Source organism: Pezoporus flaviventris, unplaced genomic scaffold (genome assembly GCF_033815535.1).
Source record: "Pezoporus flaviventris isolate CSIRO_AGI_PZ_B2104156 unplaced genomic scaffold, CSIRO_AGI_Pfla_v1 ptg000116l, whole genome shotgun sequence".
In the NCBI taxonomy this organism is placed as follows: Eukaryota; Metazoa; Chordata; class Aves; order Psittaciformes; family Psittacidae; genus Pezoporus; species Pezoporus flaviventris.
Genome location: NW_026892664.1, coordinates 699,407 through 770,694, shown reverse-complemented (window position 1 = coordinate 770,694; position 71,288 = coordinate 699,407). Strand labels below are relative to the sequence as shown.

General features: G+C 47.0%; 4 protein-coding genes and 1 pseudogene across 4 annotated transcripts; 2 read left to right on the top strand and 3 right to left on the bottom strand.

Annotated features, from left to right (window-relative positions):
* Positions 1 to 6,692: 6,692 nt before the first annotated feature.
* On the bottom strand, positions 6,693 to 7,880 carry LOC133282187 (olfactory receptor 5AP2-like). The gene is made up of 2 exons (XM_061478255.1): positions 7,872 to 7,880; positions 6,693 to 7,655 (listed from the first exon to the last, which is right to left on the bottom strand). Exons 1-2 carry the CDS (start codon positions 7,878 to 7,880, stop codon positions 6,693 to 6,695), a joined length of 972 nt encoding a protein of 323 aa, XP_061334239.1.
* Positions 7,881 to 16,405: 8,525 nt separating this feature from the next.
* On the top strand, positions 16,406 to 17,278 carry LOC133282138 (olfactory receptor 5J3-like). The gene has a single exon (XM_061478215.1). The coding sequence runs from the start codon at positions 16,409 to 16,411 to the stop codon at positions 17,276 to 17,278; it is 870 nt and encodes a 289-aa protein (XP_061334199.1). The 5' UTR covers positions 16,406 to 16,408.
* A 10,154-nt stretch (positions 17,279 to 27,432) lies between these two features.
* On the top strand, positions 27,433 to 27,993 carry LOC133282243 (olfactory receptor 5AS1-like; the record flags this gene model as incomplete). The annotated part of the gene is made up of 1 exon (XM_061478293.1): positions 27,433 to 27,993. A coding segment is annotated over exon 1 (561 nt), but the record flags the coding sequence as incomplete, so codon positions are not given.
* Positions 27,994 to 42,341: 14,348 nt separating this feature from the next.
* On the bottom strand, positions 42,342 to 43,294 carry LOC133282242 (olfactory receptor 5AP2-like; annotated as a pseudogene).
* Positions 43,295 to 64,553: 21,259 nt separating this feature from the next.
* On the bottom strand, positions 64,554 to 65,483 carry LOC133282152 (olfactory receptor 5G3-like). Its single transcript, XM_061478227.1, has one exon. It carries the CDS (start codon positions 65,478 to 65,480, stop codon positions 64,554 to 64,556), a length of 927 nt encoding a protein of 308 aa, XP_061334211.1. The 5' UTR covers positions 65,481 to 65,483.
* Positions 65,484 to 71,288: the final 5,805 nt, after the last annotated feature.

The following is a 71,288-nucleotide window of genomic DNA, read 5'->3' as shown; positions in this document are numbered from 1 at the left end:
GGACCAGGTTAGGAAAGCTAAGGCCCAGTTAGAATTCAACTTGGCTAAGGATGTTAAGGATAACAGGAAGGGATTCTACAGGTACATAGCAAATAAAAAACAGACTAGGGTAAACGTAGGTCCCCTCAGAAAGCTCTCAGGAGAACTGGCTACACAGGATTTGGAGAAGGCTGAGGTTCCCAATGACTTCTTTGCTTCACTCTTCACTGGCAAAGGGTCTGACCACACCACCCAAGTCTTGGAAGGCAGATGCAGGGACTGTGAGAATGAAGACCTTGCGCCCACTGTAGGAGAGGAACTGGTTCGAGACCATCTTAAAAATCTGAACGTGCACAAGTCCATGGGTCCTGATGAGATCCATCCGCGGGTCCTGAAGGAGCTGGTGAATGAAGTTGCGAAGCCACTGGCCATCATATTTGAGAAATCATGGAAGTCAAGTGAAGTTCCCATGACTGGAAAAAGGGAAATATAACCCCCATTTTCAAGAAGGGGAAAATGGATGACCCGGAGAATTACAGACCAGTCAGTCTCACCTCTGTGCCTGGCAAAATCTTGGAGCAGATTCTCCTGGAAAGCATGCTAAGGGACATGAAAATCAACAAGGTGCTTGGTGACAGCCAGCATGGCTTCACTGAGGGGAAATCCTGCCTGACCAGTGTGGTGGCCTTCTATGATGGGGCTACAGAACTGATGGACAGGGGTAGAGCAGTTGATGGCATCTACCTGGACTTGTGTAAAGAGTTCGACACTGTCCCACACAACATCCTTGTCTCTAAATTGGAGAGACATCAATTTGATGGATGGACCACTCGGTGGATAAAGAACTGGCTTTATGGCCGCATGCAAAGCGTTGTGGTCAATGGCTCAATGTCCGGCTGGAGACCAGTAACGAGTAGTGTCCCTCAGGGATTGGTGCTGGGACCGGTCTTGTTCAACATCTTTGTTGCTGACATGGACAGTGGGATTGAGTGCGCCCTCAGCAAGTTTGCTGATGACACCAAGCTGTGTGGTTCGGTTGATACCCTGGAGGGAAGGAATGCCATCCAGAGGGACCTCGACACGCTTGCGAGGTGGGCTGATGGCAACCTCATGAAGTTTAACCATGCCAAGTGCAAGGTCCTACAGCTGGGTCGGAGCAATCCCAGGCACAGCTACAGGTTGGGCAGAGAAGAGATTCAGAGCAGCCCTGAGGAGAAGGACTTGGGGGTGTTGGTAGATGAGAAAATGAACATGAGCCGGCTTCAGTGTGTGCTCACAGACCAGAAACCAACCATATCCTGGGCTGCATTAAAAGGAGCGTGACCAGCAGGTCGAAGGAGGTGATCCTGCCCCTCTGCTCTTGTGAGACCTCACCTGGAGCATTGTGTGCAGTTCTGGTGTCCTCAACATAAAAAGGACATGGAACTGTTGGAACAAGTCCAGAGGAGGCCACGAGGATGATCAGGGACTGGAGCACCTCCTGTATGAAGATAGGCTGAGAAAGCTGGGGCTGTTCAGCCTGGAGAAGAGAAGCTGCGTGGAGACCTCAGAGCAGCTTCCAGTATCTGAAGGGGGCCTATAGGGATGCTGGGGAGGGACTCTTCATTCGGGACTGTATTGATAGGACGAAGGGGTAACGGGATAAAACTTAAACAGGGTAAGTTTAGATTGGATATAAGGAAGAAATTCTTTCATGTTAGGGTGGTGAGGCCCTGGAATAGGTTGCTCAGGGAGGTTGTGAATGCTCCATCCCTGGCAGTGTTCAAGGCCAGTATGAATGAAGCCTTGGGGGATACGGTGTAGTGTAAGGTGTCCCTGCCCATGGCAGGGGGATTGGAACTAGATGATCTTAAAGTCCTTTCCAACCATAACTATTCTATGATTCTATGATTCTATGAACTTGCCTGATGATTTGGAGTCTTGGCTGAACATGGCCCAGGTCTCCTTTCCACCTTACTGCTCTTGCTCAGGTACTGCGGGATGGTCCCTGCACACCATGGTGTTCCCCTCTGGCTCTGTTTGAAGAGATTAAAGAGATAAACCTCTGTAGTACTGGCCAGGTTTCTGCAAATTAGAACCTTTCTCTGGCTGCACCCTACAGCCCTGCCAGTGCTCACTGCTCCGGCGGTCACTCTCCATTCAGACCTTGTCCCTGCATGGGCAAATTAAGAGATAGTCTTCTCAGTGAGGCAAATGAGTAAGCAACTGAACATTCTATTCAATGTTATTCTCTGGTCATTAGTATCTCCTCCATTTCAAAATATATTAGAATTATGGTCTTTAGTAGATGAGCAGCACTTTTGTTTGGAAATGGGTTTCAAGTCTTAGTAAAGACTCTTTAATCTTTCCAGCTTCAATGTTTCTTTGCTTTGAAGATGATGAGGTGCCATCTCTAAGAAATGCTCTTTCTCAGTAACTTCAGAGCAGTTTCTGATCTTGTTCTAGTCTGTCTCCCAGAAGACAAGCCATCTCAAAGGTTGAGGAATTAACAGCTCCAGATGTTTAACTTGTGAAATCACTAAAGAAATTCTTCAGTTACATCTGAAGGGGAGAGAAAACAAGATTGCCATGGGTGATGTGCCCAGTGAGGCTGCTGGCATCGTATCCCAACCATCTAAGATAGAAAGTAATAACTGGTAAAGACAGGAGTCTCTGGTTGATGCAGCCAAACATTGACACCAAACACCCTGTAGAACTGAACAGAGCTAAAAAGGAGAGGTGGAGAATTTACTTCTCTGAAGCTCTGATTTATAAAGCAAGCCAGGAGGTGAGAAAATCAGTTTTTTCTCAAGATAGAGATGTGTCCTGGGTTCAGCAGTAGCAGTCATGTTTCTTCTTCTTGGTAGCTGGTGCAGTGCTGTGTTTTGACTTTCGGCCTGGGAACAGAACTGATAGCGATGTTTTGGTTTGGCCAAGGACTTTGTGAGCCTCATGCTCTGCCAGGGAGGAGGGGAAGCCGGGAGGAAGCAGAGCCAGGACACCTGACCCAAACTGACCAAAGAGGTATTCCATACCACAGCACGTCATGCCCAGGATGTAACTGGGAGTTAGCCGGAAGGGCTGGGAGACTGCAGGGGTTGGAGGAGGTAACGGTCGGAGCTTGGTTGGGCTGAGGGGGGGCGAGTTATCGGTCGGCTGGTGCTGAGGTGTTGTATTCTCTCCCTTGTTATTTCCTTTATCATTATTATCACTGGTGGTAGCAGTAGTGATTTGTGTTATACCTTAGTTACTAAACTGTTCTTATCTCAACCCGTGGGAGTTGCATTCTTTTCAATTCTCCTCTCCGTCCCTCTGGAAGCAGGGGGAGCATTAAGTAAATAGGACTTAAGAAATGTACAACACCCCTTAATTCTGAATCTGATGAGCCCTTGATGTGCCCAAATACTCCTTACCACTGGGTGGTCTCAGCACAGTTCATCATTCTCAGTTATGAATTCCATTGCTTACAATTCCCTTCTTTGAAGTGAAATCTCTTGCGAAGCTGCAGCCTGGGGAGGGATTCCCCCTAATATTCAAAGCTGGAGCTTGAGACCTTGATTCCCACCAGCTTCTTCTCTTTGAAAGGCACAAACAAATGCAATGAATCTTTTGAAACCTTTTTTCTGACTCTTTTTGAGCAAGCAAATGTAAAAATACACTTCCTCTTCCTCCCACCCCAGCAGCTTTACTAAACTGCTCACAGGTAAGAGTGAGGAATTTTATTGGAGCTGAGGGACAAGGTCCAGAATCTTGCAAAAAAAAAAAAAAAAAAATTCATCTTTATCAGTGTCCTGGGTTTAGCAGTAGCAGTCATTTTTCTCCTTCGTGGTAGCTTGTGCAGTGCTGTGTTTTGACTTCCAGCCTGGGAACAGTGTTGGTGAAGCCCATGTTTTCGGTTGTTGCTAAGTGATGTTTACCCTGACCAAGGACTTTGTGAGGCTCATGCTCTGCCAGGGAGGAGGGGAAGCTGTGAGGAAGCAGAGACGGGGCGCCTGACCCGGGCTAGCCGGGGAGGTATTCCATACCACAGCACGTCATGCCCGGGGTGGGGGGTAACTGGGAGTTACCCGGAAGGACACGGGCTTCCGGGTGGGACTCATTTCTTGGGCGGTGTTATTGTATTCTCTTCCCTTGTTATTTTCTCTTATCATTGTTGTCGTTGGTAGTAGCGGTGGTGATTTGTGTTGTACATTGATTGCTGGACTGCTCTTATCTCCCCATGGGAGTTGCACTCTTTCAATCCTCCTCCCCATCCCTCCAGGAGCGGGGAAGGGGAGAGCCCTGGGGTGGGGTGGGGCCTCGCTTGCTCTCAGCCCAGCACCACTCACTGGGAGTGAGTGAACAAGCTGTCTGGCTAGGGTATAAACCACGACAATCAATGACAAAAGTTATAACTGAATAAAGCTGATTGGTGTTTCCTGTGAGGAAAAGAGGCCTGGGATAATTCTGGGCAGTTTCTTCATATAGGCTGGTGACTGCAAAGTAAATTGGAGTTTGAGGTTCCTTCTCCTCTTGATTTCTTCCAGGGAAGATGTGAAGGCTGGGTCCATTTCTCATGCAATACTGTCACTGACTTTTGTTCAGGAACTGTGGTAGAACCTACATAAAATCAGGAGGGTTAGTGGAATATCCCAATGTTTTAGTGTCTTATAGGCTTTCTCACTTGACATGAAATCTTCATGTCCTGGATGATACAACTCTTTTGTGTTGTAAGTGGCTGAAAAGCCTTCTCCCTCACTCCACCAGAGCCCCCTTCACCTCCTTGTTCCTCAGGCTGTAGATAAATGGGTTGAGCATGGGGGTGACTACGGCGTAGAAGATGGAGGCCACCTTATCCAGGCTCCTGTGGAATCCTTTGATGGTGACCAAAGCTTGCTCATGTGCCTTCCTAGTGATGGCTGAACCTGACCCCGATTCAGGGATTGACTTGATCTGTGTTGGCTTGGTTTGGCTTAGTCTTGGACCTCCTCATAATCCCCAACTCGCTTGATGCTCTGGAATGTTGGCTGAACTTGACCTGGCTCTCTGTTTCTGCTCTGCTTCTCTTGCTCAGGTACTGTGGGATGGTCCCTGCACACAATGGTGTTCTTCTTCAGTTCGGTTTAGATAGATTAAGGAGACAAACCCATGTGGCACTCCCCATGTTCCTGCAGAATAGAACCCATTACCCTCTGCCCCCAACAGCCCAACCAGTGCTCACTCCTCTGGCATTCCCTCTCCATCCAGACCATATCCCTGCATGGGCAAATTAGGAGATAGTCCAATCAGTGAGGGAAATTAGAGTAAGAAATTGAATATTACATTCAAGTGTTATTTTCTGATCCTTTGCGCAATCTCCTTTACCAAGTATAATATTAGGTTTTTAGTGTTCGTTTGATTGGCAACACTTTGTTTTGGCAGTGGCTTTGGCATGATGTTTATCTGCTGATTTTGTCCCAGAAGACTTCAGGGCTTCATTTGACACCAAGGACTTTCGTTTCCCCACCTTATTTCTTCTGCTTACAGACTTGGTTTGCAATGATTTGCAAGTCTTGCTTTGTTTCTACAACTGGCTTGTGCTACAATACCGCAGACAATCTGATGTATCTACTGTATGTCATTATGTATCATTTTTTCCCCTTCCTGTTTGTCCTTTAAGCTATATACTGCATATATTTGACAAACTAGAAGGGAGAAAACAAGGCGCGGTGAAGGTTTTTAAGGAAGCTCTCCAATTTCAAAGGCCTCTGATCTTCCTTGCTCTTCAGCATTTAATTGCATTGATCCTGGCTCCTTCACTGACCACAAGTAGAAGACCCTTTTGTCCTGGATCTAACTCACCATCAACAGGCTTAATTTGTAAGTGACATAGACAATTTAGTTCTCCCTGGTGTGCTTTAGCATGAGCTGGCCATGGACATAGGATGTGGGTGCTTATTTCCAGCTTATTTCCATTTATCTCACCATTTAAGTAAACAGGACATAAGATGAATGCAAAACACCCCTTAAAATGAATGGGATGAGTCTTTGATGTGCCCAAATACTCCTTACCACTGGGTGGTCTCAGCACAGTTCATCATTCTCAGTTATGAATTCCATTGCTTACAATTCCCTTCTTTGAAGCGAAATCTCTTGTGAAGCTGAAGCCTGGGGAGGGATTCCCCCTGACATTCAAAGCTGAAGCCTGGGGAGGGATTCCCCCTGATATTCAAAGCTGGAGCTTGAGACCTTGATTCCCACCAGCTTCTTCTCTTTGAATGGCACAAACAAATGCAATGAATCTTTTGAAACCTTTTCTCTGACTCTTTTTCAGCAAACAAATGTAAAACTACACTTCCTCTTCCCTCCCACCCCAGCAGCTTTAATAAAGAACTCACAGGTAAGAGGGAGGAAATTTCTAACAGCTGAGGAACAAGGTCCAGAATCTTGCAAGAAAAAGACATCTTTACCAGTGACAGAAGTTATGACTGAGTAAAGCTGATTGGTGTTTCCTGTGAGGAAAAGAGGCCTGGGATAATTCAGGGCAATTTCTTCATATAGGCTGGTGACTGCGAAGTGAAATGAAGTTTGAGGTTCCTCTCCTCTTGGTTTACTTCCAAGAAAGAAAGAAGTGATTTGTGGGGTTCATTTCTCATTAAATACTGTAATTGACTTTTGTGCATGAACTGTGGAAGAAACTACATAAAATCATGAGGATTAGAGGAAAATACCAATGTTTCAGTGCCCCATAGGCTTTCTCAAATCACATGAAATGTTCATGTCCGGGATGATACAACTCTTCTATGTTGCCAGCCGTTGAAAAGCCTTCCCCCACACTTCACCAGAGCCCCCTTCACCTCCTTGTTCCTCAGCCTGTAGATGAATGGGTTGAGCATGGGGGTGACCACGGCATAGAAGATGGAGGCCACCTTATCCAGGCTTCCATGGCTAGAAGAAGGTTGTAGGTACATGAAGAATGCTGACCCAAAGTATACGGACACAGCCGTCCAATGGGAGGCACAGGTGTGGAAGACTCTGACCGTGCTCTGTGCTGAGCACATCCTCAGCATGGTGCAGAGGATAGAGATGTAGGAGAGCAAAATGACCACACTTGTGCCCACCACATTGATGGTGACGAAGGCAAAGATGACCCTCTCGCTGTTGTGCATGTCGGAGCACACGAGCTTTAGCACAGGGACGACGTCGCAGAAGAAGTGGTCAATGCGGTTGGGACCACAGAAGGAACCTCCAAACACGCACCATGTGAAGATGATGGCACTGGGGAAGGCAAATAGGTAGGATGATGCTACCAGCTGCCAGCAGACACGGCTGGAGATGATGGTCACATAAAGCAGGGGCTGGCAGATAGCAACGTGCCGATCATAGGCCATCATGGCCAGGAGGTGACACTCACTAACAGCAAAGAAAGCGAACATGAGGAACTGCATCATGCAGCCGGTAAAAGAAATGGTTTTGTCCTCTGATAACAGGTCTGCCAGCAGCCTGGGGGAGATGACTGTGGAATAGCAGATGTCAGTGAAGGCAAAATGGGTGAGGAAGAAGTACATGGGGGTGTGGAGGCTGGGAGACACCCGAACCAAGATGATAATGCCAAAGTTCCCCACCAGAGTGACAATGTAAATCAACAGAAACAACACAAACAGAGGGGTCTGCGCAAGAGGGCTGTCTGTAATTCCCAACAGCATGAATTCAGTCTGGGTGTGATTTCCTTCCATGACCTGGTGCTACCTGCTGAGGCAAAAGGAAGAGAAACATAACAGTTTTTAGAAGTGGAGATTCATTTTTGGACCATATTTGACTCCAATCAATCACATTTTTAAGTGCCACATTTTGGTTGAATTCATATATTATGCTATCTTTTTAACCAAAATCATATGGTTTTTTGGTCTTCACTTAGTGTATTTATAAAGTAACAGGAAGCACACTGAAGCAACAAATGACATTTTTGGTTTTCTATACTGGAACACTTAAAATGATGGATTTATTTAGGCACTTTTGGACCATATTGTAATTCAAACAATGACCGGTTTAACTGCTACATTACTGTATATTCCACTATATTTTCTAACTCAAATTATATATATTTTATGTTATACAGTTGAGGTATCTTGAACTGGGACCGCATTCTAGGAACAAATAGTATTTTCAATGCTAGGACTCCTAAAACTATGGATTTATTCAAGCGCGTGTGTTTTCAGACTAAAGAAAAGAATCAGATCTTTCTTCACTTTCACTTTTCAGTTTTCAGAGTTAATTTGGTCAGAAGACAACTGAAAACCTCATAGTAGCGCATGTAATCCAGGGGGATAGAAAGTCCCAGTCCCAGTGAAATCCAGTTTACGCGTGAATGAACTGCACGCATTTTCACTTGCCTTTTAGATATCACTCCAGTCACCAAATCACATTTATCAAACTATTTGACTTTATTCATAACAGATAAAATTCACATGATTTATAACTCTCTGAGCTCCAGCACAATGAAGCATCCTAAACCTATGAGCATTAAGTTGCTTGCATTAAAAAGGAGTGGATGTTACAATGTGCTGATTTTTTACAGTCTCTATTAGTCAGTGACTATATTCTGCTGACAATCTGCAATGTTGCATTTCTTTATAACAAAATAAGATTCATCCTCATTTAACTCTTGAATAAATCAGTGCATCTTGCTTTAGCAGCCTCTGTAAAAGAAACACAACCTGCATCAGACATTGCTCCCTCTTATTATAAAAAGAACCCACATTGATAAGGCTGTTTTCTGACACAGCTTTCCCAAAGAGGCCCTGAGGACATGAAGAAGAAACACGACTGCTTCAATGAAGGTGAGGCTCTGCTTTGTGTTGATGGTACTTCCTGTGACTTCCTTCTGCCACCGAGTGATGGGAGCCACGGGTTAATCCCCAAAGCAGCAGAGAACATCTACGTGCCGGCATCAGCTCTGTTAAGCACCCGATGTGAAGAGAGGTGAACTTCTTCAGACTCCAAGAGCCCAGCTTGTGGTGCTGAGGCTGTAAATACAGTTGCATGTGCTCTCCTGGGGGGAAGCCTTCAGGGCTGCTCGTGACTTACCTGAGGAAAACAAAGAGAAGCAAAAAGCAAAGGGTGTGAAATCACCTCTGAAAGGCATTGTGGTACTTGGGCATCTGAGAGACATGGAGTGGATGACCCAAGCCAGAGCACAGCTACACAGCAGCAGTGCTGAGCAGCTCATAGGATGCTTCTGGCATACTTGTGGACTATGCAAAGGTTTTGGTCTCACCTTGGCAACAGAATGAGGAGGGATTTAGAGACATTCTTGATCTTGCAGAGGGCCCCTAAATACAACATGAAGTACAAGTGACTCCTTCTCTGGAGCTGCTGCTGTCCCTCTGTGCACACTTGCGTGCCCAGTTTTCCAGCCCCAATAGGATTATCCACATGTAGTGCCTGGATGGCCAACACCTGAGCTGGTGCTTTAGGGCTTCCACTGTATTGAAGGGTGAGAAATAGGCATTTGAAGCAGTGATGAATTGTCCCAGGGTGAGCTAATAGGCCTTTATTCACCTGAGCAGCCTCAGCTGGGGCTTCATCCCTACCCTCCACCCATTTACCCCTCATCTCTATTTAAGCTCAGACCAAGGTTTTTGCACTATGCTTGAGAAATTCTGGTTTCCAGTTTAGCATTAGCTGTGCCCATCTATGGAATCCATTGATGGTGATCTGAGGTTGCTTGTGGACTTCCCTAGCAATTGCTGGACCTAAACTTGACCAGGAGATTGACTTGACCTGTGTTGGCTTGGTTTTGGACGGGCTTCATAGTCTCCAACTCGCTTGATGCTCTGGAATCTTGGCTCAACTTGGCCTAGGTCTCTGTTCCTGCTCTACTTTTCCTGCTCAGGTACCATGGGATGGTCCCTGCACACAGTGGTGTTCTCCTTCGGTTCAATTTAGATAGATTAAGGAGACAAACCCCTGTGGCACTCCCCATGTTCCTGCAGAGTAGAACCCATTACCCTCTGCACCCAACAGCCCAGCCACTGTTCACTGCTCTGGCAGTCCCTCTCCATCCAGACCATATCCCTGCATGGGCACAATAGGAGATAGTCTATTCAGTGAGGGAATTAGAGTGATCAATTGAACTTTATACTGGAGTGTTATTCTGCGGTCAATAGTATCACCTCCATTTTCCAAATATAATTGTAGAATAATGCTTTTGAGTAGGTGGGTAACACTGTGGTTTGGTAATGGGTTTCCAGTCTTAGTAAAAGCTCTTTGCAAACATCTCCTTGCTTAGTGGTAATGGTTATACTGGGACAAATATAAACATGTACAGAAGAAATGTCTAATATGTATTTACCCCCTCTCCTGACACAATCCTTTTTGGGGATGTATTTTATCCTATTTAAGAGATCAGCATAGACAATTTCAATAGGATATGCTCTATTTGTCTGTATTGTTGCCTTTCTAGTTCCCCTCAGCAATGACAAGGTGCAGGTTCTGTCTTTGAATGATTTCCTTGGAGAAAGGAACAAGAGGTAAGCACAATAATAGCTCAGCCTGAAAGAGGCTGGGTCTTCAACAGGAAACCAGAAGTGGCATCTCAGGTACTGTTTTGGGGGATGGTGGTGGAACTAGTTTTAAACTCCTCTCAAATGTCTGTGTTTGAGACACATGGTTATGTTATAAATCCTTTCTAAAAAGAAGTTTTACTTCCTGACCTTAATCTGACATGAAATCAGTTGCTTGGAAGTATTTGCTGTTTGCTTAAAATGTAATTTGAATGATAGAAATTAAAGGGGAAAGCACATTTTTAACAAGTCACCAGTGAAGCTGGAAGAGAAGGAAAGATAAATTCATATGCCCGTCTGTCTCTTCTATGTATTTATTCTTATGAGATGAGAGCAGTTATTGAGATGCAGTTTAGCCCCAAAGTAGCCACTAACCTTGTTATTAATCAGTTGTTTTTAATGAAAACCAACATATTGCTTTTATTTCTGAGCACTTAGACTAAGGGGCAACAAATGCAGATGCTGAGCTACCTGGGGTAATGAAAAGAGTCTCTGGGACATCTTCAACCTGAAAAGCAGCATGAAAGTTAATATTCCTTTACTCTGTATTATCAGAGCAGTCAACATGAGCTGCTCTTCCCTTAATGTGGAGAAAACTGCAGGCAGATGGAAACATAGTGAAGACCACGGTGATGTCCAAGGGAAAACTTGTTTTGTTAGCTTCAGACTTCCTTTGAAATCGGTGTGTGAAGATAGAAGATACATTCAAAGCTTGGTTTAAGAGCCTGAGTGGTAGATGTAGCCAGTGACTCCCTGCATGGGCAGGTGTCCTGGGTTCAGCAGTAGCAGTCATGTTTCTCCTTCTTGGTAGCTGGTGCAGTGCAGTGTTTTGACTTTCGGCTCGGGAGCAGAGCTGATAGCGATGTTTTGGTTTGGCCAAGGACTTTGTGAGCCTCATGCTCTGCCAGGGAGGAGGGGAAGCCGGGAGGAAGCAGAGACAGGGCACCTGACCCAAACTGACCAAAGAGCTATTCCATACCACAGCACGTCATGCCCAGGATGTAACGGGGAGTTAGCCGGAAGGGCTGGGAGACTGCAGGGTTGGAGGAGGTATGGGTCGGTGCTTGGTCGGGCCTGGGGGGTGAGTTATCGGTTGGCTGGTGGTGAGGTGTTGTATTCTCTTCCCTTGTTATTTCCTTCGTCATTATTATCATTGGTGGTAGCAGCAGTGATTTGTGTTATACCTTAGTTACTAAACTGTTCTTATCTCAACCCGTGGGAGTTGCATTCTTTTCGATTCTCCTCTCCATCCCTCTGGGAGCAGGGGGAGGGAAAGAAGTGGGGGGAAGTGAGCGAACAAGCTGCCTGACTGGTATAAACCACGACAGAGGGTGGTTGTGGACCATCTAAGCATCCTGCCAAGGTGCCTGGTTGGTTTTCATTAGAGAATGTCTTCATTATCTACAGAGTACAGGATTAAACCCCACTAATAGTTAAGCAAGGGATTAAGCCATCATAACCAAGCCCATGGAAACCACCCTGCTGCCTGGGAACTGGGAGCCTCTTGGACACTGATGGCCTGGGAAAACTGGACTATGGTGACAGAGTTTGTTTTCAAGGGGTTCACAGATTGCCTCGACTTCCAGGTTACCCTCTTTGTGCTTTTCCTGCTCATCTATGTCACCACTGTGATAGGAAACCCTGGCATCATTGCTGCAGTCTGGCTCGATTCCCAGCTTCAGAGCCCCATGTACTTCTTCCTCAGCCACTTGTCCTTCTTGGATCTGTGCTACTCCTCCGCGGTGACACCCAAAATGCTGCTGAACCTCTTGTCTGAAAGGAAGACTATTTCTTTTGCTGGCTGCTTCCTACAGCTCTATTTCTATGCTGCTTTTGCAATCACAGAGTGCTACCTCCTGGCTGAGATGGCATATGACCGCTATGTTGGCATCTGCAACCCCTTGCCTTACCCCATCCTCATGTCCAAGAAGGTCTGTGTTTCCCTCTTAGCTGGGTCCGATGCAGTTGGGCTTTTTAGTTCAGCCATCTTCACAGGCTTTGCATTGAGGGTGTCCTTCTGTGGCCCCAATGTCATTGACCACTTCTCCATGTGATCTATGGACTTAAGGTGAATTTCAGTGCTTCCAGGTAAACCCCATGACAGATGGGAGCATGCAGGAGAACACACAGAGCAGACCAAGGAAGCTTGGAGGAGAGAGGAGGAAGGAAAGTTCCCTAAAGCTGCAGGAAACAGGGAAGTTTGAGAGGAACTTCCTGGAATCTTCTTCCCTAATCACAGACCAATCAACGACCCATCAAAGAATGTTCAAAGGTATTTGAAAATTTCCCTGCTGCACTTTAATCCTTCAAAGTGCTTTTCATAGTGAAGAAATACTTCAAAAGATTTTGGTAATATACAGCGTAAAGGATTGGACAGTGATGGTTCCTAAATGTACTGTTGAGTGGGATTGTTCAGTACATATAGTCAAACTTAATGTACAGTAAAGCCATGCTGCATTAGTTGCAATAAAACTCTTATTTCTACTTTTATTCTCTCTTTTTGCTCTAGGCATGTAGTTCTCTGTATCCACAAGACCATTAGTTGTGGGATTTAACTGGCCAAAAGTGGAGTTCAATAAGCAGACATTACATCTGATCTCAGTCTCCCTCCTTAGAAGGAACTAAAGACCTTGCCAAATCATCATGGGAAATGGCTCAAGTGAATGATGGTTCATAATGATATAATGAAGATATCAGTTGCATATAGAACACGTATCATGATTCTGCCGTATTTAACTTCAGGACATCTGATTTTCAGGTGGATAAGGCGCACCCAGCCTATGAGTCATGGCACCTCCTTATGTCAGATTTCAGTTCTGTATAACTTCAATGTATTTTTTATTTGAAACTCACCCTTTCCATTACCCCCATTACCACCTTCATTATAAGAGGAAAATTAATAGGCTCAAAACATCCTTAGACACAACAGAGCTGATACAAGATGAGGAATTTAGTGATAAACACTTTGAAGGTTTATACCTAATAAACTGATGACTGTCTACCTGCTTTCTACAAGTTGTTTTTCCTCCTTGTCATGCTGTTGTAAGAAGCAAAATAAGTTTATTCTGGCAATAACTGGAATATGTGTTTTTATTCACCTTTTCAGGGAAAGGGAGCGTGTTTTGAGCTGTGCCTGAAGGATTGGTGATATAGTGGGAACAAACAGGAATCGCTGGTGAAAGTGTTGGCACAGAAACTCCTCAAATATAAACCCTGCTGTTAAAACATTGCCATTTGTAGAAGCTAAACCCAACCAGGGGTCAACACAGCTGTCTGCATTGCTCTTCTCCATCCATATTTGGGTTTGTTGGTGCAGGTTGTTGCTGGTTGTGCTGGTGACATTGATGCTTTCCTCCAGAAGCTCATGGGTTCCAGTGAGTCCTGCAGCATTTCTCAGCCATTCCTTTGGCCAACTGAATGGCACCACTGGAGTTCACAGACTTGAAGATAACCTGGGACACCTATAGCTCATGTGTTGGTCTGTATGTCACGCTGATGTGGAGCAAGGTGAGCCCAAACCCATCTCATTTGTCCATCTCTCAGCCAGTCCTCTAGGCTCTCAGTGATACAAATCAGTAGCTCAGTGACAGTCTCCCCAGGAAAGTGGTGGATTCCCTAACATTGGACAGTAGCCTTTCAGGCTCATTTAGTGATTGGAGGTTTGGGTCAGCCTTCATCTTCTATAATACCACCTGTCTTCTCCAGGCATCCATTCAGAGGTAATTACCTAAGCGGCTTGCAGCAAGTGTTTAAGATAATTGACATAGACTGCCCTTTGGTTGCACCTTCTCACCTGCCCCTTGATTCTTCAAAAGGACTTGTGAAGAACACTTTGTGCTTGTTTGGATCTCTGCTTTTCCTGTCCCTGGAGGCTGCTGAATGTTGTAACAGGTTAGAGATCTTTGTGACAACAATTAGAAGAGATTTTCCATCAGCCTGTGTGCACAGCTAAGCCTTTATTAGCAGTTTAGGCTGTTGTGACTCATGGGTTCTCATTCAGGGGCCAGCAATATATAACCAAGGTTCATGTATCTTAGAGCCCTGAATTGTAGCCAAAACTGTGACAAATACTTGTTCCCCAAGTGTTTGTGTCTGTTGCCTGCAAAGACCTGCAGGGAGAGATATAAAAGTAACACATTGGTGCAAGTGAAGAACTTCACCTGGTGATGAAAATAGGCTGGAAGGTCTTGGAGGTTCAGGAGGGACATTCTTGTTTGGAAGCTAGGAGGATGCCTTCAAGAGAGAATCCCCTTGATTTGCTGTGCAGATATCCAGTGTCATCTAATGTGGAAGAGAACTTACAGCTGTAAGAGGTGACCCCCTTCCACAGGTATGTGAGACCATACCATGAAAGGTCCAGGTTAGCCCTGCTCTGGTAGAAATCACTGCAGCAACTGGGGAGGCTGCTCAGAATTGTGCCAGGTAAAGATTTGCTCCTCTGTGTTGGTTTTAAAGAGGTGAAATATTCCTGCTGGGATGTACTTATAGAATCCCAGCCTGCTTTGGGTTGGAAGGGAGTTTAAAGCTCATCCAGCTCCAACCCCTGCCACGGGCAGGGACACCTTCCACTAGAACAGCTTCCTCCAATCCCCTGTGTCCAACCTGACCTTGAACACTGCCAGGGATGGGGCAGCCACAGCTTCTCTGGGCACCCTGTGCCAGTGCCTCAGCACCTTCCCAGGGAAGAGCTTCTGCCTAAGAGCTCATCTCAGTCTCCCCTCTGGCAGGTTCAAGCCATTCTCCTTGGCCTGTCCCTACAGGCCCCTGTCCAAAGCCCTTCTCCATCTTTCTTGTAGCCCATTTAGCCACTGCTGCTTATCATGGTGCTTATGGTATGTTTAAGGAACCTTGCAAAATAAGAGACGAGAAAACTCACAAGGACAGATGAACCTAACCACTGGCCCTGAAATAGTGATACTCACTTTAAAATGTAAAGAATATTTCTACAAAGAAATATTCTGTTGATGGAGAATGGATCTTCGCTGAGTCTTCCGGTCCTGACACTCATCTGGTGGGGTAAGATTTTAATTCTCATCTTTAATCCTGTAAAGATTTAGTTGTTTTATTCTGAACCTTCATGTTATCAGGGACAGAAACCTGTAATTCACACTTTTTTTTCATGAGGGTGAGCAGCTTAACTTAGTGCCTAACTTAGACAACCGGAGTTGAGTGAGTTTGGTTTAGCAGAGCTCAATGGTCTCATCATGGTGTTGATTCCTCCTAATCGTATATTCTCTTAATAGTACTAAGGGAATAACATCTTCAGACCCAAATTTTGCTCATGGTCTCCTGGCATCACCTCCCCAAGGTTTCCAAGACTGTAATATTAAACTCTTCATGTCCTGAATGAGTTTTAGGGTCATGCAGCACCCCTTCCCTTCTCCTTCCTTAATTCCCAGCAAGTTAAAGGCTCTTTTTCCTTCATCTCAATGAGTTTTCCAAAACCACCCAAAGAAAGCTACAGTGCTTTTAGTCTTATATGAGTTATAGCCAGAAGCTGCTTCCAAAATCAGTGCTGTCTTCAGAGAAACTTGATCACGGGAGATCAAGGGCAGAGCTGATGGCTTGGTCTGTGTCACATCAATCCCTCTCTGCTGCTGTAGCCATTGGTCTCATCAAACTGTAGGTACCACAATGGGATTGAGTGATATAAATGGATCTGCTCAGAGGTGTTTGGGGAAGCTGGGATGCTCTCACTTCAGAAGGGGCCTCCTCTTTCCTTGGGCTGTGTAAGAGGGCAAGCTTGGAGCAGATGGCCAGAGCAGTCCATTCCACTGTAGCTCCCTGGAAATGGATAGTGGGGATGCCATCGGTGCACAGGGTGCTAATTGTCAAGTTATCCCATTCCAGTTCAAATAAAGGCATGGTTTCCACTGTCCTGTATTTTCAAGACTTTTTTCCTTCCTTGCCAGATACAAAAGCCCTGAATGGCAGAGCAGAATCACACCTCAGCAGCAGAGTTCATCCTCAAGGGTCTCAGTGACCAAGCAGAGACGAAGGCAGCCCTTTTTGTGCTGTTGCTGCTCATCTACACCATCACCCTTCTGGACAATGCAGGGATAATTGTAGCCATCCGAGGTCACCCACAGCTCCACACATCCATGTACTTCTTCCTGGGCAGCCTCTCCATTGTTGACATCTGCTTCTCCTCCGTGGTAGCCCCCAGGACTTTGGTCAACTTCCTATTGGGGAAGAAGACCATTTCCTTTGCTGGCTGTATGGGTCAAGCTTTCTTCTACATCGTCTTTGTGACAACTGAGTGTTTTGTGCTGGCTGTCATGGCCTATGACCGGTACATGGCCTTCTGTAACCCCCTGCTCTACTCCTCTGTTATGACTCGGAGGTTATGTGTGGGGCTGGTGGTTGGGTGCTATATTGGGGGTGTCCTGAACTCCATCATTCGGATGACCTTCATCATCAGACTGCCCTTCTGCAGCTCCAATGTCATCAACCACTTCTTCTGTGATGTTCCTCCTCTCCTGGCTTTGTCCTGTGCCAGCACGTACATCAATGAGATGATCCTCTTCTCCTTGGCTGGTGTCATTGAGCTCAGCACCATCTCTGCCATTCTGGTCTCCTACCTCTTCATCTTCTTTGCCATCCTGAGGGTCCGTAATGCTGAGAGCAGGAAAAAAGCCTTTTCCACCTCCATGTCCCACCTGATTGTGGTGACCATGTTGTATGGAACAACCATCTTCATGTATTTACGCCCTAGCTCTAGTTACTCCCTGAACACTGACAAAGTGGTCTCTGTTTTCTACACAGTGGTGATCCCCATGCTCAATCCCCTCATCTAGAGCTTGAGGAACAAAGAGATGAAGGATGCTCTGTGGAGAACTGCAGAAAGAATCATAGTCAGGCTTTGAAAACCCTGATCCAGGGATGTGGGTAACATGAGGATTTGTCCCAGAGGCTGTGGAGCCTCCACCCATGGACATGTTCAGAAGCTGCCTGAATGAGGCCAGGAGCAACCTGATGTGACCATGACTAGTCACTGATGTGACTATGACCAGCAGGACATAGTTATTGCTCAGAAAGGACATCTAGGAGGTCTCTGTTCCTATGACTTGCAAATTATACACATAAACACGTATGTATGTGTGTATATATATCAAAACACAATATTAAATGCATCCTAACCTATATATTTATATATAACACAATATATTCTTGTGTTAAATGTCAACACCAACACACACGATACTGATTTTTCTTGCCTCAGTTTAGTTGGGGTCTCAGTGATTTATGGGCTGGGTAGGGGAGGCAGCTCCTATGAAAAGCTTTTCCCAGGACGGATGGAAACCCAAGATCTAAATGGATGAACTGATGTTTTAATGCAGTTGTGGAGCAATGGGATATCGTGCATGAGTCAAGTGAGTGAAATGCAAATTCTTCATCGGGTTTGTGTTTGGAACCAGGCTGCTGAGTTAAATCACAGTCAAATTGGGCTTTGCCGCCTCTTTTCAGGCAGCTGTAGAACTTCACCCTTTCAGTTTTCCTCAAGTTCCGCCTTTCTCAACGCCTTTAAGACAAGCTCTAAGGAGTTTTCTAATTTATACCCACAGTAGTTTGTTAAAAACAAAGGCAAGAATGTTATCGGTAGAGCTTGCTGCAGGAGAGTTGCGCTTTGGTTTGAGGCAATGGGGATTAAAGAAACCCAAAGCAAACATGGAAACACACCAACACCCTGAAACAACAGGGAAATCGAAGGTAATGAAGAAACCCAACCCAAAGTCCTTATTTCCTATTCAAGAAGTCGTTCCTGGCACAAATTGCAGCCCCCCCCCCCCATATCCTGGTTGCTATAAAATCACAATGCCACCAGGGAAAACAGTCACCACAGGGCTTCCCCACACACCCAAAACTTCCCTATTTCTTTAGCAGCTCATCACTCAAAGGTGAGAGATGTCCCTGATCCAACTGTGTTAACAAGCTCCTCTGGGAATGGATTTGGAGCTGATGGGTTTTTAGGAAGGAGAAGGCTTGGCTGAGTCCTGGATGGAGATTTTCCACCTGTGGTCACTTGAGCTGAGGCATCTCCAGTGGGAAAAACACTCTTTAATCCAGGGGAAAATAACCCAAACAGGGATGTGACCCTGGCCAGCACTAAGATCTTTATTCTTTTTTTAAACTTTTTTCTTTATTTATACTTTATTCTTTATCGTTTGCATTTTATTTTTTATTATAGATATATTTATTATATATATTATATATATATTCTTATTCTTTACTCTTATTCTTTGTTCTTACTGTTTACTAAAGTTACCAGCCTGACGCTGACTCTTACTATTGCCAGCAGGACATGACAGTATCCACATATGCCTGCTCTTTAGATGCCCATTTCCCCTTCAAAGCTGTATTCATCTACTTCTGAACAAAATCCATTCCTTTTCCTCTGTGATTTTTGTTACTTCTTGATACCATTACTCTCTGTGGTCACCTCCAAGAGGTGCAAAATGGTCACAGGTGTCCCTCTAGGTATCAGAAGGCCAAAGAGTTGAAATAACTGTCTAGAAAATCATGGATCAGGATTTCTTATACAACACCACCATCTATTGGACGTTGCTGGGAATATCCACTCCTTTTTATTTTAGATAAAATCTTTTTTCTTACGTGCTGGGAGTGCTTTTTTTCTTACGTGCTTGTCTTACAAGCCAAGTGGCTTGTTCTTGCCCAGGAAACTGAGAAATAATAGATAAATAAACTAAGGCCATCATGTTGCCTCTACAGTTGGCTGATCCTATGTAGACAGTTTATTTCCTGACCCTGTTAAGGCAATGTCAGATAGTTTAACAGCTTCAAAGTCCTCTCACATTTAGAAATGATGCTTTAAACCCCACTTTTCCTAGTGCAGTTCTTGGCTGAGGCTTCAGGTTTTATGAAATGTAGATTATTGTAGAATCATAGAGTGGTTTGGGTTGGAAAGGAGCTTGGTTCCAACCCCCTGCCATGGTCAGGGACACCGCACACTAGACCATGTCATCCAAGACCCTGTGTCCAACCTGACCTAGAACATTGCCAGGCATGGGGCAGCCACAGCTTCTCTGGGCACCCTGTGCCAGTGCCTCAGCACCCTCACAGGGAACAGCTTCTGCTTTACATCCAACCTGAACTCCCCCTGTTTCAGTTTGAACCCATCACTCCTTGTCTTGTCACTCCAGTCCCTGATGAAGAGTCCCTCTCCAGCATCCTTGTAGCCCCCTTCAGACACTGGAAGCTGCTCTGAGGTCTCCACGCAGCTTCTTTTCTCCAGGCTGAGCAGCCCCAATGTTCTCAGCCTGGCTCCATACAGGAGCTGCTTCAGCCCCTGATCATCCTCATGGCCTCCTCTGTACTTTATCCATGTCCTTCTGTTGCTGAGGATATCAAAATCACTCTGCCTTTTAAATGGTTTTTCTCTTAAATATTCTGTGCTATCCATACACAATTTGAAGTGCTAATTCATGGTGTTTTAATTGATACCTTTCTCCATCAGTTGTTTCCTCTAGATTCACAGATCCCTCTCAGAAAGTATCCCCATTGCACATCTTTACTCCTGACAAAGCCATTCCAGATTTTATAATGAAAGCAAACAAAAAAACCATCAGATCTCAAATCAGGTAAGGTCTCAACCTTTATCCCATGGAGGTGAAGGATTTAATTCCTTGTTGTTGATATACGTAAATCACACCCATCACCACCTAAATAATCCCAGGGGAGCAGCTGGGCTTATTTAGGTGCTCTCTGGTGCTGAATTGAATGGGTGAGGATGCCTATACAGTAACCAAGTTCCTGGGCTACTGGTAGATCCATCCTGGTAACCTGCATAGGGTAGGAAACCCACCTTTTGTTACAGAACATTAAGAGCTAGGCAGGAATAACCAGGGTCATTCCCTACTAGGGCTTTTGGGGAGTAAAGAGGTGACTTCTGTCCTTTCCTGGAAGGCCCTGCAGCCCCCTCTCATATTTGGTTGCACAGTAACGAAAGCATTTCTGATTGAAAAGTAAAGGCAGCTGCTTCAAAATGAAAAGGAAGTTGTGCTTTTATATTTTCATTCTAAGTAGCAGCATAAACTGAGATAAAGGAGAGCTGTATTTTCCCTACACTGAGGGTTGAACACATCTAAGAGTGCTTCACAAGAGGTAATCTTGTTTTTGAATACGAATATGAGACAGTACATACTGGTATGTACTAAAAAAACTACCTTTGGGGATGTTTGAAGGCTGGATAAAACTCTTAAAGGCAACGATTTTGGGCTTGTATTTTTCAAATAAGACCTTCTGGTGCCATTAATTTTAAAACCTGTTGGGTGTATCCTGACCTGGCTCTTGGGAGCCCTTTGGGCTGACCCTTGCCTGGTCTGACAGCTCCCTGGCAGTTAATGTGTAATCCCCTGACTTGTTTCACCCCTGGCTCTGTGAATACCACAAAGGACAAGGCTCTGGAAGGACGGGTAGATGCTGCATGGGGGAAGACAGAGCAGCATTACCCTTCTAGCTGGAGCCTGGAGAAGCTGGGAGTATTAAAACCCATTTCAAGTGGATCTGAGAGCAAAGAGGAAGAAATCCCTGATATGAAAACCCTGCTTTGTCCTGTGGCATCCACAGGATCCACAGGCCTTGTAGCAAACCTTAACACCTCTGCTTTATATCAGGGCAGCAGAAACCATCCCCTTGAGGAATCAGAGGGATGCTGGTGCTGTGAGCATGGGGCTCTTTTGCTTCATATTTTAAACGATCCTTTTCTTTTGATAGTTTGTGCTGTATGACTCTCAAAAGAACAGCTAACCAGTGCATTATAACTTTATATATCTGGCACCTTCCCCTTGTGCCTGTACTGAAATCTTGAGGATGACATCCACCATGATGGCTTTGGACTGCCTGAGGGGAGACTGAGATGAGCTCTTAGGCAGAAGCTCTTCCCTGTGAGGGTGCTGAGGTGCTGGCACAGGGTGCCCAGAGAAGCTGTGGCTGCCCCATCCCTGGCAGTGTTCAAGGCCAGGTTGGACACAGGGCTTGGAGCAAGCTGCTCTAGTGGAAGGGGTCCCTGCCCGTGGCAGGGGCTGGTGCTGGATGAGCCTTAAGTTCCCTTCCAAAACAAACCTCTCTGGGATTCTATGGTTCTATGAGAACAAGCTCACTGCTACCTAACCAGGAGGTTGTGCTGCCAGGTTTTTCTTTGCTGTAGGATCTCAACAGCAGTCGGTTGTTCCCTTATCCATGTCAAGAGTTACATCTTGGATAACACTAGCAACAGTCTGCTTGGTGAGTCCTATTGCAGCTTGTTGAAAGCTTGGCCAAAAAGCAAGATGTTGCCAAATCAGAGTAGGAAAGCCACAAATGGAGCTCCTTTCCCCAGGAATACAGGGATAAATATTCAGTCAACTCTTCAGCAGAGTGTGGACCCACAACCTGCATGGATAATATCTAAACGAAGTGAGCAAGGTATGGGTTTTCAGATTAATTTATCTCCATTCCAGTGAGTGTGCGCAAGCTGCAGGGAGATGTGATTGCTGGGGGGAAGCTGTCGTGTATAGCACAAGCTGCACCCTTAGAAACATCCCAGGTTTCATATCTGCGCCTTGGATCACTTCAGACCAAGCACTTGCTTTGTCAAGCAAGAAAAAGCGAGGGTGAGTCTTTGTTAATTGTGAGCTTCAGGTCAATTGTCCCCTGGCAGGAGATGTGTGTGTCTGGGCAGGTGGATGCTGCCTCAGGGGGAGGATTGAGACCCAGACCCAAACAGTTTGATTTTCATTAGTTGGGTCACATCTTCCAGCTCCGTGGTGATGGCTCAGGAGCTGCTTTGCCTCCAGCATCTCTATGTGAGCAGTGAAAAGCAGCTCTAAATCCCCATTAATAACACCAGGAGACCACACACGTTGCTCACAGGACATCTGAAATGAGTCTGGCTCTGGAGGGGGAGCTCACCCCTTCAGCAAAAGGTCATCAAATAATGATGACTCTTTAGCATGGCTCTGCTTGTCAGATACCAGCCACGCGCACTCCTGCTTTGCTCTCTGCTGTAACTCTCTCAAGTGATGATTAATGTTAGGCAGGAAAAATCAATGAAGATTTATTCTGCCTGTTGTAAGCTGTGATTTTAGGAGCTGCTGATTTCTCCCAGGCAGAATTTATGTTTGATCAAGCCTGAATGTATCTTTTGTCTCCAAGTTAGGCATCGTGTCTAAAGCAAAGTGAGGCGAGAAATCCTGGCTCTGCACCATCCTACCCTAAGGAAAGCCACATTTGCTCTCAAAGAGCTCCTCCTGGGTCACAGAGAACAGCTATTTATTCCTCATGTATCACACTATCACACTAGACTGGCAGCACCCAAAAGATGAGAAGTAATTCCCTTTCCCCAGTAGTTACTCAGGAATTCAAGGACTTCCATGTGTCAATGGCTTGAGAGGAACTATGAGGAACCCTGCAGTTTATTCATTCTGGTGTTGCCCTCCCTCCTTGCCTTAAAATACCTACTAGCTTCCAGCTGTGTTGGTGGTGGTTGTGGTGTTCAGCCAAGACTGGCCTTGGTGTTTTCCTCTCCCAAAAAGAATTTACCTCATATTGACTTATATATATGTATGTGTGTGTATATATGTATATATATACACCCTTTACATTGACTTAAAGTGGGGTAGCTGATTGATAGACAAAACGTGACTTTCTTAATATTATTGAGGGATTTGGGCCTCTTCAGAATTTTCAGTTGCCTCTCCTGGATGTCTGCTACTCCTCTACCATCATCCCTCAAGCCTTGCTCCATGTTCTAATGGAGAAGAAAGTGATTTCCTTCATTAGATGTGCCACCCAGCTCTTCTCATTCACAACCTATGCCACCACCGAGTGCTACGTGCTGGCTGCTATGGCTTATGATCGCTACATGGCCATTTGTAACCCCCTTCTCCTACTCCACAGTCATGTCCCAAAGGCTTTGCATTGGGATGTTGGCTGGTGCCTACTTAGCTGGTGTGATCAGCTCTGCCATACACATGGTTTCCATAGTTCATCTCCCATTCTGTCAGTCCAAGATGATCAGTCACTTCTTCTGTGATGGACCACCACTGCTAGCCCTCTCCTGCTCTGACACCCCTGCCATTGAGGTGATGGTTGCTGCCGTGGTGGGGTTCAAGGTACTGAGCACCGCGGTCTTCATCCTCATCTCCTACTTTTTGGTCCTTTCCACTGTCATGTGGGTGTGGCCTGTGGTTGGTCAACGCAAAGCTTTCTCCACCTGTGACTCTCACTTCATCTCCATTGCTTTGTACTATGGCAGCTCCCTTTTCATGTACCTCCTGCCCATCTCCAGCCAGTCCTTGAAGCATGACGAGTTGGTCCCCATGAGAAGCAGCAGGCTGGATATTGCACCTTCAAGGATGGTTTGATATTGCACCTTGAAGAGGATGGTTGGATACAGCACCTTCAAGGACGCGTGGATATAGCACCTGCACAAAGAAGGGACTAAACATACTTGGAAGCCTGAAAACTGGAAAACACACTTCTCCTTAAACCAAGGCTACATTCTGTGCTGGCATGGACAGGACTTTCTCTGGCTGCAGCCTGAAACCTGACAGTGACTGTGTATTGGAAAGAATGTTGTTGTCCAAAGTGATTGCTACTTAAATATTACTTGAAATTAATATATCTTATTATTTATATGCTATTAAACATAATAATAAACTTTACTTCAGGCTTCAGAGAGCAAAAAGGAGAAGGTGGTGGCTTTGCCCTGCTGACATCAAATCAACTGGTATCTGAGCTCATGTTTTATATTAGCAAATGATTTCTGGTGTTATTTCTGGTTTTAAGGAAATATTAACTGATATTTCCAGGTATTTCAACTCCAGACCACAAGGTTTGGTCACGTAACATGACAGAGGGGATATTGAGGTGAGCTCTTAGGCAGAAGCTCTTCCCTGTGAGGGTGCTGAGGCACTGGCACAGGGTGCCCAGAAAAGCTGTGGCTGCCCCATCCCTGGCAGTGTTCAAGGCCAGGTTGGACACAGGGGCTTGGAGCAAGCTGCTCATGTGGAAGGGGTCCCTGCCTGTGGCAGGTGTTGGAGCTGGAGGAGCTTTAATTTCCCTTCCAACAAAAACCAGGCTGCAATTCTAAGAAATAAAGCTGTGACAGGCTATTGGTCAACAAAGTCCTTGTGTTAAATGGGGACAAGTCATATCTGAGCCTCTGCTCTGCTGTGAATTTAAGTAGGGGTGTAAAGAGCAGGAATGCTGGTAAAGAGGAAGGATTTGGGGTCTTCCTCTCCCCTGAACACCCAAGGTGCTGCTGGCATGGGTATACTGATGAGCCCGATGGAGCAAGTACAAAACCCAGCTGTCTGCATCTGGGACTTCAAGCTGCATTATTCCCCCTGCACAAGCACACCCAGGTATTCTCAGTGCCTCTTTTTGCCTTCATGTAGTTCTTTTCAATAATCCTTGAATTATATATTTTTCTTCTTTCCAGAATTTGATTGAGGGTTATTTCTCCCTCTGTTACACTGATTTTCCCACTTCACAAGCCTTGGTTTTAGCCCAGTACCCAATGGGGAAGAAAGACATTCAAATCCACTCAGAAATAATTTTCTGCCCTCCTCCAGTGCATCTCCTGGACTGTCAGTCTGGTGCCTTCCAGCAGAAAAAACAGGTTGACATTGAAAACATCTAAAGCTATCTACATTCTTCTCTTTCTTGCTTCCCCACATTTTCATACCTCGGTTTTCTCTTCTATCTGCCCCATCCTTTGTCTTTTCTAAATGACTGGGACAAGGTTATCAGTTAATATTTCTACTAAGGGTTTTATCATGTCTCTTTATCTAGGAGAAATATTCGAGACACACCGGCACTCCGAATTCTTCAGAGGAAGACTGGGAAATCTGACTTCATCCTGATATATCCTCAAAGCAGCCACGTTTTGAGCCAATGCTTTTGACCAAAGTGGTGTACAGTCACTAGTCAAGTGCATGGAAGTAAATGCATGTGATGGAAAGGACTCCCCATGACCAGCGCAAACCATCCACACAGAGGATGCTTTGTTTTCAGCTCCCTTCAATGCAATATTAGATGAACCCTGTGGATGTAAAGGGCTTCCTTAGGGAAACACTGAAAGGAAGAGGTATGTGGTAGATGGGGAAATACAAAGCAAACTGTCCTGGGCCTGTCTTCCTGGGTAGGTCTCTACAGGAGAACTGGTCTTGGAGGTGTTGATGCAGCCAGAAGGAGTTTGGGGAGAGAGGAATTGAGAGGTTGTTTTGCTGATCAAGTCAAACTAATTATCCGATGGAGGAGGGTCCTTTGGGAGGACAGTTTGTACAACACAAGCCTCTGAGGTAATGCCTCCTGTGAGATAAAGCCCCTCCACCAGCCAGCCTGGAGCATCCTGCTCCCAAGCATCTCTCCTTCAACCCATTGCATGGACTCCAGGATGAGCTGCAGGCACTGCATCCACCACCACCTTCCTCTTTAACCAAGCAGGTACAAAAGGGTTTGATGGGTGGTGGGTCCAGTTTGACCCTGGTCATGCTGCCTCTCACATGCATGATGGCATGTTGAATTTCACTCTTCTTCAGGGACTGTAGCGATAGGGCAAGGGGTGATGGGTTTAAACTGAAAAAGGAAAATTCAGTTTGGAGAAAAGGAAGAAGTGTTTTACTGTGAGGGTGCTGAGGCGCTGGCACAGGGTGCCCAGAGAAGCTGAGGCTGCCCCATCCCTGGCAGTGTTCAAGGGCAGGTTGGACACAGGGGCTTGGATCAAGCTGCTCTAGTGGAAGGGGTCCCTGCCCGTGGGAGGGTTTGGATCTGGGTGAGCTTTAAGGTCCCATCAACCCAAAGCATCCCATGATAACCCATGGTGTGAATAAAAGTGTCCTAGAATGCCTAGTAGGTTTGCTTCAAAAACACCAATATTCCTGACCCCATCTACAACAGATTTAGCGATATTTTAGCATGAGAATATCCAAGCTAAAGCCTTAAAATTTTCCTTTATATTTGGTGTATTTTGTTTTTTAAACCCTTAGGTGGATATTTGGGTTGGTCGTAGGAAGCTCACTGCATTCACAGCAGAGCTCTGCTGGAGCCAAGACCACTGCTTTCCCTTAACATTATTCAGGGTGAGGGTCCCTCAAAAGCAGATAAACTTAGAACCAAAAGCAAGTTTCAAGTACATGGCTTTGTGTTGTGATGAAAACAATGCAGCACAAGTAAAGAAGCTACAGAAGAGCACTGATCCACTCTTAAAAATACAAAAAGGAGAAAAAAAATCCTTAAAATTCCCAGAAATCAGTGAAGAAAATACAAAATCTTTTCTGTTTTCCACATTCTGAGATGTATTAGATTTTATTGTATTACACTTTGATAGACATGATGTTTCCCTGTGTATCATTAGTGAAGTGTATATCAATCATGGTGGAATTATTCTCTTCTAATTTCAGGTTTTGTAATGAGCTCCTTCACTTCTCTGATTTCAGATCTTGGGCTGCACACAGAAATACAGCATTACAAATACACCATTTTCCATTGCATTTACTTTATGGATTATATTCCAACTAAACTTCCACATTATTTCTCTTCTAGGGGTGTATTTCACTGATTCTTTTCAATCCAAATCCATCAACATGTTGAAATGACAGATACAGGAAACCTCACTGTTTTCTCCAGCTTCATCCTGTTGGGTTTCTCTGATGCCCCAGAGCTACAAAACACCATCTTCACAGTCTTCTTATCCCTCTATGTTTTCATGGTGCTGGGGAACCTGACGATGATCCTGCTGATCAACACTGACCCCCACCTCCACATCCCCATGTACTTCTTCCTGAGCCACTTATCCTGCATGGATTTTTGCCTTTCCTCCGCTATCATCCCAAAAGCTCTGGAGACCTTCCTGCTGGGGAGAAGCCACATCTCCTTTTGGGGTTGCTTTGCCCAGATGTATATTTTCCTGGCTCTGGCTATCTGTGAGAGCTTTCTCTATGGGGTAATGGCTTACGACAGATACACAGCTGTGTGCAAGCCCCTGCTCTACACCACTACCATGACCAGGGCGCGTTGCTATGGCATGATGGTGCTGGTGTACACCATCGGGTTCCTCACCTCCCTGGTGCACATCACGCTGGCAGGGAGGTTGTCCTTCTGTCAGGACAGGAGCATCAACCACTTCTTCTGTGAGCTGCCCACCCTCCTGCAGCTCTCCTGCTCAGACACAAGCACAAATGAGGTCTTGCAGGTATACAGCACTGTGTTTAATGCCATGGTCTCTCTCCTGATGATCCTGGTGTCCTACACCTACATCCTCCACACCGTCCTGCAGATCCCTTTGGCCACGAGGAGGCTGAAGGTCTTCTCTACCTGCGCCTCCCACTTGGCTGCCATCACCGTCTTCTATGCACCCGGGATCCTCACCTATGTCCAGCCTCATGAGGCATCCTCATGGGATCAGGCAAAGCTGGTGTCGGTGTGTTACTGCATCCTCACCCCAGCCCTCAACCCCCTCATCTACAGCTTGAGGAACAAGGAGGTGAAGGGGGCTCTGAGGAGGCTGTGGGAGAGAAAGCTGCTGCCACATCTATGCAGGGTTTGAAAGCACATTTGGAGCTCTTCAGTACTGTGGAGGTAAGGAAGAAACATGTGGACATGGAATTGATAATTACTGGCCATTATTGGTCATTATTGGTCCCTATTGGTCATTATTACAGTTAAGGAGATCACAAAGCAAGTGCAGGGTATGGAGAACCTGCATAACAAATGGTTCTCTTCAAAGAGCCTCAGGTGGTTTTAAGTGTGGCCTGAGCATTCAATATTTCATCCGAATAAGTATCAGCTCCTCAATAGTAGCCCTGAGACAGCACCATGGTGTTTTGTGTCTGTATTGTGCTAAATGAAAGTAGAGCCCACAAAAAGGAGGCTCAGACTTCACATAAGGCACTGACCACTGTCTCCATTGCCTGCTCGATAAGCATTTCCTCAATGATGAACTGCGGGAAGGTCAAGAGGATTTGATAGAGCTCTGGTGTCTGCAACACAAGGAGGTCACGGAGCTGCTGAAGCAAGTACAGGGGAGGCAACGAGGATGGTCTGGTGCTGGAGCACCTCCCGTATGGAGCCAGGCTGATAATATTGGGTCTGTTCATCCTGGAGAAGAGAAGCTGTGTGGAGACCTCAGAGAAGCTTCCAGTACCTAAATGGGCTACAAGAAGCCTGGGGAGGAGCTTTGGACAAGGGCCTGTAGGGACAGGCCAAGGGGAATGGCTTGAACCTGCCCGAGGGGTGACTGAGATGAGCTCTTAGGCCGAAGCTCTTCCCTCTGAGGGTGCTGAGGCGCTGGCACAGGGTGCCCAGAGAAGCTGTGGCTGCCCCATCCCTGGCAGTGTTCAAGGCCAGGTTGGACACAGGGCTTGGAGCAAGCTGCTCTAGTGGAAGGTGTCCCTCCCCGTTGGAGGTGGATTGGATCTGGATGAGCTTTAAAGACCCTTCCAACAGAAACCAGGCTGGGATTCTGTGAAATAAATTTCTGACAGTCTGTTGGTCAACAAAGCCTTTGTGCTAAATGGGGATGAGTCATATCTGAGCCTCTGCTCTGCTGTGGATTTAAGTAGGGGTACAATGAGCCTTAGTGCTGGTGGGAGAGAGGATCTGGGGTCTTCCTCACCCCTGAACAGCCAAGGTGCTGCTGGCCTGGGTCCCCTGATGAAGCTGATGGAGCAAGTGCAATAACCAGCTGACTGTATCTGGAACTTCAAGCTGCATTATTCACCCTGCACAAGTGCACCCAGGTATTCTTGGTGGCTTTTTTTGCCTTCATGTAGTTCTTTTCAATAATCTTTGAATTACATATTTTTCTTATTTCCAAAATTGATTGAGGGTTATTTCTCCCTCTGTTATATTGATCTTCCCACATCTCAAGCCTTGGTTTTAGCCCAGTACCCAATGGGGAAGAAAGACATTCAAAACCACTCAGAAATCCTTTTCTACGCTCCTCCAGTGCATCTCATGGACTGTCACAGTCTGGTGCCTTCCAGCAGGAAAACAGATTGACATTGAAAACTGGGTTTAAACCCAGGCACACAGTCTCTCTCCCACACACATACACACAGCACACACCCCCCCCCTTGCCCTCCTCCTGCTCTCAGAGGGATGGGGAAGAAAATCAGAAAAATGGAACTCCCACTGGTTGAGATAAGAATGGTTTAGTAACTAAGGTATAACACAAAACACCACCAATAATAATAAAGGAAAGAACAAGGGAAGAGAATACAAAACCTCATCACCCACTGACTGATAACTCCTCCACCCCCCCAGCCCAACCATGTACCAACCAATTCCTCGTCCAACCCCGCAGTCCCAGCCCTTCCAGGTAACTCTCAGTTACCTCCTGGGCATGACGTGCTGTGGTATGGAATACCCCTTTGGTCATTTTGGGTCAGGTGTCCTGTCTCTGCTTCCTCCCGGTTTCCCCTCCTCCCTAGCAGAGCATGAGGCTCACAAAGTCCTTGGTCAGTCTAAACATGTGAGCAGTAACTAAAAACGTCAGTGCTATCAGTGCTGTTCCCAGGCCGAAAGAACTCACAGGTAAGAGTGAGGAATTTTATTGGAGGTGAGGGACAAGGTCACGAATCTTGCAAGGAAAACAAATATTTATCAGTGACGAAACCTGTAACTGAATAAAGCTGATTGGTGTTTCCTGTGAGGAAAAGAGGCCTGGTATAATTGAAGGTCATCTCTTCCCACAGGCTGGTGACTGTGAAGTGAAATGAAGTTTGAGGTTCCTTTCCTTTTAGTTTCTTTCCAAGGAAGATGTGATTTGTGGTGTGTATTTCTCATTCAATACTGTCATTGACTCATGTGCAGGAATTGTGGATGAACCTATATAAAATGATGAGGATCAGTGGAAAATCCCATTGTTTTAGTGTCCCAAAGTCTCTCACTTAAGATGAACTTGGTGTACTAGGTGATACAACTCTTTTATGTTGCCATCTGCTGAGCAATCTCCTCTCACACTTGACCAGAGCTGCCTTCACCTCCTTGTTCCTCGGGCTGTAGATGAATGGGTTGAGCATGGAGGTGAGCAAAGCGTAGAAGATGGAGGCCACCTTTTCCAGGCTCCTGTGGCTAGATGGAGGTTGTAGGTACATGAAGAATGATGTCCCCAAAAATAAGGCAACAGCCGTCAAATGGGAAGCACAGCTGTGGAAGGCTCTGGCCCTGCTCTGTGCTGAGCACACCCTCAGCACGGTGCGGATGATAGAGATGTAGGAGAGCAAAATGACCACGCTCATGACCACATTGGTGGTGAGAAAGGCAAAGGTGACCATCTCGCTGTTGTATTTATTAGGGCAGAGGAGTTTAAGCACAGGTACGATGTCACAGAAGAAATGGTCAATGTGTTTGGGTCCACAGAAGGAACCTCCAAACGTGCACCATGTGTAGATGATGGCACTGAGGAAGGCAAATAGGTAGGACGATGCTACCAGCTGCCAGCAGACGCGGCTGGAGATGATGGTCACATAATGCAGGGGTTGGCAGATAGCAACGTGCCGGTCGTAGGCCATCATGGCCAGGCGATGACACTCAATAGTAGCAAAGAAAGCAAAGGTGAGGAGCTGCATTATGCAGCCAGTGAAAGAAATTCACATTTGGACCATATCTAACCTCAATCAATAACCATTGTAACTGCTACTTTTTAGAATATTCTACTACATTTTCTAACCCAAATTATGTATACTTTATTTTTTTTCAGTTGAGGTATTTAGAAATGAACAGCAAGAGCATTGAAGCAACAGGTGGCATGTATTTTTTTGAAGATGTGACACTTAAAAGTATGGATTTAATTTAATACTTGTTAGTGGCGAGGAGAAGCAAGACACGCCAACCCAATATGGGTGATAAGCAAGCTTCTACTTTATTTGTGGTGCACTTGGCTTATTTCTGCGTGGCGTTTAGCCACGCCTCCTAGTCACAACAGTATTGGTTAGTTCTACACAGCTTCCTCCACATTCTCCTCCCACATCCGGTTTCTGGTTACCTGTGAGGCCTACACCTTGCTTTGCTTGCACAAGGCCTCTAAGGATCCATGGCCTTCTCTTGCAGCCATTCCGCAACAATTCCACCTTTTTTCTTTTCTGCGAGCAAGACATTGTGGGTCGTTCTGTTCTCCTGTTTCATCACGCAACTATAAGCAAGTCTAACAACTACAATGATTGAAATAACAATGATACATAAATGCAGTCCTTCGAATAGCAGTGTTTTAAGTCAACCTGTAATGCCCCATGAGAACAACCATTTAGTTATCCCTAGGTCATTGCTCACTTGCAATTGCTGGGTAAGCTGAGCCAGGGTTTTCAGCTGTGCATGTATCGAATTAGAATGATCAGAAAGATTCATACAATACATTCCATCAAACTCCTCACATCCATGTCCCTGTGCCAACAACAAAAAGTCTATAGCGGCTCTGTTCTGCAGTGCTGCATGTCTCACAGAATCAACATCAAACAACAAATCAGAAATTGCCTTCGATGTAGTATTTGTCTGCTTAGCAAGTCAGCAACCCAGTCTGTTTAATTGAACCAAGGCCCTGGCCGAAGCCACACCTGGCGCGAGAAAAGAAGTTGCTATAATAGTGTCAGGTGACCAAAACTTTACATCAGATCTACAGTTAGCAGTAAAACTATGTACAAAGTGTTTTAAGCGCCTTAAATGGTGCTGTCAAGACATATCAGGAATTATTGAAGTGTTGGGGTCCAACAGTGTCAGTCTTCCAATAGAACAAGGTCCCCCTTTCATTTTAGAGGGAATAAGAGGCCAGGCTCGATCGCCACAAATCAGGAACATTCCACTGGGCAACTTCAGGGGATGATCGGTAGAGCGGGAAGTGTTGCGGGAAGCATACCTGCACCACACGCTGATGTTCCTGTAAACTAAAGGACTAGAATTTACATTTGTCGCGGTACCATTCACCTTGGCTTGGGCGCTTGTCCAACTAAGTGTCACACAGGCATCCGTTCGCACAGCCCCTAATAATTCTAACTCCTGAGGCTCATTTGGGGCAATAGGCAAATAGGGTACCCAAGCGTTCCAACTGTCTGTTGTGCTGTTGAGGTTGGCAGTGCTACACATAGTATGGTGGACGGGCAGGGCCAGTCATCTATAGGAACACCAACCAAACAGGTTGAAAACGGGTTGCTAGGGGAAGATAAGGCGAGGCAAATGGTGTTCTGCTCCCTAAGCTTAACCACTGTTGCCCACCCGTTGGTCTTGGGCTACGGAGGCAGATAACTGGCCGTTTCCGGAGTCTTCATTACTATCAGGAAGAGCAGGGGAAGATAAAGACACTGTTTTAGTCCACTTTGCGGGGACCCATTGTGTACCTGTGGACGTGAGCACACACATATAACCTCGCCCCATGTACTTCACTTCTGCCGGGCCCCGCCAGAGGCCCATGCTGGGATCACGGTACATGACCATCATGGGTGCCTTAGACTCGGACGCCGCAACTCAGCTGTGCACTTGAGCAGGGGGAGAGTCCTGGTCTGCAAAAATGCACAAGTAATTCAAAACAAACAATGCCTTAGACAGTCTTTCTTGCAGGTTGTGAACGTCACTGAACTTTTCAAGGTACTGTTTCAGGGTCTGATTCGCCCGCTCAACTATTGCCTGTCCCGTTGGTGAATGGGGAATGCCAGTCACATGTTTGACTCCCCATTGTTGACAAAATTGGTGCATTCTCTCACCTACATAGGCAGGCCCATTGTCCGTTTTTATTTGCTGAGGTACTCCCATAACGGCAAAGCAGCTAGTTAGATGCCATACTACATGGGAGCCCTTTTCTCCTGTCTGGGCTGTAGCCCACAGGAATCTGCTATATGTATCAATTGTGACATGCACATACTTTAGGCGTATAAACCGCAGCACGTGTGTGACATCCATCTGCCACAATTCACAAGGGCCCAAGCCCCGAGGGTTCACCCCAATTCCCAGCCCTGGTCCATGATGGCTACAGCTGGGGCAGGCCCTAACGATGCCTCTCGCTTTTCCATTGTAATCTTAAATTGACGGAATAGTCCTTTGGCATTCTGGTGAAAAGTGTTGTGGGCCTCCCTGGCTTTTATGAAGTCGCTCAGGGGTGCAGCAATGGAAACTAATTGATCTGCTCTATCATTGCCTTCCCCCAACCTCTGTGACCATTTATGACTCCGTATGTGGATGATGGTGTAAGCACACTCCCGCTGGTGAATGGTCGCCTGCAGCTGACGCAGCAGGTCAAACAACCGCCGGTTTTGACACTCTCTGAGTCGAGCATCCTCAATGCGCTGAACCACACCTGTGACGTACATAGAATCAGAGACTACATTTATTTCTGTGCGATGCCAGTTCAGAAAGGTCCAAACGACCGCTGCTAGTTCTAAGGTTTGCAGTGAGTCCTCTGCTTCCGCAGCCAATATCTGCTGGTGCCATTTCTCATCCTGCATCCAGGTCGCCGCGGCACGCCGAGACTTCTTTCCGGCGTCTGTAAAAACCGTTACTGCATTGGCCAGCGGGCGCTCACTCCTTTTGGTATCTTGATCCATTCTTGCTGGCTGATCCAGCGCAAGGTGGTGGATTGCAGTTGTTCTACCTTGAGCTCCGCAGCCTGGGACAGCAGGCTGACTTGTAATGCCTGTGAATGCTGGAGATACCACTCAAGATCCCGCCATTTTATCGGCAAGTAAATGGTTCCGGGTTCCTGGGCCGTTAATGCAATGCCCTCATACGGCCCTTTTGGACCAACTCTGCTAAATTTTCAATTTTCTGTTGAATAGTAGTTTTGGGCCGGATAGCAGTAAAAACCCATTCCAATATCTTCACCTCCTCCCCCTTTTTCTTTTTGCACTGTGTCAGTGCACCCAAAAGTTGCTTAGGGCCTTGTAGTATTGTAAGATCTACGGGAAGATCTGGGTCTCGACGGTCAACCCATCGCTGTGCGATTTGTGTGCTAATGCGCTGGATGGTTAGCTGCTGTTCTGACGTGGGTCGCACAGGCCGTGTTGGGTTGGTACCTTGCAACAGGGATCTCAGGGTGTCAATATCATCGTTTGAAATGCCCACGACGGGACGCAGCCATTGTATATCTCCAAGTAAGCGCTGTGTGTCATGTAAGGTTGATATTTGAATGTGAAGTTGCAGGTTTTGCGGTCGTACTTGGCCCTCCGTAATATGCCAGCCTAAATATTTCCAGGCAGGGCTGCGCTGAATTTTTTCAGCCACGATAACGAGTCCATGCTTGCTCAGTTGCTGCTCCAGTAGAGTCTCTTGGTCCGTAGTGAAGGGTTGATTTTGGGCGAATAGAATATTGTCCATAGAGTGATAAATTAATGTTCCTGGCCATATTCGGTGAAGGGGCTGAAGCGCATTGGCCACAAACAGTTGACACAGGGCAGGGCTATTTTTCATGCCCTGTGGCAATACAGTCCATTCAAAACGGCGAAAAGGTGCTGCTTTATTTGGCATTGGCAAGGTAAAGGCAAATTGTGCGGTGTCTAGTGGATGCAGCTTAATTGTGAAAAAGCAATCTTTGAGATCAATAATCAGCAGGTGCCAACCCTCAGGGAGCATAGCAGGGTTGGGCAGTCCTGGCTGCAAGGCACCCATCGCTTGTATCTGTGCATTGACAGCTCTCAAATCCTGTAGCAGTCTATATTTTCCTGTTTTCTTTTTTATAACAAAAATCGGCATATTCCAAGGGCTCATGGAAGGTCGTAGATGTCCCTGTTGTAATTGTTCCGGCACTAAAAGTTGCGCTTGCTCTAGACTTTCCTTTTTCAGCGGCCACTGCTCGACCCACACTGGAGTGTTAGTAGTCCATGTGAGCTGGATTGGGAAAGTCCATAGTGCAGCGACCGCTCCTAAAAATGTTGGTTAGTCAGCACCAGTCCCAGCTGGTCTAGCACATCTCGGCCGATTAGGGCATTAACCCCAGTCGGCAACGAAATGATGGTTGCATAGATGGAGGCAACCTGACCATCGACGGCCACCTGTATTAAATCAGAGGTGCGTTGCACAGAAGCAGTACCGCCAACGCCTTCAACCCCGCCAAAGGTAGGGTGGCACGGCCACCAGTGTGGCCACTTGTCAGTGTTTATTATGGTGATATCGGCTCCAGTGTCCAGTAATGCTGGTAGATTTAGACGCTGATTCCCTCGAGACCATGTGGAGTCAACGACGGGTCTGGTGGTCATTGGGACAGTTAACATAACAAGGCCTCCCGTGGAGCCAAATCCTTGGGACCCACGCTTGGCCAGTGGGCCAGTATCTTGCATTGCAGCAGTTAATTGTGGCAAGGGGACTAGCTGGGCAATTTTACTCCCTTCAGGGATATGAATCGGAGGAAATGACATTTGAGCTACCATGCAAATTTCTCCAGTAAAGTCTGCATCAATCAGTCCAGGTAATATAAAACAGACCCTTCAGTCCACTGGAGGATCGCCCAAGCAGCAATGCTCCATGGGCCTGTCCACTGATCATTAGTGTTCCCCGGACTGCGGTGGGGATCTTACACGGCCGTTGATCAATGAGGGTCGCATCTACTGCGGTTGCCAGGTCCAAGCCAAGGCTCCCTCTTGTGGCGGGCTGTAGGCCGGCTGCGGGCCGCAGCTCCCGGCTGATGGTGTCGCCCTTGGCGCTGGCCACTGGGCGGCGGCCTGAACAGGGGCCGCAATTGTTATCTGCGCGCGGCGGCCATTCGCGCTCGCCTGTCCGTTTCCCGAAGAGCTGCAGGCTTCTGTGCTGTGGCTGTTTCGGTGACAATTAGAGCACCAGACAGTCCTTCTGCAGTTTCATTTCAAATGTCTTCCGCCACATCGGAAGCAACGAAGCAGCGGCTTGCATTCACGTCTTGGTTGGGCCGGCACTATGTTGTTGGACCGGAGAGGACCCAGCGCTGCAAAAGCCTGTACCTGAGCCTGAGCTGCCTCCCTCTGTGCCTGAGCTATCTCTTTTCCCATCTCTTTAACAGTTTCTACAAGTAGTGCCTGAGCTCCTACGGGCACCCTGCTGATGCGTTCTAACATAAGTTCTATGGTGGCATCTGCAGGTACGGTAACTAAAATATTTTTTGTGTAGGTGTTGCTATTTTCCATGACACACTGGTGCAACAACGGACCCCTCATATAATCTGGAGTACCTGCTATGGCTGTGGTTAGTCTATCCACAAAATCAGAAAATGTTTCATCTTTTCCCTGTTTAATGGATATGTACCAGGGGGTGTGGGGCGCCGTGCACGCCCTCTGCATGGCTTCCTGGGCAGTACGCATGGATTTCAGGCAAACGTCTGGCCCCATTTGCACTTGAATGCCTATACTAGCAAATCACCCAGTTCCCATCAATTGTTCTGTTGTAACACCAAACAGCGGGTCATTTTGACCTCTGGGCAGATTTGATGATCTATCACAGAGCTGCTGCCAATGCACCTGCCACAATAGCTGCTGTGCTTGTGTCATGATCATCCTAATTATTCCCTTAATATCTTCAGGGCATAAAACTGTACCACTCCATATATAACCTAACATCTGTTTAGTGGGCTCACCGTGCAATCCTGATTCGTTTACCATACCCCGTAACTGAGTTAAAAATTTCCAATCTAGGGCATAATGGGTTCCCTGTGCTCCTCCCAGTCCATCTGGTTCGTACCGGACTGGAAAGGCTCGCAGGTCCTCCAGATCTCCCCCTAGGGCATAATCTCTATTTTCTACTGCATGTTTCAAAATGGCGTCCCAATCGATCGGGCGCCGAGGCACCACCCTCTTCCTTTCGGATTCCTCGACATTTATCATGCTTATCCCTTCTAATACACTCTCTCTGTCCTTTTCAAAGTCCCTCCTGTCGGAATCCCTCTGCCTTTCGGAACTCAACTGGGGTGGTGGGGGAGCAGGGAGTTGCGCCTCCTCCGCTGCACCTTCTGATGAAGAAGGAGGGGGAGAAAAGGAAAGGGGGGCGGGAAACCCTGCGCTCCGAGCACAGGGAGCGCCCTGCGGGTTGGGGGAAATGAGTTATAATATTCTCCCGGCCTCAACAGACCGGGGACCTCTGTTCCTAGTTTCTCTGTTGCTACAGCTGCGATTTTCTTTTACGCCTTGTATTTTTTTATACAATTTATTACTTCTCTCCAAGGCTTACCAAGTTTCCTATCATCATCAAGCATCGAGTCGAATAACTCATCACCAAACTTTTGCCACTCGCTCTCCTCAAAAACTGTATTAGGATCTACAAAAAATCCCTTAGCCTTCCCTACAGCCACTAGACCTGCTAGCTGCTTTAGAGTCTCAGGCTTAATTCCCCGCTTTTATAAAAAGCGCTGTAATAAATCAGGGGCTACCTCTCAGTCCATTTTCATGGCCAGCCTTTTCCAGATCAACCTTTTCTGGATTGTCCTGTAACCTCAGTCTCCGAATAGTCCTCCCGATGCAGCAGTGTCTGGTTCGCCCCAGCGGCGGACTCCTTTCGGTCAGTCCAAGCACCCGGGTCCGTCACGCCACCTCAGTAGCACTGCCCGCGCTCCCCGGCCGCTGCTGCCGGTGCCGCTCACTCGCCGTTCTGGGTCCCTGTTACTCAGGGCCCTGTATTCTGGGTCCCCATCAACTGGGGCCCTGTATTCCGGGTCCCCGCTAACCGGGGCCCTGTAGTCTGCGTCCCTGTTTGGGCGCCATTTGTTAGTGGCGAGGAGAAGCAAGACACGCCAACCCAATATGGGTGATAAGCAAGCTTCTACTTTATTTGTGGCGCACTTCGCTTAAATCCGCGTGGTGTTTAACGACGCCTACTAGTCACAACAGTATTGGTTAGTTCTACACAGCTTCCTTCACATTCTCCTCCCACATCTGGTTTCCGGTTACCTGTGAGGCCTACACCTTGTTTTGCTCACACAAGGCCTCTAAGGATCCATGGCCTTGCTCTTGGAGCCATTCTGCAACAAATATTTTTTGAGATTGAAAAAAAGAATTAAATCTTTATTAGCTTTCACTTTGGAAGCAATTTGTTTCAGAAGACAGCTAAGAGGAAACTCATGATGAGTGCACGCAAGCTTGGAGCAAGAGAAAGTCCCAGTCCCAGGGAAACCCCAGATTACACGTGCATGACTTCACATGCAAGGGATATTTTCCCTTGGTTTTTGATCATCATTCTGGTCTTCAAATCACATTTATCAAACTATTTGAGATCATTCTCAAAGGATGAAATACACATTGGTAAAATCATGATTTATACCTTTGTGAGCTCCAGCATGCTGAAGCATCCTAAAAGCATGGGCATTAAGCTGCTTGCTTGAAAGCTGAGTTGATGTTAAAATGTGCTGATTCCAAAGGCTGATTTCTTAGTGACTATATTCTGCTGACAATCTCAACTGTTGCATTTCTTTATAACAGAATAAGATTCATCCTCATTTAACTCTTGAATAAATCAGTGTATCTTGCTTAAGCTGCCTATGTAACAGAAAAACAACCTGCATCAGACATTGCTCCATCTTATCATAAGGAAAACCCACAATGGTAAGGCTGTTTTCTGACACAGCTTTGCTAAAGAGGCAACTAGAACATGCAGACACAAGCCCACTACCTCAGTGCAGGTGAAGCTCTGCTTTGTGTTGGTGTTACCTCCTGTGCCTTCCCTCTGCCACTCAGTGATGGGAGCCAAGGATTTATCCCCAGTGCAGCAGAGAACATCTATGTGCCGGCATCAGCTCTGTTAAGTACCTGATGTGAAGAGAGGTGAGCTCCTGCCAGACTCCAAGAGCCCAGCTTGTGGTGCTGGGGCTGTAAATACAGTTGCATGTGCTCTCCTGGGAGGAAGCCTCCAGGGCTGCTCATGCTTTCCCAGAGGAAAACAAAGGAAAGGAAAATCAAAGGGTGTGAAATCAGCTCCGAAAGGCATTGTGGTGCTTGGGCATCTGAGAGTCATGGAGTTGCTGAGCCATCCCTTATCACAGCTACACAGCAGCACTGATGAGCAGCTTTCGTGGTGTTTCTGACACACCTGTGGGGAATGCAAAGTTTTTTGTCTGTTCTTGGCCACAGAATGAGTTTAGAGCCATTTCAGATCTTACAGAGGGTCCCAAAATGGAACATGATGCACAAGGGACTCCCCCTCTGGATTTGCTGCTGTCCCTCTGTGGACACTTGAGAGCCCAGTTTTCCATCCCCAGTGTGGCTATCTACATGGTAAATCCAGAGGAGGCCATGAGGATGATCAGGGGCTGGAGCACCTCCTGTTTGAAGATAGGCTGAGGAAGTTGAGGCTCTTCATCCTGGAGGAGACTGCATGGGGACCTCATAGCAGCCTTCCAGTATCTGAAGGGGGCCTATAAGGATGCTGGGGAGGGACTCTTCATTATTAACTGTAGTGATAGGACAAGGGCTAATGGGTTAACATTTAAACAGGGTAAGTTTAGATTGGCTCTAAGGAGGGAGTTCATTACTGTGAGGGTGGTGAGGCACTGGAGTGGATTGCCCAAGGAACTTGTGGAAGCTCCATCCCTGGTGGTGTTCAAGGACAGAGCCTTGGTTGACATGGTTTAGTGTGAGGTGTCCCTGCCCAATGCAGGGGGTTTGGAACTTGATGATCTTAAGGTCTTTTTCAGCCCTAACTGTTCTATGATTCTATGAAGTACCTGGATGTCCAACAGTTGAGCTGCTGACTCTGGGCTTCCACTGTACTCAAGGTCGAGAAATGGACACTTCCAGGCAATGATGAATTATCCCAGGGTGAACTAAGAGGCCTTCATCCACATGAGCAGCCTCAGTTGCAGCTCCATCCCTACCCTCTGCATATTTGACCTCCATCTCTATTTAACCTCAGCCCAGGGAGCTTGAGTTTTATTAAAGGCATTGTGGTTTCCAGTTTAGCAGGCGTTGTGCACACCTATGGAATCCTTTCATGGTGACCTAGGCTTGCTAATGGATCTCCCTAGCCATTGCTGAACCTGATCCTGAGCAGGTTGTTGACTTCTTCTGTATTGACCCGTTTTGTTCTTGGACCTGCCTCCTCATCACCAACTTGCCTGATGCTCTGGAGTCTTGTCTGAACTTGGCCCAGGTCTCTGTTCTGCCTAACTTCTCTTGCTCAGATTCTGTGGGATGGTCCCTGCACACCAGAGTGTTCCCCTTTGCCTCTCTTTAAAGAGATGAATGAGACCAACCCTGTGGCAGTCTCCAGGCTCCTGCAGAGGAGAACCCATCATGCTCTGCACCCAGCAGTGCTCACTGCTTTGGCTATTGCTTTCCATCTGGACCATGTCCCTGCATGGGCAAAATAGGAGGTAGTGTTCTCAGTGAGGGAAATAGAATAATGAATTGAACCCTATATACAAGTGTCATTCTCTGGTTCATAGTGACTTCTCCTTTACCAGGTAAAATATTAGACTTGGATTGATAGGAAATCTGGTATGTATTTGGTGTGGGAATTTTGTGTCTACAGTCAGGAGTTTCTGCATTATGTAGACCCTTTCTCTGCAAAGATTGAAGCAGAATCATGCAATGATGATCTCAGTATAAAATGTATTTCCAAAACCTCAAGCCTGTTTCATGTATTGCTGGACTTCACAATTGTGTTTCTCCAGTACCTCTATTTTGAGGTCAAACTTGGGCTTTTTGAAGCTGCATGATTCCATACCTATAGTCTAAGCAGAAATATCCAATAAAATAGATTGGAAGAAAGCAAGGTTTAGTGAAGTTTTTAAAGGAAGTTCTCTGATATCAAAGGTTTCTGTCCTGCAAATTCTATAGAGTTTAATGATGTAGGGTCTGGCCCCTTCATTGACTGCAGGTAGAAGCCACGTTCCCCTTATACCTAAGACAGTCTCCTTTCATATCATTGTTTTTCAGAGCACATAAACAGTCTCTTCACCATCCACATACTTTCCAAATATAATTTAATTCTCAGTCACAACAGCTAAAGGAAAGATATTTTCCCCCATCAGTGTGCTTTGGCTTCTTTCAGACCCAGAAAGCTCTCAATTACCATTGATTCTGTTCAGCATTGTGTTTCATCTATGGAAGCTTTCTACAGAATTAATTCTTATATGAAATAGACAATTTGGTTTCCTGGTGGGCTTTAGCATGAGCTGGGCATGGACATGGGATGTGTGTGCTGATGTCCAGCTGGAATTCCATTTCTCTCACTATTGAAGTAAACAGCACTGCAAATGAATGTAAAACTCCACTTAAAATGAATGGGAGACCCCCTGATGTGCCCAAATTGTCCTTTACACTGAGAAGTATCAACACAGTTCATCATCCTGTATTATGAATTATATTGTCTACAATTTCTTCTTTGAAGTGAAATTTATTGTGAAGCTGCAGACTGGGGTGGGATTCCTCATGATATTCAAAGGTGCAGCTTGAGTTCTTGATTCCCACCAACTTCTTCTCTTTGGAAGGCACAAACAAATGCAATCAATCTTTTGAAGCCTTTTCTCTGACTCTTTTTCAGCAAGCAAATGTAAAACTACACTGCCTCTTCCCTCCCACCCCAGCAGCTTTAACAAAGAACTCACAGGTAAGAGTGTGGAACTCTACTGGAGCTGAGGAACAAGGTCAAGAATCTTGCAATGAAAATACACATTTATGAATGACAAATGTTTAATATGAATAAAGCTGATTGGTGTTTCCTGTGAGGAAAAGAGGCCTGGGATTATTGAGGGTAATTTCTTCTTCTAGGAGCGGGCCTGCGAAGTGAAATGAACTTTGAGGCTCAATCTCCTATTGGTTTTCTTCCAAGAATGGTGTGATTTGGGGGTCTGTTTCTCATTCAGTACTATCATAGACTTTTGTGCAGAAACTGTGGAAGAACTTCCGTAAAGTCATGAGTATCAGTGGAAAATCTCAGTATTTCAGTGCCCCATTGGCTTTCACACTGCCCATGGACTGTTCATGTCCCAGATGACAGAACTCTTCTATGTTGCCAGTGGCTGAAGAATGTTCTCCCACACTTCAGCAGAGCCCCCTTCACCTCCTTGTTCCTCAGGCTGTAGATGAATGGGTTGAGCATGGGGGTGACCATTGTGTAGATGATGGAGGCCACCTTATCCAGGCTCCTGTGACTAGAGGGAGGTTGTAGGTACATGAAGAATGATGTCCCGAAGAACAAGGAAACAGACATCAAATGGGAGGCACAGGTGTGGAAGGCTCTGGCCCTGCTCTGTGCTGAGCACACCCTTAGCACAGCACAGAGAATAGAGATGTAGGAGAGTAAAATGACCATGCTCGTGCCCACCACGTTGATGGTGACAAAGGCAAAGATGACCATCTCACTGCTGTGGGTGTCAGAGCACACGAGCTTTAGAACAGGGACAACATCACAGAAGAAGTGGTCGATGCGGTTGGGACCACAGAAGGAACCTCCAAACACGCACCATGTGTAGATGATGGCACTGAGGAAGGCGAATAGGTAGGATGATGCTACCAGCAGACACGGCTGGAGATGATGGTCACATAAAGCAGGGGCTGGCAGATAGCAACGTGCCGGTCATAGGCCATCATGGCCAGGAGGTGACACTCAATAGCAGCAAAGAAACCAAAGGTGAGGAACTGCATCATGCAGCCGGTGAAAGAAATGGTTTTGTCCTCTTATAACAGGTCTGCCAGCATCCTGGGGGAGATGACTGTGGAATAGCAGATGTCAGTGAAGGCAAAATGGGTGAGGAAGAAGTACATGGGGGTGTGGAGGCTGGGAGACACCCGAACCAATGTGAAAATGGCAAAGTTCCCCACCAGAGTGACAATGTAAATCACTAGAAACAAGACAAAAAGAGGAGTCTGCTCACATGGGCTGTCTGCAATTCCCAAGAGGATAAATTTAGTCTGCGTGTGATTTCCTCTCATGACCAGGTGTTACCTCCTGAGGCAAAAGGAAGAGAAACATCAAACTGTTCGAAAATGGACATTGAGATTTGGACCATATCTAACTCCAATCAGTGACCATTTTAACTGCCATAGAATAACTGCAAATAGAATTTTCCATTTTATTTTCTTACCAAAATTATATCTATTTTATGTTTTTCAGATAAGGTGTTTAGAAAAGAACATGGAGTTTCTTGAAGCAGAAAGGGGCATTTTTGTTTTTCTGTGGTGGAATAGTTAAAACACCGGAGTTACTCAGGCACACGTGTTTTCAGGTTTGAGCAAAGATTCAGATCTATATTCACTTTCAATTTGAAGGCAATTTGTATCAGAAGACACCTCAGAGGAACCTCATAGGATTGCATTTAATCATGGATCAAGAGAAATTGTCAGTCGCAGTGAAAGCCCCGCTTACACATGAATGACCTCCAGACATTTTCCCTCAGCTTTTAGTTATCATTCCAGTCACCAAATCACATTTACAAAACTATTTGAGATCATTTACATCAAATAACATTGACATTGGTAAATTCATGATTTATACACTTCTGGGTTACAGCAGGCTATAGCATCTTAAACATATGGGCATTAAGTTTCTTGCTTTAAAAAGGAATTTATGTTCTAACAGGCTGATTCCAAAGGCTCATTTGTTAGTGATTATATTCTGATGACAATCTGAATTGTTGCATTTCTGTATAACAGAATAAGAGTCATCCACTTTTAACTCTTGAATAAATCAGTGCATCTTGCTTTAGCTGCCTATGCAAAAGAAACACAGCATGCATCAGACATTACTCCCTCTTATAAAGAAAACCCACACTGGTAAGGCTGTTTTCTGACACAGCTTTACCTAAGAGGACGCAAGAACATGAAGACAAAAGCACACGACCTCAACGCAGGTGAGGTTCTGCCTTGTGTTGGTATTACCTCCTGTGCCTTCCCTCTGCCATCGAGTGATGGGAGTCAAGGTTTTATCTCCAATGCAGCAGAGAACATCTACATGTCAGCATCACTTCTGTTAAGCAGCTGATGTGAAGAGAGGTGATCTCCTGCCAGACTCCAAGAGCCCAGCTTGTGGTGCTTAGGCTGTAAATACAGTTGCATGTGCTCTCCTGGGAGGAAGCCTCCAGGGCTGCTCATGCTTTAGCAGAGGAAAACAAAGAGAAGGAAAATCAAAGGGTGTGAAATCAACTCTGAAAGGCATTGTGGTGCTTGGGAATCTGAGAGACATGGTGTGGGTGATCCATCCCTGAGAACAGCTACACAGTTATGGGTAGCTCATAGGATGCTTCTGACATACTTGTGGACCATGCAAACGTTTTGGTCTGAACATACTGACACAATGAAAATGGGTTTAGAGACATTCCAGATCTTGCACACGGTCCTCAAAAGGAACATGAAGAACAAGTGACTCCATCTCTGGAGCTGCTGATGTCCCTCTGTGGAGGGTGAACCCAGTTTTCCAGCCCCAATGGGGTTACCCACATGTAGTGTCTGGATGTCCAGAGGCTGAGCTGGTGCATCTGGACTTCCACTGTATTCAAGGATGAAAAACAGGCATTTTGAGGCAGAGAGGATTTGTCCCAGGCTGAACTAATAGGCCTTTATCCCCCTGAGCAGCCTCAGCTGGGGCTCCATCCCCACCCTCCTCCTATTGTTCCCCCATCTCTATTTAAGCTCAGAACAGGTAGGATTAGTCTTTACTAGAGGAGTTCTGGTTTCCAGTTTAGTAGGAGTTCAGCACACCTATGCAATCTTTTGGTGGTCACCTAGGTTTTCTCATCAATCTTCCTTGCAATTTTTTCACCTGATCCTGCAAAAGAGACTGACTCGACCTGACTTGGCTTGGTCTTGAATCTGCCTCCTCATCACCAGCTTTCCTGATGCTCTGGAGCCTTGGTTAAACTTGGCCCAGTTCTCTGTTCCTGCCCTACTTCTCTTGCTCAGGTGCTGTGGGATGGTCCCTGCACACCAGGGTGTTCTCCTTTGGTTCTGTTTAGACAGATAAAGGAGACAAACCCCTGTGGTACTTTCCAGGCTTCTGCAGAGTAGAACCCATCACCCTCTGCACCCCAACAGCCCAGCCAGTGCTCACTGCTCTGGCAGTCCCTCTCCACCCAGAACATGTCCCTGCATGAGCAAATTAGGAGACGATAGCAATAAATTAATCCTTACATTCAAGCGTTGTTATCTTTTCCTTAGTGCCTTCTCGTTTACCAAGTATAAAATTAGACTTTCATTCTTCAGTAGTTTATCAACACTTTTGTTTGAATGTAGCTTTAGAACAACGTTTCTGTGCTGGTTTTGTGACAGAGGACACCAGAGCTTCACGGACACCAGGGACTTTGGTTTCCCCAGCCACTTCCTTGGGTTTCCAGGCTTGGTTTGGAACCATTTCTAAGTCTTGCTTTTTTCCTATGACTGGTTTGTGTAGAAAGACCACAGACAATCCGATTTATCTACACTCTTTTATTGCCCTTAGTATCTGGTTTTTTTTCCCTGTGTCTTGGTCTTTTCTGATCCACACTGGATATTAGCACCAGGATCCTTGCTAGCCTGTCAAAAATATCTTCCAAAGCTGTCAGCATCTCCAGGTGATAGCTTAAAACCTGCATTATGACTTCATTCAAACTGCAAACTCCAGCACCTCACTGCACACCATGGGACAGGGTGAAGGATGCTGAGGCTCTACAGGAAACATTCTCATATGGATGCTGCTGGCTTCTGCCCCTGATGGTACCCTGGTGATGGAGGCAAGGGCTGATATCCCTCCCTGCTCTGCATGGAGCTGGATCCAAACTGGGACTCACCTTTCACTTCTTAGGGATCAGTGCTTAAATCCTTCCTATGGCCATCATAATGGAGAGGACACCCTCTGCCTCCCATGTCCTGCAAGGTGGCCATGGGGGCTTTGTGAGCAGTGTGAGCATTTGGGACCAGGACTGATGCAAAGCAAGGAGGGACCATACCCGTGTACACCTACTATGTCCATCACATCCATACACATATCTCATGCCCTGCGGAGAAGGCTCTCCCCCATCCATCTCCAGCTGTGCCTCTGGCGCTGGTATTGAGCAGGGAGATGAGGAGGTGTGAGAGGCAGAGTTGACAGCAGGAGCAGGATGGAGGGGGCGCATCCTCAGCATCTCACCATGTCCTGCAGCTCCTGTGAATGGTTTTACTGCTGGAGAGAGAAGGAAAGGGGAGGATGTGGCTCTGGAAGGGGCTGGAACCCAAAATGGTGCCCAGATAGTTGGGGTTTGCTCCCAGTGTGCACTGCCAGGGGATCTGGCTGATCTCTGGTGGGAATCCGTGTGACATGCACTTTCCTTTCATGTTTCGCTGTAGAAGGAGGTTCCCCACAACACCCATGAAGGCTTTAACCTGCCAGAGGGGAGACTGAGATGAGCTCTTAGGCAGAAGCTCTTCCCTGTGAGGGTGCTGAGGCGCTGGCACAGGGTGCCCAGAGAAGCTGTGGCTGTTCGATCCCTGGCAGTGTTCAAGGCCAGGTTGGACCCAGGGGATTGGAACAAGCTGCTCCAGTGGAAGGCGTCCCTGCCCGTGGCAGGGGTTGGAGCTGGAGGAGCTTTAAGGTCCCTTCCAACACAAACCAGGCTGGGATTCTGTGATGGGCTTGGGAGCATCCATCAGAGCCACTAGCGACAGGCACCCCCATTCAGAAGGGCCCTTTCCCCCTGTTGCTGCCCATTTCAGTCCTTCACCACACTCCTCACTGTTCCTCCCCATCTCTTTCCTTCTAATTTTGGGCACCGCTCCCTCAGGCTCTCCTTTGTCTCTTGTGCTTCCAACACGATGGGTGGAAGAAGGTGAATGTCATCATCAAGGAGAGCACAAGGACTGGGGCTTCCTCCGTCCCCACTGAGGTGAATAACCAAATTCCCCAGGAAGCCGTCACCACGCAGAAGAAGGACAGGAGGGTGACCATGAGCAGCCAGCACATAGGTACCAAGGCCAAGTCACACCTGACCAATCTGAGTGCCTTGGGTGATGTGAGCATTGATGTTTGCATGGACAAGAAGTAGAGGACAGCATTTACCTCGTCGTTAGCAAGGTCACCACGATCTCCTGTGGGCTTCTTTGCAGCCAAACTTGTGAGCTATGATTTGAGCAAAAGGAATTGAAGATGGGTGGAAAGCTGCTTCATTGCCTGTGGCGCCTGACATTGCTGATGGACGCTGGTACCAGCTCCCATCAGCAAGGTTCCCCTCATCTACCTGCCATGATAATGTCAACCATGGCCCTTCTGAAGCTGTAACTGCCACAGAAATGCTCCAAAAGTGGATGTGAAAGGTGGGCTTGTTCTGTGGTTTGCTCTAAGGGAGCCCAAAGTCCTTCTGCTCGCTCAAGCTGAGGTCATCTCCTCTGGGTACACTTGTTTGTAAGCGGCGAGGAGAAGCAGACAGGCCAACCCAATATGGGTGATAAGCAAGCTTCTACTTTATTTGTGATGAAGTTCACATATATATAGGAGTGGTATCCAGCCACTCCTCCTTGGCACAACAGTATTGGTTAGCCCCACGCAGCTTCCTCCACATTCTCCTCCCATGTCCAGTTTCCGGTTACCTGTGGGGGCCACCCCCTGCCTTGCTTGCACAGTCCTCCAGGGCTCTATGGTCCTGCTCTTAGAGTCATTCTGCAACAATTCCCCCGTTTTTCTTTGTGCGAGCAAGGCATTGTGGGTTATTCTGTTCACCTGTTTTATCACACAACTATAAGCAAGTCTAATAGCTACGATGATTAACCTAACAATCATACATAAGTGCAATACTTTAAACAGCAGTGTTTGACTGTAATGTCCCGTGAAGACAACCATCTAGTTATTCTTAGGATATTGCTCAGTTACTATTACTGGGTAAGCTGAGCCAGGGTTCTCAGCTGTGTGTGCATCGAATTAGCATAATCAGAGAGACTCATGCAACGCATTCCATCAAACTCTTCACATCCATGTCCCTGTTCCAACAACAAAAGGTTCTGCAGTGTTGCATGTCTTACAGAGTCAACATTAAAACAAATCAGAAATTGCCTTCGATGTAGAATTGTCTGCTTAGCAACTCAGCAACCCAGTCTGCTTAGTTGAGCCAAGGCCCCGGCTGAAGCACTTACAGTGATTTGGCATATTATGATTGGATACATGTTTTGAAGACCCTTAGTGACTAGCATATAATTGGTTAAACACAGGTGTGAGAACTCAACCTTGAAAGCTTGCCAACAGTCCACAGTTCTCATTAACTTGGTGAATTCCAGCCTCTTATCTTGCTTGCTTAAGCTTCCTCAGGCCTCTCATGGCCTTGCTGTATCTTTCAGGACTATTCAAAGTTTATGTACCAATTATGCATTCTCCCGTGAGAACACTGTCTCCACATCTTCCCCCTTTATGTTTTATATATGGTTTGGGTGACCCTACTTGAGCAGGGGATCTGGGCTAGATTATATTCCCAACATATGCCAACTAGAGGCTGCCTGGGCCTGCCCCTCTTTTCTGCTGTATGGCTCTCTGATAACAGGCTGTATAGCTCTCTGATCCTTCACATCAAGGTCTGGCATGGCATGTGTCCCCACCGCTCCACGCCTGCTGGGTTGCAGCCAACAGCGGAGCTAAAGGTTCTTCTTGGTGGCAAACACAGAAGCCAACCCAGTCTTGCCCTTGATTGTGGTAGCAGGCATTTGGTCAGCCTCAGTCCTTGCACCTTGTTGTCAATGCAGAGTTTCACCTGCTTCATCCAGTAACAAGTCGCTACTACAGCAAGGCACACACAAATTTACATTAGCAGAGTAACTATTACAGGGTGCAGCAGCGTGTTGAAGATGCTGATGGCAGTGAGGGACTAGCCAAAGAAATTTGTTACCACTGGAATTCTCCCACCCTCCTAATTTGTTCCATCACCTGCTTTATAACACTACCATTGTATTAAATTTTTTCTAGCTTTTGCCTTAGCGTTTTCTAGCAGCTACTGCAAATTTCCATACTCTAACGTCTCTTTTACAAGTGACAAATCTATACAATACAAGGTGCAGTTTCTTATTAGCAACTAGCTAGTAAATACAGGTGGTTTTATACACAAAATCACAACCTCTAATAATAGCTATTTTACAAGCACACATATTCAGGATGTTACTTTTCAGTTGCCCCCAAGTGATGTTTTGCAGTTATTTGTTCTTTCTCTTCCTCTATCTCATTCTGCTTGGGGTAATCACGGTCAGCTCCTGTAGCTGAGGCATCAGGTTTATCCATTTGTCTGTCCAGCTCATGGCAAGGCTTGACAAACTTTGCAGGCAGTCACCATGGACCTGTAGGCAGGAGGACACAAATATACCCCCTCCCCCAGGTTATCAGTTCTTCAGTTCTTGAGAAGTAGACAGGTTAAATGCAGCATCATTACTCTCTCTCCCCACCCCTTTTTTTTTTTCCCAAAAGCCGTCCTGCTGGGCAGCAACTATAACGGCTTGCCTGCTTCAGCAGCAACCATAAATACCTGCCAGCAGCCTCACTTTTACATTAACCCTTTCATGCCCGAAATGTTAAACAGCTAAACGTTGAAAGCTTTTACATGAACCCAACAACAAGAAAAACACACAGAACACCGTCTGCCCTCAGCACACACGTACAAACACGTGTATGGGATCCCACAGGCGCACGCCACACAACTACAATATTTGAAGCACAAAATCCAGACAATCATTACTCCCACTACAGTCCCATGTACAGAACAAGGACCCTGTGGAGACTAACAGCAAACCAGCTCCGAGAAGCATCATTGCAGTGTGAGGTGGCAGGCTCAACCTTAGCGGGCGTCCCCACAGAGGCTCTGCCTCCCCCACATCGCATGAGGCTTGGGCTTTTACACTGACCAAAATGCACACTCATTCTGACACAGGTGGCCAGCCTGTGCTGGAAGAAGTGGCCAGCAGTATCTACAAAGGTCTCCAAGGGTTGATAGAAACCTGGACATACTTATATTTACCAACTTCTAGTACATGAGTATCACAGAGAAACTGTATGGGCTCCCCCTGTCAATTGCAAGAAAAAATCATAACATATACAGCTTGAGTATGAGAGGATTTTAACGCATACGTGGTCACTGTTTGTCAGGCCTCCTTAACTATTTTGAGATCAAGAGCTTCTCACTCTTTAGCCCCCTGCTGTGTAGTAAACACAGGATATGCAAAGATGCCCATTGCAGAAAATTCCCTAGTAATGTTCTCGTCTTTGATTACCCATTGTTACAACTGAGCGTCTCCAGGGCCAGTGAGTCTGAGCAGACCGACCCGGGAGACGAAGAGTCAGGGTCTGGAAGCAGAGGATATAAATCTGGCTCAGATTCAGGGGATTCGGGGGCTGATCCTGCGCCGAACTCAGGGTCTCCGTTGCTCACAGCTGTGTCTTTCTTGTCAGATGTCTCTCATTTGGTATGTGGCCATCTGCAGACCTGGCTCCTCTGTAACCGAGTTAAAAATTTCCACTCTAGGACATAATGGGTTGGAGAGGCTCGCGGTTCCTTTAAATCTCCCGCTAGCGCATGATCTCTATTTTCTGCTGCGTGCTTCAAAATGGCGCCGTAATCGATCCAGCGCCGAGGCACCGCCCTCTTTCTTTCGGATTCCTCGACATTTATCATGCGTATACCTTCTAATATACTTTCTCTGTCCTTTTCAAAGTCCCTACTTTCGGAACTGGGGTGGTGGGGGAGCAGGGGGTTACACCTCCTCCGCGGCACCTTCTGATGGAGGGGGAGAAAAGGAAAGGGGGGGGGAAACCCTGTGCTCCCGCGAGTTGGGGGAAACGAGTTGTAATCTTCCCCCGGTTTCAACCGACCGGGGACGTCTGTTCCTATTTTTCTCCGTTGCTACCGCGGCAGTTTTATTTTCCGCCTTGTAAATTTGTCAAATTGTTCATTACCAAACTTTGGCCACTCACTCTCCTCAAAAATTGTATTAGGATCTACAAAAATCCCTTAGCCTTCCCTACAGCCACTAGACCTGGTAGCTGCTTTAGAGTCTCAGGCTCAATTCCCCGCTTTTATAAAAAGCACTGTAATAAGTCCAGGGCTCAATTCCCCACTTTTATAAAAAGCACTGTAATAAGTCCAGGGTTACCTCTCGGTCCATTTTCATGGCCGGCCTTTCCCGGATCATCTTCTTCTGGGTCGTCCTGTAACCTCGGTCTCCGGATCGGCCTCCCGACGCAGCAGTGTCTGGTTCGCCCCAGCGGCGGACTCCTTTCGGTTAGTCCAAGCACCCGGGTCCGTCACGCCACCGCAGTGGCATTGCCCGTGCTCCCCGGCCGCTGCCGCTGGTGCCACTCACTCGCTGTTCCGGGTCCCTGATACTCGGGGCCCTGTATTCCGGGTCCCCGTAACTGGGGCCCTGTATTCTGGGTCCCCGTTTACCGGGGCCCTGTATTCTGGAATATTTCCCATGGAAATGCTAAGTTCTCCATGGAAATGTTAAGTTCTCCATGGAAACGCTAAGTTCTCCATGGAAACGCTAAGTTCTCCATGGAAACGCTAAGTTCTCTATAGAAACGCTAAGTTCTCCATGGAAACGATTAACTTCTCCATGGATAAGTGAATTTCCCATTAAAAAAAGCTAAGTTCTCTATGGAAACACTACATTTTCCATGGAATCTGTAAGCTATCCAAGGAATTGCTAAGCTCTCCAAGGAAACGTTAAGTTTTCCTTGGAAACGCTAAGTTAGCCATAGAAAAGATATGTTCTCCATGGAAATGCTAACTTCCCCATGGAAACGCAAAGTTTCCTATAAAAACACTAAGTTCCCCATGGAAACGTTAAGTTCTCCATGGAAAGGCTAAGTTTTCTGTGGAAATGTTAAGTTGTCCACGGAAACGCTAAGTTCTACATAGAAACACTAAGTTCATAGAATCATAGAATCATAGAATCGTTAGGGTTGGAAAGGACCTTAAGATCTTCTAGTTCCAACCCCCGTGCAATGAGCAGGGACACCTGACGCTAAATCATATCACCCAAGGCCTCATCCAACCTGGTCTTGAACACTGCCAGGGATGGAGCATTCACAACCTCCCTGGGCAACCCATTCCAGTGCCTCACCACCCTAACAGGAAAGAATTTCCTCCTTATATCTAACCTAAACTTCCCCTGTTTCAGTTTTAACCCTTTACCCCTTGTCCTGTCACTACAGTCTCTAATGAAGAGTCCCTCCCCAGCATCCCTGTAGGCCCCCTTCAGATACTGGAAGGCTGCTATGAGGCCTCAACGCAGCCTTCTCTTCTCCAGGCTGAACAGCCCCAACTTCCTCAGCCTGTCTTCATATGGGAGGTGCTCCAATCCCCTGATCATCCTTGTGGCCCTTCTCTGCACTTGTTCAAGCAGTTCCATGTCCTTTTTATGATGAGGACACCAGAACTGTACACTATCCTCCAGGTGAGGTCTCAGAAGAGCAGAGTAGAGGGGCAGGATCACCTCCTTCGACCTGCTGGTCACGCTCCTTCTGATGCAGCCCAGGATACGGTTGGCTTTCTGGGCTGCAAGTGCACACTGCCGGCCCATGGTCATTTTCTCATCAACCAGCACCCCCAAGTCCTCCTCCGCAGGGCTGCTCTGCATCTCTTCTCTGCTCAACCTGTAGCTGTGCCTGGGATTGCTCTGACCCAGGTGTAGGACCTTGCACTTGGCATGGTTAAACTCCATGAGGTTGGCATCAGCCCATCTCACAAGCGTGTCAAGGTCCCTCTGGATGGCATTCCTTCCCTACAGGGTATCAACCGAATCCCACAGCTTGGTGTCATCAGCAAACTTGCTGAGGGTGCACTCAATCCCACTGTCCATGTCAGCGACAAAGATGTTAAACAAGATCCCTGAGGGATGCCACTCGTTACTGGTCTCCAGCTGGACATTGAGCCATTGACCACAACTCTTTGCGTGTGGCCATCCAGCCAGTTCTTTATCCACTGAGTGGTCCATCCATCAAATTGATGTCACTCCAATTTAGAGACAAGGATGTCGTGTGGGACAGTGTTGAACGCTTTACACAAGTCCAGGTAGATGACATCAACTGCTCTACCCCTGTCCATCAGTTCTGTAGCCCCATCATAGAAGGCCACCAAATTGTTCAGGCAGGATTTCCCCTCAGTGAAGCCCTGCTGGCTGTCACCAAGCACCTTGTTGATTTTCATGTGCCTTAGCCCGGGCGATGTGAAGCAGGTGGAGGCCGAGGAGTGGTGTGACAGCGGCCTGGGCTCGATGGGCGAGGGAGCCCTGGGGCCGCTGCCCGCCAGCCCCGGGCCCCACGTTGGGCGCCAAAAAGAACTGTCGTGGTTTAAACCCAGTCAGGTAACTTTTTCACTCACTCCCAGTGAGTGGTGCCGAGCTGACAACAATCGAGGTCCGTGTCCGTCTCCCCCCCCCCCCCCGGGCATGACGTGCTGTGGTATGGAATACCTCCCCGGCTAGCCCGGGTCAGGCGCCCCGTCTCTGCTTCCTCACAGCTTCCCCTCCTCCCTGGCAGAGCATGAGCCTCACAGAGTCCTTGGTCAGGGTAAACATCACTTAGCAACAACCGAAAACATTGCCTTCACCTGTAAGCGGCGAGGAGAAGCAGACAGGCCAACCCAATATGGGTGATAAGCAACTTCTACTTTAGTTCACACATATATAGGAGTGGTATTCAGGCACTCCTTCTTGGCATAACAGTATTGGTTAGCCCCCACAGCTTCCTCCACATTCTCCTCCCAGGTCCGGTCTCTGGCCACCTGTGGGGGCCACCCCCTGCCTTGCTTGCACAGTCCTCCAGAACTCTATGGTTCTGCTCCTAGAGTCATTCTGCAACAATTCCCCCCTTTTTCTTTGTGCAAGCAAGGCATTATGGGTTATTCTGTTCACCTGTTTTATCACACAACTACTAACAAGTCTAATAGCTACGATGATTAATCTAACAATGATACATAAGTGCAATACTTCAAACAACAGTGTTTGACTCAACCTGTAATGCCCCGTGAAGACAACCATCTAGTTATTAGGATATTGCTCATTTACTATTGCTGGGTAAGCTGAGCCAGGGTTCTCAGCTGTGCGTGCATCGAATTAGCATTATCAGAGAGACTCATATAACACATTCCATCAAACTCTTCACATCCATGTCCCTGTTCCAACAACAAAAAGTTCTGCAGTGTTGCATGTCTTACAGAGTCAACATTAAAACAAATCAGAAATTGCCTTTGATGTAGAATTGTCTGCTTAGCAACTCAGCAACCCAGTCTGCTTAGTTGAGCCAAGGCCCCGGCTGAAGCACTTACAGTGATTTGGCATATTATGATTGGATACATGTTTTGAAGACCCTTAGTGACTAAAATATAATTGGTTAAACACAGGTGTGAGAACTCAACCTTGAAAGCTTGCCAACAGTCCACAGTTCTCATTAACTTGGTGAATTCCAGCCTCTTATCTTGCTTGCTTAAGCTTCTTCAGGCCTCTCATGGCCTTGCTGTATCTTTCAGGACTATTCAAAGTTTATGTACCAATTATGGTACAGGTTAAAGTTAAATGTAACATCATTACTCTCTCTCTCCCCCCCTTTTTTTTTTTTTTTTTTTAGTCCCTGCAAAAGCCATCATTTCTCCCCCTACAGTCCCATGTACAGAACGTGGCAGAAGGACCCTGTGGAGACTAACAGCAAACCAGCTCCGAGAAGCATCATTGCAGTGCGAGGCAGCAGTCTCAACCTTAGCGGGCATCCCCGCAGAGGCTCTGCCTCCCCCACATCGCATGAGGCTTGGGCTTTTATACTGACCAAAATGCACACTCATTCCGACACAGGTGGCCAGCCTGTGATGGAAGAAGTGGCCAGCAGTATCTACAGAGGTCTCCAAGGGTTGATAGAAACCTGGACATACTTATTTTTACCAACTTCTAATACATGAATATCACAGAGAAACTGTATGGGCTCCCCCTGTCAATTGCAAGAAAAAATCATAACATATACAGCTTGAGTATAAGAGGATTTTAACCCATACGTGGTCACTGCTTGTCAGGCCTCCTTAACTATTTTGAGATCAAGAGCTTCCCACTCTTTAGCCCCCTGCTGTGTAGTAAACACAGGATATGCAAAGATGCCCATTGCAGAAAATTCCCCAGTAATGATCGCATCCTTGGTTAACCATTGTTACAGCTGAGCATCTCCAGGGCCAGTGAGTCTGAGCAGACCCACCCGGGAGAGGAAGAGTCAGGGTCTGGAAGCAGAGGATATAAATCTGGCTCAGATTCAGGGGATTCGGGGGCTGATCCTGCGCCGAACTCGGGGTCACCGTTGCTTGCAGCTGTGTCTTTCTTATCAGATGTCTCCCGTTCGGTATGTAGCCATCTGCAGACCTGGCTCCTCCGTGACCGAGTTAAAATTTTTTTCACTCTAGGGCGTAGTGGGTTGGAGAGGCTCGCGGTTCCTTTAAATCTCCCGCTAGCGCATGATCCCTATTTTCTACTGCGTGCTTCAAAATGGCGCCGCAATCGATCCGGTGCCGAGGCACCGCCCTCTTTCTTTCGGATTTCTCGACATTTATCATGCGTATACCTTCTAATATACTTTCTCTGTCCTTTTCAAAGTCCCTACTTTTGGAACTGGGGTGGTGGGGGAGCAGGGGGTTACACCTCCTTCACGGCACCTTCTGATGGAGGGGGAGAAAAGGAAGGGGGGGGGGTTTGGGGTGGGGGGCGTGGGAACCCTGTGCTCCCGCGAGTTGGGGGGGGGGCGGAACGAGTTGTAATCTTCTCCCGGTTTCAACCGACCGGGGACGTCTGTTCCTAGTTTCTCCGTTGCTACCGCGGCAGTTTTCTTTTCTGCCTTGTATCTTTTTATACAGTTCATTACTTCCCTCCGTGGTTTACCGAGTTTCTTTGCCTTTTTATAATCGTTAAGTACTGAGTCAAGTAGTTCATCACCAAACTTTCGCCACTCACTCTCCTCAAATATTGTATTAGGATCTGCAAAAAAAATCTCTTAGCCTTCCCTAGCCACTAGACCTGCTAGCTGCTTGAGAGTCTCAGGCTCAATTCCCCGCTTTTATAAAAGCACTGTAAAAAGTTCAGGGCTCAGCAGAATCATCGATGTCTGGGAAGTGCAAAGTCTGTGTGGCCTCCCCGACTCCCAATTTGGAGGTGGCCAATAAATAGTTCTTTGCCGCCTTCCAGGTCTCCTGCGCTTGTATTGCCTTCTGCAGGGCCCGTTCGACTTTTCCCCATGACTTAAGGTTTTTCCCACAACCTGAGGACTTCGTCTCCTCAGCTAGTGCTTTAGTACATTTATCCCACACTTCAGGGTGGAGTATATCCACCGGCTGGTCAATGACCCCGATTTGCAAGAGTCTTGCAAGAGCGAGAGAAAAATCTTTAGACTTGCAATCAATACCCCACTGTTTATGTAATTGTGATACGACCTTCACAAGGGCTTCCATCCTCCTTGTTGGTCCGGGAGCGTCCTCCCCGCCGGGCTGGTCCTGCTGCTCCAGCCGCTGTTCACCCATCCAGGCGAGTTTCCCGGGTTTCGGCACCACTTGTTGCCTTCGCAAGGCGTGGCGACCTGGTTCAGGAATGGCACGGCGACCAACCCCAGGCTGCTCAGGCCATCAGCTCACAGACAGCAGTGTGGTGGACGGCAAATGGCGTTTATTACTTCGCAACACAGCGTTATATACTCTGGGTTTACAGCGTCACTTCCGTCTGCTTACATCACTAGCTACATACTACTGCCGATTAAACAGGGGGCTCTATCTTGGGGGCCCTATCTTTCCATAAAGTGCGATATCTTCCAGCCGCCAGGCCCTAACTACCTACAGTAATAAAACATTCTCTTATTCACATCTGTTCTAGAAGGGTCCTGACTATCTCATAACTAGGCAAGGAATTTTAGATGTTGAGTCAGGTGACCCCATTCCCATGCTTATTCGCCAATCCCAAATTCATAATGGTAGGAAAATCACATTTATGAAAGCCAGGCAGACATGGAGGATGGATGTAGTGGACTACAACTTGCCTCAGTTTAACAGTTTAAGAACATTTTTAACAGGTAAAGAACTAAAGAGAGACACAAGCAAATCCATCCCAAGACAACTAAGAACAAGAAATTCAATGTATGAAGTGTCCTTGAGGAGGCCCAAAAGTGAAGAGAAATGCAATGAGCTTCCCCAGCTCCCTTTATTAGGGGTCAAAAGTAGGAAGGGACAAAGCAACCCATTAGCAAGAGCCACATTATCTGCACATGTCATGAAGAAAGGGATGTGTCTTTAAAGAGAGAGTAGGACCAAGCTTGGATGGGCACAGAAAGCCCTCCAGCAGGCCCGAGATCCAGGCTTTCACAATACAAGCACTCACAGCTATTTCCATCACAAATGATGCTGCTCACTTTGCCAAAGCAAGAATTGGTCCTTGGGGACCAAGCACCCTTCCAGGAGTCATCAGCTTTAACAAGACCTTCTGGGGTTTACCAAGGAAGTTTCCTCATCACCACAAAAGCTTCTCAGAAAACTTGGATGTGACTTCCCTCACTCTTCATAACAAGCCATCAGAGATTAATTAGCTGGGGATAACAAAAAAGAAACTTTCTTCTTTGTTAACAGCAAAGTTCACTTCTACAGCTGCCTTGCTTGACAGAGATGGCTCATGTCCCAAGCCAGTGAGTTGGAGGGTCAGTGTGTTGGCATGTTTGTGTATTAAGGACAATTTCATGGGCCTGGATCATAGAATCCCAGCCTGGTTTGTGTTGAAAGGGAGCTTAAAGCTCCTCCAGCTCCAACCCCTGCCACGGGCAGGGACACCTTCCAATAGAGCAGCTTGCTCCAAGCCCCTGTGTCCAACCTGGCCTTGAACACTGCCAGGGATGGGGCAGCCACAGCTTCTCTGGGCACCCTGTACCAGCGCCTCAGCACCCTCCCAGGGAAGAGCTTCTGCCTAAGAGCTCAGCTCAGTCTCCCCTCTGACAGGTTAAAGCCATTCCCCTTGGCCTGTTCCTACAGGCACCTGTCCTAAGCCCCTCCCCATGTTTCCTGGAACCCCTTTAGGCACAGGTTTATGGGGAAAAGTTCCTTTCTTATGGCTCTAAAAAGAGCAAAACAACACTAGCATTTTCTAGGCAATAATTTCCTATCCATCCATGCAGAATTTAAACCCCTCATCAGGAATTTAATATCTGCTATTAGCAACCTTTATGAAAGCAAACACACACCCAGGACACTGCCGACATCCATTTTGCTTTCCTATTCTGTTCAGGAAGTGATTTATGCATGCTGAGCTTTGAGCCTCTACTGCATTAGACATTATTGACCAACAGAAATGATTGAGGACAGGTTGGATGGTGATTGCAGCAACCTGCTCTACTGGAAGGTGTTTCTGCCTGTGGCAGGGGGCTGGAACTGGGTGAGCTTTAAGCTCCCTTCCAACCCAAACCATTCCATGGTTGTATGAAAAGCTGCTTGCACCTCCTCACTTTTGAATGGGGTTTCTGAAGGACCCCAACACATCAGCACAGTGAGCTGATGTTTCCCATTACTTAAATTGACTCTTCAGGCTATGGCCTGTGTTTGCTCTGAACACAACCCACATTGTAGCTGTGTCTGCCCATCACCCTTCACTGCAAGTGGAGAGAACCATGCACTTTTTCCAGAAGAAATCCCTGATATGGATGTTTAAAATAGATCCAAGCTGAATCAAAAACCCCAGATGCATCCTTGTCTCTATAAGACGAACCTTCTGTGTCTAATTCAGATGTGAAAGCCTACAGTTAGATAAGATGACTCCTTGGACTGATGTGACTGAACCCCCAAACCCTGGAATGAGAAATCATGAGTAAGCTGCAGCTGGGATGGAAAATAACCTTTGCCTAAATGGAGAGACATAAGGAAAAGAAGAAATGATAGGGTAGCTCCAGACAACACTGAGAGTCTTTGAGCCATGAAATAGGTTGGACATGTCTGCATACAACATATGGCCAGAAGCATGGAGCATCTGTGTCATCAGCACCAGATGGCATCCAAGGAAAAGCCAACACTGCTCAGGCAGTGCCTTGAAAGGCTGTTCCTGGTCCAAGTTACGTGACTACTTATCACAAGGAATGAAGTTACACTCCGCTTCTAGGTCAGCATGGTGGCAGCTTTCCACGGTGCAGGCCCATCCAGGAAAGCAAGACACCCAGATACATCCTATGGAGGAAATAAGTACATTTCCTATGAGGAAATAAGGAGATGGGCACATGAAGCTGAGAGCTGGTGGTCATAAGGTTCCCCACCACCATGGTGTTGGAGATGAGTAAAAGAGTCCCAAAGAGCAGCTTCTACACGTTGGGGAAGCCCAAGAGGACAAACGTGGTCACACTCAAGTGCTTTCCTCCAGCCACTCTCTTGGCAGCAGGAGACAAAGAAACATGCGAAGAGGTTAAATCGCTTCTCCCAGCTCACAGGAACACACAGTGCATGAGGTTAATGCAGGATTTGGGGTTTCCTTTAGGACTGCACCCAATTCCTGGGAGAGAAAACCATGATGGTTGAAGGTCCTAAATAATACACTGAGAAATAATACCTTGATAAAATAATAGGCAATAGTTCCTATATGGAAAAAAATAATCTTAAACCTTAAATCCTAAAGCTGTGGCTGGCCTGTTATGGAAAGAATTGGTCCTGCAAAAGATAAGTGTCTTCTCATGAGCATCCAAAATCTTTTTAACAAGGAGGCTTGTTTGGGATGATTTCTTTGCTGTCTGTGGGAGTTGTTCTTATTTAAGGACAAGTAAATACAATAATATCATGCCTTAATCTGCCACAAGAATTAGTGTTGCATTAAATAGATAAGAAATCAAATTGGAGTTATTTTCTGACTCTGTAGTGATGTTTGAGTCAATTATAGTGAGACCAGAATCCCTGAATGCAATTCCACGTACTTGTAGCTTCAAGGGAAAAACCAACCCCTTCTCATCTGAATTATTCTTGCATATATTCCGTCCTCTGTTCTTACTTCTATTTAAAGAACATGTATGTATATATAGATGTACACGAGATGACTGCTGTTCATGTTAACCTGAAGTATGCAGACCTTAAAAAGATGAGGGGATGACCTTAAAATAACTATATTGCCTGATGAGAAATGAGCATTCCTCCTCCTTCCCCTCCCACTCCCCTCTTTCCATCAGCCCCTTTTCAAGCAAGAGGACCATTTCTTCAGCACAATTCATCTTCTCCCTCCACCCTTCCCAAAGCAGCTTTTACTTCTCCATTCCCCAGCCCGTGGTCAGATGTTCATTGCACATTGATGGCTCATTTCAACTCAGTGGACACCACAAGAGCCTTGTCCCTCTCTGATAAGGTGCCCCCCAGCCTGTCTTAGTGCTTAGAGCAAGTCCTCCTCATAGGCAGGACTCAGCATTTTCCCTTTTTGAAGTCTGTCTGATTCCACCTGCCCATTTTGGACCTAAAACTGGCCCACAGCTTCTCTGGGCACCCTGTGCCAGCGCCTCAGCACCCTCCCAGGGAAGAGCTTCTGCCTAAGAGCTCATCTCAAGCCACCAACATCTCTTTCCAAGCCATCAATACTGGTAAAGGCAGACACAGAGATGAACTCACCAGTACTTGAAGAAAATCTCCTTGCTTCTTCCACCAGGACCTCAGAAGGGTTCCTCCAAGTAACAACAGTGTCTAAAAGAAACCATTCTAATATCTCCCAATTCTTTTTCAAAAAGAAAATAAAGATAACATGGCCAACAGTTTTAAAGGGAGTAAAACCAAAGTGAATTTCATCTTTCCATTTCTACATAGAATCATAGAATCGTTAGGGTTGGAAAGGACCTGAAGATCATCTAGCTCCAACCCCCCTGCCGTGGGCAGGGACACCTTACGGTAAATCATATCACCCAATGCCTCGTCCAACCTGGCCTTGAACACTGCCAGGGATGGAGCATTCACAACCTCCCTGGGCAACCTATTCCAGTGCCTCACCACCCTCACAGGAAAGAATTTCCTTCTTATATCCAACCTAAACTTCCCCTGTTTAAGTTTTAAACCATTACCCCTTGTAATGAAAGGAATTAGCTCAGTTTCCAGCTACCCTGGAGAGAAAAGCTTGGTACTCCATGTTCCTGGTTCTTATACATCTAGATACCACACACAGGAGAGGAATCACATCCTCAGTGTAGAATCCACACATTCAAAACCCAAGCCTTGAAATTCTTTCCAATCAAAATGGAAAAAAACATGTTCCCCTTGTTTCATGACATTTTTACCTCACCAGCTAAGGGAGCCATACCAGACATCTCCAAAGAGGACAGCACTCACCCTCTTTTAGACATGACTTACAGTACAAGCCAAACATGAAAATTTCTCCTTATCTATTTATGAGCCAAGGTCCCATTACAGCTGATGAGACTGTCCAATGCAATCAGCAGAGCTCATTCAGATCTCTTCAGCTGGAGAAATGGAGGTGTCTGCCTTGCAGTGAGAGGCATGAACCCCACCAAATCTCCCTCAACAATAAAGGGAACTGATGGACCCAGTAAACACATAGAGGTGACATGGTGCATTCAAATGTAAGGAGATAAGTGCTTGAGGACATTTGAGGTGATTCCTAAATCCAATCACTAAGTACCCAAAGAAGGGGAGGTAGCTCCTACCCAGCATTTGCTCGGCTGCCTTTAAACCAGATTTAACTACAATGAAAGCAGCTCCAGCTGAGAGTGGGGAGCTAAAGCCATTAGGAGCTCCTCAGCAGGAATGCCAGAAGCCAGGCACCTCATTGCCTGCTCATCATGACCCAGCAGGAAGATGCATTGCAATGCTGGCTGCTGCTTCTGCTTCCTAGGACATCATGTGGTGTTTGCTCTGCTCTCATGGTCAGATGATAACCCCATTAAAGGCAGTAGCAGCCCTTAGACACAGCAAAACACTGGTTTCCTTAAACACACACAACAAGGAGCAAAATCTGGTTTTGAGAGCAGCAGCTCCAATGTGAAGCCACAAGAAGCAGAGTGATAGGGTTGTACACATAGACTTGTGTTTTCAAGACACTAAGATCTCAGGTTCCTGTTTATAACACTTGGTGATGGTGAAGGAGAGAGCAGCAGGACATAAAGTCATTGAATATTGTTGTAGAAGGCACCAGAGAGACCTTATTGTGGCCTTTCACTACCTTAAGAGGGGCTACAAGAAACCTGGAGAGGGGCTTTGGCCAAGGGCCTGTAGGGAGAGGCCAAGGGGAATGGATTTAACCTGCCCGAGGGGAGACTGAGATGAGCTCTTGGGCAGAAGCTCTTCCCTGTGAGGGTGCTGAGGCGCTGGCACAGGGTGCCCAGAGAAGCCGTGGCTGCCCCATCCCTGGCAGTGTTCAAGGCCAGGTTGGACACAGGGGCTTGGAGCAAGCTGCTTTAGTGGAAGGTGTCCCTGCCCGTGGCAGGGGTTGGAGCTTTAAGGTCCCTTCATCCCAACCCATTCCATGATTTGATGATTTCAGGGACAGAGAAAGGATTAATGCAAGGATTAATGGTGTCCCATTCGTTTTGAATTGATGCCATCTGGAAGTTCTCCATGTGCTTTATCGTGCAGATGAGGGTAAATCTCAGATTTCCTATTGTGAATGTGCAGCTTGGAAATTCCAGTTAGAAACAGAGGGAGTTAGAAAACCCCACTGTAAGAGCAGTCAAACACTGACATAGGGGCCAGGGAGGGTGTGAAACCTCTGCCCCTGCTTGTCCCCAAGGCTCAACAGGAAAACAACTGTCATCTGGGTTACATAATAGCCAGGGAATTATCAGGAAGCTTTGGGAACAAAGCAGGATTCAGCTGATTGACCCTAAGTGCCTGTGAGTTGTGTGTTGTTAAGGAATCACCAAACCACTTTGATCCTGACTTAACTGAATCCAGCCATGGAGCTTCTCCCTCCAGCCTAGGTTATTATGTGTGTCTAGGATAGCCCTAAGGCTCAGCCATGGCTCCGGGTTTCACCATGGTCCTGGCAGAGGCTGCAGCTCTATGGGCTGAGGTAATGCACACAGTGGAGTATTTTGGGGTGGTTTATGTATGCAATGTTTGCCCATCACCAATCAGCTCTCTGTGCAGGAAAGCAACAGGAGAGACATCAGGGCAGGCAATGCCATTCATGCAGGCTGCCATGGGCTGACACATAGGAGGTCTGAAGGCTGATGAGCAGCACCACAGCTCCTGTGCTCTGTTGTGATCAAGCTGCCATGGAGATCATGGCTTCTGTTGCTGCCAACAGGGAGCTCAAAAACAAAGGTGAGGAGCAGTGGATGGGGATTCCTTTATAGTTTCTGCCCTTTGGTGGGGATTCATCACTATCACATCTTAAAACACTTTCAAAGCAACTTCATTCATAACAGAGGTCACACAAGTACCATATTTCACTGAAATTCTTTGCTGTCTGAAATGAGTGCTGGAAATCATTGAATGAGGTTTGTGCATCAAAACCTAGAAATACTGCCTGCATAGCATCACACTTACTTGCTGTCATCTCTATTTCTCTTGCCAAAGGTGCTTTTGTCCTTTTCTTAAGGCCCTCAATAAATTTAACAACACTGTCTAGAAATGGAGTTTGATCCAATGGAATGGTAGAATTCACTCTCTGTTTATTCTTATTTGCCAAGCAAAAGGGAGAGCAAAAAGGAAAAGAGCTTTAAGCTCATCAAGTTCAACCGTTCCCCAGCACTGTCAAGGCCACCCCTAACCCATGGCACTGAGGGCCTTGTCTATAGGGTTTGTGAGCACTTGCAGGGCCGGTGCTTGCAGTCCTGCCCTGGGCAGCCTGTTCCAATGCCTGAGCACCCTCTGGGGCAGGAATTGTTCCTCAGCTCCATCTAAACCTGCCCTGGTGCAGCTTGAGGCCGTTTCCTCCTGTCCCATCCCTTGTTCCTTGGGAGCAGAGCCCAGCCCCTTCTGGCTCCATCCTCCTGTCAGGTAGGCGTAGAGGGCAGTAAGGTCCCCCTTATCCTATGATGATGAGAATTGCACGCTTGTAGTTGTCTACTTGTGTCTTGACTAGGTGAAATAAATGACTAATTAAACAATAAGGTGATATTAGCTACTAAATATATTTATCAAAGTTTAGAGTATGGAATTATTTGTATTCTCAGTCACATCAACCAGTGCATCACATAAGGCTGGGTGCAGAAGACCCCCAACATGTTATCCATACTTAACCAAAAGCTGAGCATCTACCCTCTACATCTCCATTCTGTCTGGTCCTATACTGGGAGAATTCAAGATCATTTTATTTTCAAGAGTCTCCTCGAAGCCTCCTTCACCTCCTTATTCCTCAGGCTGTAGATCATGGGGTTCAGCATGGGAGTCACCACGGTGTAGAGCACCACAGCCCATTTATCTGCTGCTCTAGAGCTGTCTGAGCTGGGGAATAAATACATAAAAAAGCATGCCCCATAGAAGATGCTGACAGTGGTGAGGTGGGAGGTGCAGGTGGAGAAGGCTTTGAGCTTGCCCTCGGCTGAATTGATGCTCAGGATGGTGGCGATGATGGCCACGTAGGAGAGCAGGATAACCAGGCTGCTGGACACACCAAAGAGAGATGCTGCAGTGGTCAGGATGGTGTGGCTGAGGGTGGTGTCAGAGGTGGAGAGTGAGATGAGAGGGGAAATGTCACAAAAGAAGAGGTCGATGGTGCTGGAGCTGCAGAAGGAGAGGGTGGACATGCTGATGGTCTGTCCCACGCCATTGGTCAGCCCCACAAGGTATGAGCCAGTCACCAGCTGGAAACAGCACTTTGGGGACATGACAAGGGGGTACAGCAGGGGATGGCAAATGGCCACGTAACGGTCATAGGCCATTGAAGCCAGCAGGAAGCTATCACTTATCCCAAAAATATCAAAGAGGAAGACCTGAGCCATGCACCCAGCATAAGCAATGCTCTTCTTCTCTGACATCAAGTCAACCAACATCTTGGGGGTGACGATGGTGGAAGAACAGAGGTCTACAAAGGCCAGGTTGCTCAAGAAATAATACATGGGGGAGTGGAGGTTGGGGCTGGCCCTGATTAAGATGATGATGCCCAGGTTGCCCACAATGGTGACAAAGTAGGTGAGCAGGAAGAGCAGGAACAAGTAGACCTGAGTCACCGGGTCCTCTGTGAACCCTGCCAGGCTGAACTCGGTCACTTGGGTGCAATTGCTTTGTGCCATGGGCTGGATGGTGCTTTGTGTGTGAGCTCCTGGCTGGAGGTTTCTTCTCCAAGAGGCAGGGATGTCCCAGGTGGAAAAGCCTCTGTGTGGTTGAAGCTGCTCAGAGACAGTCCTGCAGGATGGAAAGGGAGAGTTCAGGCACAGATCAATGAGGAAGAGCTTGGTGAGAGTCATGTGCCAGCACAGGTAAAACAAAGGGGTGCTCAAGCAGTTAAACACCATGGCACAACGCGGTGCCTGCTCCTGTGGCTCACCTTGAGATGTTGAGCAATGACCACTCTGGAAAGCAGTGGGAAGGTTGCACACCCAGGTAGCTTTACCTTAGTGCTGCAATTCATTGCTGTGATAGTGCTGAACCTGGGGCTTGGAGACCATCCGGCTCAACCTGGAACACAGAGAAACATGGTGCTTTCACATTGCAGAGCTGATCCCTCGTGCTCTTGTGGGCTTTTCCCAACCACTTGCTTCTTCCCTCTCTGCTTGAGTTTCTTCCTAACTGGAACGAACTCCTGACCTATGGAAAGTGCAGGTTGGACAGGGCAACCTGCTCTAGTGGAAGGTGTCCCTGGCCATCACAGGGGCTTGGAAGTGGGTGAGATTTAAGGTCTCTTCCAACACAAACCATACTATGATCCGATGCAACCTTACACAGTGGTTAGTATCGGTTTTCCCTCCCCCTTGACACACTCTGTCAGATCTAAAACCTTTTCATGGTTCTTTAACCTGTTCCTTGAGTCTCCAACAGAAATGGGCAATCCCCAGAGCTCAGCAATCCCTACTTGCACACATGTTTTGGGGAAAAAAACTCACCTTTTGGAGCTGCCTCATCTCAGCAATGGGGAGCACCCTGAATGTCCTGTACAGGAAAGCTTCTGGTGCTCATCCAGGAAACCTTTTTTGCTCAGAGGTGAGGAAGCCTCCTGAGGGTGCTCTCCACCAGGGTGATCTCCAAACCTGCCTTCTCAGCAGCTGCATGGGGAGCACACAGCACAAGCAGCTCCCTGGGAAGCCCAGAGCATCATCAAGAAGCCCACAACCCTGCAGCAGGGCAGGAGATGAAGACAGGAGCTGCTGGCTGTTGACAAGGGAGAACCACAGGAGAATGATGGGCTGAAAGATGCTGCCCCTCACTTACATCTCAGCTCTGTCTCTGCTGCCCTCCTCATGCTCTCGGAGATGGATGTGAAGATGAACGTGCCTGGAGCTGTGCAGGGAGCCTGGGAATGAGCCAGCCTCAGCAAACCCCCTTTCTATTTCAAGTGATGTGGGGATGTGGGGACTGTGAATCTCTTTGTGCCCCAGGAGGTGACAAAGCCCAAAGCAGGTCATTATCTCTTCTCTGTGCTGCTTGGTTTGGAGAAGAAATGTACCCAGAGGAGATGACCTCAGCTTGAGCAAGCAACAGGGCTTTGGGCTCCCTTAGAGCAAACCACAGAACAAGCCCAGCTTTGACATCCACTTCTGGAGCATTTCTGAGGCAGTTACAGCTTCACAAGGGCCATGTTTGACATTATCATGGCAGGGAGCTGAGGGGAACCTCGCCAATGGGAGCTGGTACCAGGGTCCATCAGCAATCCCAGCACCACAGGCAATGAACCAGATTTAAACCCATTTTCAGTTCCTTGTACTCAAACCATAGCTCACAATTTTGGCTGCAAAGGAGCCAACAGAAGATCGTGGTGACCTTGCTAACGACGAGGTAAATGCTGTCCTCTACTTCTTGTCCATGCAAACATCAATGCTCACATCACCCAAGGCACTCGGGCTGGTCAGGCGTGACTTGGCCTTGGTCCCTCTGTGCTGGCTGCTCATGGTCACCCTCCTGTCCTTCCTCTGCCTGGACAGGGCTTCCTGGGGAATTTGGATCTTAACCTCAGTGGGCCTGAGGCAGCCCCAGTCCTTGTGCTCTCCTTGATGATGACATTCACTTTCTTCCACCCATCATGCTGGAAGCACAAGAGACAAAGGAGAGCCTGAGGGAGCGGTGCCCAAAAGTGGAATGAAGGAGATGGGGAGGAACAGTGAGGAGTGTGGTAAAGGACTGAAATGGGCAGCAACAGGGAAAAAGGCCCTTCTGAAGGGTGCTTTAGGGTTGCCCTTGTCACTGGTGGCTCTGATGGATGCTCCCAAGCCCATCACAGAATCCCAGAGAGGTTTGTGTTGGAAAGGAACTTAAAGCTCATCCAGTTCCAACCCCTGCCATAGGCAGGGACCCCTTCCACTGGAGCAGCTTTCTCCAAGCCCCTGTGTCCAACCTGCCCTTGAACACTGCCAGGGATGGGGCAGCCACAGCTTCTCTGGGCACCCTGTGCCAGCGCCTCAGCACCCTCACAGGGAAGAGCTTTTACCTAAGAGCTCATCTCAGTCTCCCCTCGGGCAGGTTCAAGCCATTCCCCTTGGCCTGTCCCTGCAGGCCCTGATGAAGAGTCCCTGTCTTATTCTATCTGAGTAAGTTGCTTCACATGTTGTGTTCTCTTTTCTTGAGGGAATTGTCCAAATGTCTCTATTTTTCATGAAAACTCCATCGGAAACTTTGATTAAAAGCTTATAAAGTGAGCATTTCACTTCACACCAACTTAAATTAGATTTTGACTGGTTGCCATTGCATTCATTCATTATTCATCACAGTTCTTTGCAGAAGACCACGGTTTCCAAAGGTGCTTATTTTAAACCACAAATTTATTCATTTTGTCATTATACAAGTACTTGTTCTTCCAGCAGTTGTACAGTTCATTAAACAGAAATGGTGTGTTTGGATTAAATGTTCAAACCCCTCCATCTACTATTTCATTTAGAGCATCTTCCCCCTCAATAATGTGATGACATACAGAAGGGGAAGTGACATGGTCAAATCCATAAAGCACAGACCTGGTACTGAACATCCAGAAAGGAAAAGATGTGAGGACCAGACATCCCAGGAAGATTTTAGTTGGGACATACTTCTGGCCACATGCTAACCTATGTGTGCCTATCAGAGGTCCTTAGCACTGCTCCAGCTCACTTACATGGGATAAATGTATTGGATGCTCATATCAGGTATCACAGAATCCCAGACTGGTTTATGTTGGAAGGGACCTAAAAGCTCTCAACTTCCAACCCCTGCCATGGGCAGGGACAATTTCCACTAGAGCAGTTTGCTCCAAGCCCCTGTGTCCAACCTGGCCTTGAACACTGCCAGGGATGGGGCAGCCACAGCTTCTCTGGGCACCCTGTGCCAGCACCTCGGCACCCTCATAGTGAAGAATTCCTTCCTCAAATCCAATCTGGATCCCCCTGCTTCAGTTTGAACCCACCACCCCTTGTCCTATCCCTACACTCCCTGATGAAGAGTCCTTCTCCTGCATCCCTGTAGCCCCCTTCAGACGCTGGAAGCTGCTCTGAGGTCTCCAAGCAGCTTCTCTTCTCCAGTCTGATCAGCCCGAGTGTTCTCAGCCTGGCGCAATACGGGAGCTGCTCCAGCCCCTGAGCACCCTCATGGCCTCCTCTGGACTTACTCCAGCAGCTCCATGGCCTTCTTATGTTCCCTGCAGAGAAGCACTTGGGGGTGTTGGTCAATGAGAAAAGGACCATGAGCCAGCAGTGTGTGCTTGCAGACAAGAAATGAACCGTATCTTGGGCAGCATCCAAAGGAGAGTGGCCAGCCGGTAAAAGGAGTTGATCCTGCCCCTCTGCTCTGCTCTTGTGAGACTTCACCTGGAGCATTGTGTGCAGTTCTTGTGTCCTCAACATAAAAAGGACATGGAAGTGTTGGAACAAGTCCAGAGGAGGCCACGAGGATGCTCATGGACTGGAGCACCTCCCGTATGAAGACAGGCAGAGGAAGTTGGGGCTGTTCAGCCTGGAGAAGAGAAGGCTGCGTGGAGACCTCAGAGCAGCCTTCCAGAATCTGAAGGGGGCCTATAGGGATGCTGGGGAGGGACTCTTCATTAGGGACTGTAGTGACAGGACAAGGGGTAATGGGTTAAAACTTAAACAGGGGAAGTTCAGATCTGATATAAGGAGGAAATTCTTTCCTGTGAGGGTGGTGAGGCACTGGAATGGGTTGCCAAGGGAGACTGTGAATGCTCCATCCCTGGCAGTGTTCAAGACCAGGTTGGACAGAGACTTGGGTGGCATGGTTTAGTGTGAGGTGTCCCTGCCCATGGCAGGGGGGTTGGAACTAGGTGATGTTAAGGTACTTTCCAACCCTAACTATTCTATGATTCTAGTATTCTATAGACACCAAAACTGTATCAGAACTGCAGGGGATACCAGAGCTGTATTGAACCTTTGGTCCTTCCCTCAGATCTTCAAGCTCGCTTGGGATGAACAGTTATCAACCAGGCACTGGAGACAGTGGTCACTGCCTTACCTTAAGGCTGAGCCTCCTTTTTGTGGGAACTACTTTCATTTAGCACAATTTAAACACAAAACACCATGGTGCTGTCTCAGTCCTGCTATTAAATAACTGATACTTATTTGGATGAATTATCCAAGACTCAGTCCACGCTTAAAATCACCTGAACCTGTTTGAAGGAACCATTCATTCCCCAAACTCCTTCTGGCTGCATCAACACCTCCAAGACCAGTTCTCCTGCAGAGACCTACCCAGGAAGAAAGGCCCAGGACAGTTTGCTTTGTATTTCCCCATCTATCACATACCTCTTCCTTTCAGTGTTTCCCTGAGGAAGCCCTTTACATCCACAGAGATCATCTAATATTGCATTGAAGGGAGCCGAAAACAAACACAACAAAGCATCCTCTGTGTGGATGGTTCGCGCTGGTCATGGGGAGTCCTTTTCATCACATGCATTTATTTCCATACACTTTACTAGTGATTGTACAACACTTTGGTCAAAAGCATTGGCTCAAAATGTGGCTGCTTTGAGGATATATCAGGATGAAGTCATATTTCCCAGTCTTCCTCTGAAGAATCCTGAGTGCCGGTGTGTCCTGAATGCTTCTCCTAGATGAAGAGACATTATAAAACCCTTAGTAGAAATATTGAATGATAACCTTGTCCAGACATTTAAAAATGACAAAGGATGGGGCAGATAGAAGAGAACACCAAGCTATGAAAATGCGGGGAAGGAAGAAAGAGAAGAATGCAGATGGCTTTAGATGTTTTCAATGTCAACCTGTTTTTCTGCTGGAAGGCATCAGACTGACAGTCCAGGAGATGCACTGAAGGACGGGAAGTAAAGGATTTCTGTGTGGTTTTGAATGTCTTTCTTCCCCACTGAGTACTGGGCTAAACCGAAGGCTTGTGAAGTGGGAAAATCAGTGTAACAGAGGGAGAAATAACCCTCAACCTAATTTAGAAAAGAAGAATAATATAATTCAAAGATTATTGAAGAGAGCTACATGAATCCAGAAAGAGGCACTAAGAATACCTGGGTGTGCTTGTGCAGGGTGAATAATGCAGCTTGAAGTCCCAGATGCAGACAGCTGAGTACAGCACTTGCTCCATCAGCTTCGTCAAGATAGCCAGGCAAGCAGCGCTTTGGGTGTTCAGGGGAGAGGAATACCCCTGATCCTCCCTCCCAGCAGCACTCAGGCTCTTTACACCCCTACTTAAATTCGCAGCACAGCAGAGGCTCAGATATGACTTGTCCCCATTTAGCACAAAGGCTTTGTTGACCAACAGACTGTCACAGCTTTATTTCACAGAATCCCAGAGAGGTTTGTGTTGGAAGGGACCTTAAAGCTCCTCCAGCTCCAACCCCTGCCACAGGCAGGGACCCCTTCCACTGGAGCAGCTTGCTCCAAGCCCCTGTGTCCAACCTGGCCTTGAACACTGCCAGGGATGGGGTACCCACAGCTCCTCTG

Bases quoted from the DNA above. Each gene is read 5' to 3' on its own strand.
- LOC133282138 (XM_061478215.1), top strand. From the start codon at position 16,409: ATGGCAGAGCAGAATCACACCTCAGCAGCAGAGTTCATCCTCAAGGGT.
- LOC133282152 (XM_061478227.1), bottom strand. From the start codon at position 65,480: ATGGCACAAAGCAATTGCACCCAAGTGACCGAGTTCAGCCTGGCAGGG.